Raw genomic sequence first — 71,197 nt, forward strand, 5'->3', positions numbered from 1 at the left:
GGCAAAGGAAAAGACAGGGAAAAATCATGATATAAGATACCTTTGCTTTCGCCCTTGATGATATGAGATACTTTTGCCTTGGTGTCATTTGTTTGCAAGGGCATTCCCGGAGAGGAAGAAAACTGAGTATTTTGAGATGCTTTGCTGGGAGTGTACTCTCGGAGGTGAGGAAGAGTTGGGCATTTTTTTTTTTGTTTGCAGGTCTGCCTTGCCATAAAAGATGAAGGTCGACATATATAGGGATTTCCCAATAGCAAGTGGTGGTACTGTTCTTTTACCCTTGTCGACAAACGTTTTTGATCCCGCAAATCCGGCTTTTTGAAATAGTGACGACTCTTCGATCTTTGAATACGCCTCTTTGATTTCTGAACGACGCCTCTTCGATTTCTGAACGAGCGCCTCTTTTGACAAAGCTGCACGCATTTTCTGAAAAGCAGAGAAAGCGCCACCGAACTTCGCACTTGTCGGCTAAAGATGTGTAGCTGCGATGATGACCTCCACGTGATCTTTTGACAAAGTGGCACCCGTGTTCTGAAAAGCTGAGAAAGCGTCGCCAACTTACGCCGGAAAACCCAGCTTTTGAGATTTGCAGAGCGATGTCTCTTCACTTTTGAATAAGCGGCCCTTCGATTTCTGAACCAACGCCTCTTCCTTTTTATAGAGGTATTGATCACCTCTAACATGCACACTTTGAAGGTTGCTCATTCCTGAAAATCATCTCCGGCCTTTTGAGTTTTAACTCCATCCATCCATCTCTTTTAACACCTTTGAAAAATGGCTAACCCATCGAACCTTAGCTTAGAATTGAGTCTCAGCAGTGATCCGGTTGCGCCGCGTCAAGGTAATGTATGGTGCCCGTCTTTCTTATCTTCTAACGGTCCTCTTACAGGTGAAGACTCAGTGATGCAGAATGCAACAACAGCTACAATAGTTGCTAGGAACCTCCTCACACCAACAGATAGTAGGCTACTTTCAGGACGGTCCGATGAGTTGGCCGTTCAAGAGTCCCTCGCTCTCAGTGTTCAGTGTGCGAGCTCTGTGTCCAACATGGGCCAACGCCTGCTTGCTCGGTCTCGTCAAGTGGAATCATTGATGGCAGAGGTGGAAGATCTTAAGCAGGAGATTAAACAGCTTAAGTACGAGAATAGAAGTTTGCATGTGCTTGCAAATAACTATTCGTCGGGCATGAAGAGGAAGCTTGATGAGATGCAAGAATCTCAAGGTCGAATGCAAAGTGACCGTCAAAGGCTTGCGTCTTTCTTCCAGAGGCACCTTTTTCCTGGGTCATCCAGCGTTTCGCCAAGTATTGAGGCCTCGAATGCTCTATCTTCAATGCCTCTTGCTCCGATGCCTTCTGCTCCGATGCCTCATGCTCCCAGAATGTTGCCATGTAGTGGGGCTTCACGTACACATCCTTTGTGAAAGCTTCATCTTTTTTTTTTTTCTTTTTTTTTTTTTGTACACACTTGTAATTTCTCGGAGATCAATGTACATGCTTTATTTTATTCAGTGTATTGTGCTAAATACAGATAAAACATATACATCACCAAGATGTGTTTTTTTTTCCTTTTTTTTTTTTTACTTTTTATTTTGATGATGTGACTGTACTTGAAGTTTTGAAGTTTCAAGTTGCCTACGTACCCTTGGTTAGGAGGGATCAAGTCATGACGTAGTTCAAATGAGTGATGGTTTTTTTTTTTTTGATGATTTTGCCGTACACAGTTTATGCTCTTGCGGGCCAGGAGCGTTTGGTGCCGTTTGCTTTAGGGGTAGTAGCGCTTCAAAAATCTGCCGTTGATGGGGCCGATCTTCAACCCGTCTTCTGCCATGATTAAGTAGGCGCCATTGGTGTAGATCTCTTGTATTACGTAGGGTCCATCCCACTTTGATGTGAACTTGCTTTTTGTCTTATGAGTTGTAATGATAGGCCTACGCAATGCCAGCACGAGATCTACGGCTTGGAAAGACCTTGGGCGGACTTTCTTGTTGAATGCCTTGGATAACCTTGCTTGGTAGCATTCCAAGTGTTGTTGAGCTTCGAGCCTTCTCTCATCCAGCGCTTCCAACTCCTGAAGGCGCAACTTTGCATTTTCTTCATCAGTCAAGCCTTCTTGTATAGCCATCCTTAGTGAGGGAATTTGACTTTCGAGCGGTAGAACAGCTTCTACGCCATATACGAGAGAATAAGGTGTAGCTTGGGTAGGAGTCCTATGTGTAGTCCTATATGCCCAAAGTGCTTCACTTATTCTTTCATGCCAATCTCTCTTTGTTCGGCCGATTACCTTTTTCAGGAGGTTGCACAGCGTCTTGTTGAATGCTTCCGCGAGGCCGTTGGCCGGAGCATGATACATGGAAGACTTGTGCTGCTTGAACTTGTATTTGTCGCAAAGCTCGTCCACGAGTCGGTTGGAGAACTGTTTTTCGTTGTCAGTGATAATGTAGCGAGGCACCCCATATCGGTGGATGATATGGTCCTTGATGAAACGAACAACAGTTTCCTTTTTTACTTCCCTTAAAGGGATGGCTTCAGCCCACTTGGAGAAGTAATCTGTTGCAGCTAGGATGTAAGCTTCCCCTGCAGATGACTTTGGCGTAATTGGTCCTACAACGTCCAATCCCCATGCGTCGAACGACCATGAAGCAACTGTAGGGTGTAATGGTTCAGGCGGTTGATGTATGAAGTTGGCGTGGAATTGGCAGGCTTGGCACCTTTTGGCGTGTTCCAGGCAGTCCTTCACCATGCTCGGCCAGTAGTAACCCATTCTTTTAAGCCGGAAATGTAGCTTTGGTCCAGACTGATGTGCCCCACACACACCTGAATGTGCTTCTTCCATGGCTAGATTAACTTCTTCCTCACCTAGGCATCTCAGGAGCACTCCTTCAAAAGAGCGTCGATAGAGTGTTCCTTTGTAGTAAAGGAAGCGAGGTGCTCGTCGACGTATTTCGGAACGGTGTCTGAGATCATCAGGAAGCTTTCCGTGCTCTAAGTAGTCGATCAGCAGCTGTCTCCACTCTTCAGCATCAACTGGAAGTACTGAGATGACATTTGTATCATCTAGTGACATTTCATTAACGAGCGGAATCACCCATCTTTGGCAAACTGGCACGTCTGCAACTTCATCTTTTCCTAGTGTCATACTCGAGGCTAGATTGGCGAGAGCGTCTGCCATTTGATTTTCCTTTCTTGGCACATGTTCCAGTGTCACAGCTTCGAACTTTTGTAGCAGTTGGGTCGCTAGCCGGAAGTATGGGACGAGATCATCTTTCCTCACCTCATATTCAGTTAAGAGTTGATTGATTATGAGCTTGGAATCGCCATATACCTCAAGAGCTGTGATTTCCATGTTGATCGCCATTTGGAGCCCGATGATCAATGCTTGGTACTCAGCAACATTGTTGGAGCATAGCTCATTCAGTTGGAAGGAGTAAGGTAGTATTTGCCTTTGTGGCGACATGAATACTACTCATGCCCCCGCTCCGTCTGCTCGTGCGGATCCGTCGAAGAACATCGTCCATGTTGGGAAGATGTCGATGTAGAACACCTCCTCGTCAGGCAAGTCGTCTGAGATTTTCCAATCAGCTGGGATTGGATGATCGGCAATGAGCGTTTGGTGCTGTTTGCAGTTTCAGCTCGTGCAGGCAATGAGCGTTTAGTGCCGTTTGCAGTTTCAGCTCGTCCATGCAAGGAGCGTTTGGTGCCGTTTGCAGTTTCAGCTCGTGCAGGCAAGGAGCGTTTGGTTGTCACCTTTTAGGCTCGTGCGAACGAGGAGCTTTGGTTGTCGCCTTTTAGGCTCGTGCGAACGAGGAGCTTTGGTTGTCGCCTTTTAGGCTCGTGCGAACGAGGAGCGTTTGGTTGTTGTTGTGGATTTGTCAAGCGATCTGGGAGAGGCGTTCCTCGCAATCTTCATAGGAAGGAGCCTTGACCGAGTAATTGAAGAAGTCTTCTGGGAAGAGGTCGCACATTGTGATGGGGATGGACGATCTTTGTGTCGAAATTTCATTATCTCCAGCACTTTCACATTGTTCTGGAGGTTGACAAGAGCTGTTTTGCCCTATTTTCGACTGATAAACTTGTGGACAAGATGGTTGCTGCTTGTCCAATTTCTTCGAAGCGATCTTCGAACTGCATTCCTCACAATCTTCATAGCAAGGAGCCTTGATCGAGTAATTGATGACGTCTTCGAGGAAGAAAAGATCCCGCATGAACGATCTTTGTGTTGTAATTTCATCATCCTCAACATTTTCATGTAGCTTTGAAGGTTGACGGTAGCTGCTTTGCCCCTTTTCCGATTGGTGCACTTGTGGAGAAGACATGTGTTTCTTGTGCAGTTTCTTCGGAGTGACATGAGTCCATCCTTCAATTTCACTTGACTTGGAGCATGCCCCCAACAGTCGAGGTGAAGACTTTGAGTCGAAAGAACCAAAAGTGACATCTTTCTTAGGGATTTCACCTTCAGTGCCGTCCTCTTGGGTTTGTTGGCATGAAGATTTGCCAGTGTGGACGATGATGCGCCTCCTTACCTTCAGTGGTCCTTTTGTGTCGACCTCTAGGATTGCTTGGCGCTTCATCCTTGGAGGAATCAAGCTTCGAACGTCGCATTTTTCTGCTAACCCATCAAACTTTTCTTCCTTTGGTGTTGTCTTCCTCTTTCCAAAAGGCTTCTCATTATCTTCAAATCTTTTCGAAGCTGATCGTCGCAGAGGAGAGATAGCTGTGTTGCTTTGTTTCTTAGGCTTTAACAACCTTTCAAAAACAGAGCTTTGGGATGTTGGCGCGCTAAGCCTCTTGAAGACAGAGGTTCGGCCTTGACTACCAATGCGATTAAGCGCTGAAATTCTGGAGCTTGAATGGCTCATCCTATCGAAGATCGACGTCCGAGGGGCGGGTTTAGGCTCTTTTTGGTCTTGTTCAATGCTCACGCTGATGTGTTGAGCGCTAGCTTTCTTCACTTTGCTTGAAATCTTCACGGGTGCATTTGGTGTGAAGCCAAGTCCGGCTTTGTTGTTGTCAACTCCGTAACCATGCTCCTTCAACTTCTTTTGAGTTTTGGTGAGGTTACGTTCTTTGTCATTGACGGTGTTTGAAACCTTCTTTCCAAGATTTGAAGAGGAAGCAAAGTCATGCCTAGCCTTTGACATGAGTTCGTAGGCATTTGGGTTGAAGCCTTCTTCAGTCCTCTTAGTTGGAAGAGAGCTTGGTTTCACTATGACACCATGTTGCGCCTCCAGACGGTTGATGAGTCTGGCAGTTTGCAAGTTTTTCTCATCTGCAGTCTTTATCAGCCTTGCAATTGTTTCCTTCATCTGAACCAGCTGTTTTTCAATGGAGGTAGTGCCGATGGTCATGACTTGTTCTTTGTTTGAAGCCATGAAGTGTGCTTGAATATCTTGAACGGAGACAGAGATGAGAGGTAGAGATGATCCCACCGGGCGTGCCAAATTTGTGAACACGAAATTTCTTGAAAAACAAGAACACGAGAATAACGTGTACAAAATAATATTTTTTGGTTTGATGATTTTGGGGTTACGATCTCTTTGTAATTTGATCCTCTGATTCTATCTCCGTAAGATGTAGATTTGTTGATCCAAGGGCCGTCGAGGCTTGATCTTGGATGAACAGTTGTAAGTTTCTTCAAGGGCCTTCGTGGCTTTGATCTTGAAGGTTGATGGAAGTTTCTTCAAGGGCCGTCGGGGCTTGATCTTGAATGTTGATGGATGAGCGGATCTTCAAGGGCTTTTGGGCTTGATCTTGAAGAACAGTTGGTTTTCTTCAAGGGCCGTCGAGGCTTGATCTTGAATGAACAGTTGGTTTTCTTCAAGGGCTTTTAGGCTTGATCTTGAAGAATAAATGTGTGGATTTGTTTATTGATCCAAGGGGCCGTCGGGGCTTGATCTAAGGATGAACAGTTGTAAGTTTCTTCAAGGGCCTTCGTGGCTTTGATCTTGAAGGTTGATGGAAGTTTCTTCAAGGGCCTTCGGGGCTTGATCTTGAATGTTGATGGATGAGCGGATCTTCAAGGGCTTTTGGGCTTGATCTTGAAGAACGGTTGGTTTTCTTCAAAGGCCGTCGACGCTTGATCTTGAATGAACAGTTGGTTTTCTTCAAGGGCTTTTGGGCTTGATCTTGAAGAATGGGTGTATGGGTTTGTTGAGGTTGTTGATCCAAAGGGCCGTTGGGGCTTGATCTTAGGATGAACGGATGATGAATGATGAACGCTTTCTTCAAGGGCCGTTGGGGCTTGATCTTGAATAATGGTTGTGTGGATTTCTTCAAGGGCTTTTGGGCTTGATCTTGAAGGTTGATGGATGAGCGAATCTTCAAGGGCCGTTGGGGCTTAATCTTGAAGAACGATTGGATGTGTGGATTTGTTTGTTGATCCAAGGGGCCGTCGGGGCTTGATCTTGGATGAACGGTTGTATGTGTGGATTTATTAAGGTTGTTGATCCAAAGGGCCGTTGGGGCTTGATCTTAGGATGAACGGATGAACACTTTCTTCAAGGGCCGTCGGGGCTTGATCTTGAATAATGTTTGTGTGGATTTCTTCAAGGGCCGTTGGGGCTTGATCTTGAAGAATGATTTGACGAAGAACGAAGAGTGCTTTCTTGATCCTTCGGAATTCTTGGGAATTTGGATGCTTGAGAGCTTTGGAATTCAAAGCTTCAAGGATTTGGGGAATTCTCTCCCAATTTTGGAGTAGAGAAATGTATTTGTGAATTCCTTGATGCTTGATACCTTGATGGAGAAGCCTATTTATAGGCTTTGAGAATGAATCACCACCACAAAATATTTTTTTCTTTTCCAAGCACCATTGCCTAATTTTCCCACTTAATGCAATATTGAAATTGAAGTGGTGTAACTTATTGCCTAATTTCCCACTTAATACCATTTAAAACTTGAAGTGGTGTAATTTATGGCCTAATTTCCCACTTAATACCATTTTAAACTTGAAGTGGTGTAACTTATGGCCTAATTTCCCACTTAATACCATTTTAAACTTGAAGTGGTGTAACTTATGGCTTAATTTCCCACTTAACACCATTTTAAACTTGAAATGTGTATGCTTTGTCATTGCCCAAATGAGAAAAACTTGCTTTGATCCGTAATGGATTGAAGTATGCTTGCCTTGTCATTGCCCAACATGAGAAGAAAAACTTGTTTTGATCCTCAATGGATTGAAATGTACTTGCCTTGTCATTGCCCAAAATGAGAAGAAAAACTTGTTTAATCCTTCAAGGGTATTTCTCCCTATTTTGTTGAGTCACACGCCACGTGTATAATTTGTACAACACGTGGCGTATGCCATGTATGCCTTGACACGTCAAAACTTTAATGCATTGGTGAACATTTGTTTTACTGAAATTTCGATGTCTACACATATAAACTAAAATTTTAAGCAATTTGTCATACCAACTTTCTGAAATCATCAATTTTTCATCTCACCCTAACTCCGTTAAGTTTTCCATCCAAAATAAGTCATGTGCAAGGCACATGACTTGTGTTCAAGATTATTTTTGTCATTTAAGATCTTTTTACAAGTTCTTTACTTTTCTTTAATAAAACTCTTAATTTTGTGTTCGAGGGTATTCATCCGGATCGTTGTGTTCGAGCAGAATATATGCATCTACAAATCCATTTTTTGGCACCAAACCTCAACTCGTTTCTTATATTACAGAGCCCATATAAAATTTGATTTCAGCTAAACTGAATACCCTAGACTTTTTTTGATCAAATGCAACTTAATAGAAGGAAGTGAGGTGTTAAAATGACAGAAATAATTCTGAACACTTGCACATGACTTGTTTTGGATGGAAAACTTAAAGGAGGTAGAGTGAGATGACAAATTGATGATTTCGGAAAGTTCGTATGACAAATTGCTTAAAATTTTAGTTTATAGAACAAATTTAAAAAATGGGTACAAGTTCATATGACATTTCAAAAAATTTCCCTAAAATGACAAAAGTGTTGCAATCCTATTAGATTAGGAATGTGATTGTGTAAATCCTAGTATATCTAGGATATCTTGGAATATTCCCTTTAGTAGATATTATCCTATTAGAGTTGTAATCTTATTAGGGTAAAGATTTAACATATCTTACTATTATAATTAAAAGCACAATGGGGTGATACAACACACCCCATAATTACATTTATCTCATCTCTCTCTCTTGCCACTGACCCTCTCCCTCTCTAGTTTTAAATACAATTCAGTCAATTAGGCATACAACATATTATCAGCATGCTCTTGCCAGAAGCTAAGGAATTGAAGGATCGTAGGATGAGGCTATATTCTACACAATCAAAGGTTTAATCGTTTTCTGCCAATAAGGCTCTTTTAAAATAAATTAAGATATTTGAAACGACCTTGAACCATGAAAACATTCCCATGATGCATGAACCCCCTATATTTATATTTTCCTTTCAATTATATATATTGCATATGTGTTCATATATTTTGTCAATATATATATTGTTCATGCAATATTAATTATTCTATGTGGAATTTGTGAGTCAAAGCATCGAAATTAATTTAGAAGAAATAAAGGTTTTTAATCCTAGAATTCGAAGGAAAACAAATTTGGGATTTTTGCAGCATAAGCCACGACTCACCGCTGCTCCACCGCTGACATCACCGTCGTCGAGTCCCGTCGCTGGCCTGCAGCCTAGTCGTGTAAAGCACCTTGGGATGACGTTCTGGACCACACGACAACAGCCATTTGGGCTTTACTACACACGCAAAATACCCAGGTCCTCGGCCTGGTAAGGTTCTTTTACGAGCCTACAGCCCTATCCACTTTCAAGAGGCTTGCAGCTCTCAATAGACCTGTCCACTGCGTCCCTGGCCCACATACTAGTAGCCCTATGTTGCTAGGCCTCGTCTCATGCTCTAGGCTCGCCTGTAGCAAGCCTATGTTGCTTGCTGGGCTTCTCCAACCCTTAACCCAACCTGCTAGCAATTTTAAAGCTGTTATGCTTGTACTTCCCTAGCACAAAAACCAAACCCCAACCTCTGCACCTGCCTTTGCGCCATTTTGAGGCCCAAAACCATCAGCCTAGTTGCTAGGTTCCTTCCCAGAACCAACCCGTGGCCTGCATCCATGATTGGGTTGCCTATGCAGCCAACCCGTGGCCTGTAGCCATGATTAGGTTGCCTATGCAGCCAACCCGTGGCCTATTAAACCTTTTTAGGGCTTTGCCCCGTATACGGCAACTAGCCCATTGATATTGGGCTATGCTTTTTTGAATCCAAAGCTATTTTTTTAGCATTCCCACTAGTATTAACCCGGACGTTATTATTTTGCTTCTACGATCAAACATAAATGGTTATGATCTATTAAATTAATTAAAGTGACCCGTAGTTAATTAATTTGGCAATTAATCCAAAATTATTGGCTTGAAGATCACTTTTTGGTAATTAATGATTCAACAAATTATTTCTTTTCTTTGAACCGTTGACTATTTTTCGTAGTCTCGACGCACTCACACTTGGGTTCTTGAAGCAATCCACAAATCCACTACACTTAGTTGTATATTGTATTATGTGTTCTTGCAGGTACCCCTGTACATGAACTAGACATTCATAACTAAAATCGAACCTGTAGTTTCAAATTTAGTGCCCTTGAAACCCGAAGTTTTCATTCAAAACATACCACATGAAACCCGTAGCTTTCACGCTTAAATTAAACCAATACATATCTATAGAACCCCGAATGTTCTACAATGTATGTCTACAGTTTTCCATATGACTAACCACGTTTTTTTTTGTACCCTCTGTTTAAGGGACATGTCGAACTTGAACAAGCTCGATTTCACCGTTTTGGAAGTATTTGGAAGAAACTACCCAAAGTGGGATTAAGACATGAAGCTCCATCTTACTGCAAAGAGTTTTCGAGCCATCATTAAGGAACTTACCACTGACCCAGTCGATGAAGCTCAGAAAGCTACTGCAATGATCTTCATCCGAAGACATATCCATGATGCACAGTAGACCGAGTACCTTGCTGAGGAGGACCCACGCATCCTCTGGGTTGCTTTGATCGATCACCAGAAAAACATTTACTTGCTTGAACCAAGACACGACCGACAACATTTATGCTTCCAAGACTTTAAGTCTGTGAATGAATACAACTCTGAAGTTTGTCGAATCCGATCACTGCTTAAGTTATGTGAAGAGGACTTAACCGAAGAGGATTTCCTGGAGAATACCTATTCAACCTTCAATGCACCAATATTGTCCTGCAACAATAATATAGGGCATATAAATTCACCAAATTTTTAAATTTGATCTCTGTTTTACTTCTCGCTAAAAAGCAGAACTAGCTTTTGATGAAAAAACATCAAGCTCGACCTACTGGCTCGAACACTCTGCCTAAAGCACATGCAACTAATTCTAGCAACCATAACTGACGAAAACCCTGTCGTGGCCATGGAAATAGGCAGCAGGCTCCACAACGGGCCCAAGGTTAATAGAGCAAATGCCCACCCAAGGGAGGAAATTTGAGCCAAATGGGTCAACCCTTTCCCCCTAAGGCCCCAAACTTCAAGAACAAGGGAAAATCTACCGTTAAACCGGCTTCCACTGAACTGGACATGTGCTACCGCTGTGGATCAAATGATCATTGTTTACATGTATGACGAGCTACCCCCGAGGCTATTGTCAAATATCATTCCCATCGTGAGACTAACTTTGTGCATGTGGAACATCGCGAAGATTCTACTACAACTATGGACGTTTCATATTTTCAGGAGGCATCCGCTCCCATGGAAGACTAATGTTTTATTTTTCTAGGACATGTTATGGTGTTTTACACCCCTAGTGGCCGAACCCACTAGGTGTGGCCAAACCCCCCTATGTTTTTAAGTTTATGGTGTCAATTTTTGGTCAATTTTTCTAAGTCTTTGGAATTATTTGTTTGGTTTTAGGTTTGTTTTGAATTATGGATAATTATTTTTATGGATATTATTCGATTGATTAATTGAATGAGTGAAATTATATTTATGCATGTGACTAATTCAATTAATTTATTTCTAGGTATGACTAGTGGAGAAGTTAGTTATCTGGCTGATAGTGTTACCATGCACACCATCTTGCGTGAGCAACACTATCTTACTAACTTTGTACCTAAAAATACACCTCTGATAACCTTCTCAGGCCTATCCAACCTGATCGAAGGATACAGAAAGGCATGTATAATGTTGTCTAATGGTACTGAATTAATCGTTAAAAAAACCCTCTATTCTCCACGTTTTGGAAGAACGTTGCTGAGCTTTAGAGATATTCGAGATAATCAATATCATGTCGAAACCACTGAAGAGAATGGTTCTGAATTTCTTTGTATCACTTCTTATGAATATGGTCAGAAGTGTATTCACAAGAAGCTAGAAGGTCTCCCGAGTAGGTTGTACATAATGACCATTCGATTCGTGGAGACGCACCACGTGGCCAGCCCTATGCCTAGGTTCTAGAGCATTCTCTCTTTCTCTCTCTTTGGCATGATCGAGTGGGACATCTCGGATGAGATATGATGTGCCGTATCATCAAAGTATCACACGGGCATCACCTAAAATCTTATCCCGGCCATCTACCATGCAAAGCTTGCTCCCTGAGGAAGTTGAATATTCAACCCTTAGCTACAAAGAGTATTCATAACCCCCCTAAGTTTCTTCAGAGGATTCAAGGGGATATTTGTGGACCTATCCAACTAACATACGAACTATTTAGATACTTTATGGTGTTGGTTGATGCATCGAAGACATTTGAATGATGGTCATCATTTTGTTTTGGCTCAACTCCTTCATACTTCACTTGGTGAATTGCAACTTTACTTTTGTAGAAATGAGGCACCTTAGATAAGTGTTTCACTTGTTGTTCTTTAAGCAGCAGTTTCTCATAATTTGTGGCAGCAATCACCAACTCTTGTAACTTATTGAACTGTACATCATAAAACTTCTTCCTCCAAGGCAGCCTCAAGGTCTTTTGAGCAATGGATATAAGTTGGGCATGATTGGTAAGGAATTGGCACCTCATTCTTGTCGATCTAAACCTCATCATGAAGTCCTTTATAGACTCATGTTCATGTTGCTTCATCTCCATTAAGTCATTAATAGACATCTCGGGCTCCATCCTATAGAACTGCTCATAGAAAGCCATCTTCATTTGCCCCCAGTTGGCAATAGAATTGGGAGGGCAAAAGAGAATACCATTGAGATGCTAGGCCAACCAATGAGCTCCCAAACAATCTTAACTTATAATTAGGATTGTCTTCGAATGCCACGCAATGGTTGGAGAAATTGAAGATGTGATCTCAAGACATTTTCCTCACTAAAAGTGGGAAACGCGAGCATCTTGAAGTTTAGTGGAAAAGGATTATGCTCATCAATATATTCTGGGTATGGCTTCTGGTAGGTGATCTTGAATAGTAAACGAGCTTGGGGTTGAGCATTCTAGGCCACCATCCTTCTTAACTCAACTAACTCCTCTCTGAGATGCTGGTTAGCTGTGTTGTTGTATGGGATTGTGGGGTTCCCTATTTCAGGCTGTGATTATTGCCTGAGAAGGTTTCTTTCTTTGGGTCGAGCTATCTCCAGTTAGCATCCCCTCCCTTACTGGCCAATGGTGAGGATCAGTAAGAAGGAAGCTTATCTACCTTGGTAGGTTTGTCTTTTCCACTGGATTCTCTGATTAACTAGAGCATCCCATACTTGATTCTTTCCTGCCCTCTGTGCCCCTACTGTCTAATGAAAAGAATAGGGGGTCGGGCAACTCTGCTTCTAGGATCTCCTCCAACACTAGCTGACTAGCTCCAGATCCTCCCTTGTTTTTTCCCTTATCCTTATTTTCCTCAACCAAAGGAAATAGAGGGATAATTGGTTCTTTCTCAGGATTAGCCTCCCTCATCACTTCCCCAGCATAACCATTTTTTGGAGTAGAATACTCCAGATCTAATCTTCTTTGCAAACTCCCTGTTAAAGAATAGATTCTGCTTACTTCTCTTCTGGTTTCCAGAGTAATTTTCTCGATAGTTTTCAGCACTTGCACCATGGTGGCTTGCAAGTTGTCATTAACCTTCCCTCCTGTCTTCTTGGATGAGGTCTAGTTTCCCATAATAGCTGATCTTTGTGAGATGGGGAACTCTTCTGGCTGATCTGTCATGCTTAATCTTGGTAGACACTAGGTAGCCCGTATTCTGTGTTCCACCTAAAGGTTTTCTGCTTCCTTATTCTTCTTGGCATACAAGACTAATGATGTCCTACTGGGCGTGCCAAAACTATGTTCGGGTGAAGATTTCTCTGGAGAATGATCCACAGACCTCAGCACAGCTCCTCAAGGGATTGGCACTTTGGATGTCTAGTCGGGCTCTTGCTTGTTGATGTGCTACAAGAAGAGGACAAAATTAGTTCTGAAATGTGCCTTTGTGGGGCCTTAGGTGTAGGACTTGAGGCTCGCAATCAAAACTAACTAAATGCTAGGCATGCCACTGCTATCTCATTATAGCAGATGTAGAACAAGAGTGTTTTTAGTCGATTACTTGCACCCCAAGTTACTCAAACTTCTTGTTATCAAAGGATTGTCGTGGATGAGTTAAGTCCAGATTAAGTTCTTTTTCTTGCCTTGTGACCAAGGAATTTTAGTTCATAATCTTGTATGTTCGAATGAAGGGATCCAGAGCCCTCTAAGTCATACTTGGTTCTTGATTAATTTTAATGAAAGCATATTCATTAAAATAACTAGATCCAGATACAAATGAGACTCTTAAAGTAGGAAAACTGATGGAAACAACTTGAATACATACTGGAGAATGCATTAAGTAATAGATCTACAAATTCAGAAAACAAACAAAGAGCTTCGGGCAAGACTTCGCCTTGTTTGTCAAGGTTAAACTTCTTGCAATCACTTTTCTTTGTGTTAACAAGGGTTTATATGCTAAACAGGGATGGATGGTAAACAAGATTACACGAGGGAATCGATACTACGATGGTTCAAGGTAGCAAAGCTTTAAACTAGACAAAGATAGGCTTTCTAAGGAAATGTAGACAAGAGATAGCTTGTCGCTAAAAAAGACTGAATCTAGGTTGATTTCAGCTTTTGGAAGCAAATTTGGCTTGAAAGCCGAGTTTGTATGTTTGTTTGTTTGATTGGGTGAGTGTCCTTGTCTCTAGGGCATCTTCCTCCTTTTATAGGCAAATTAGCCCGACTGTTGTAACTTTGTTCTTGCCCGAAAGCACTTTGGAGGGTAGTGAGTCATCAGTTTTTTACTTGTAATGCCACTAGAAAGTGTTCTTTGGCTAGTAGTAGGTTAGTCTCCATCACTTGCCACTTCAATGGCAAGCACGTGGCTTGCATTTTGGCTGAGAAGGCTTCAACTTGCTTATAGGCTTAGTGCTGGGCTTCGGGCAAGTCTTCTTGAATTAGGTATTCTTGGGCTTTTCTTCATCTAAATCCAATGTTCAAATATTAACCCAAATAGCGCCCTCTTTAATCATTGTTAAGTCTGCAACCCAAGGCACTAATAATGATTAAACAGCCACCACATTCCTTCATTCGGGACTTTTGCCATTTGAAACAGCCATTGTTAACTAGACCTTTGCACTAGCCCATGATTATAAACGTTAACTACCCATTCACTATGTAATCTTCACTTTAAACTCCTCAGCAAAGTACCTTAGCTTTTTCAATCCTTCAAATCTCCTGAACTTCCCAAAATTCTTAGAGCTTTTAGAAACTTCTCTCGCTCTTCAGTTCTTGCCCCCTAATTCTGATTTTCTTCCCATCTTCTCCTCAAAATCACCCAATGACACCCAAAGTTGCTCGAACTCAATCATCTTGCGAAACTGGTGAGGGGATTTCCACCATGCGTCGCTTGCTCAACGGTCTTCATCGCCCTCGGGCAGGCCTACATACTGAACTTTTGTTCGAGGAGGGAGGAGTACACATGCTCTTGGTCTCACATGCCAGCTGTTGAACAAATCATACACTAGTATAAAAACTATCTGTGCGACAAATTTTAAGCAACGAAGCAGTTTTCGTGGCTCAAAGGTCCTTTGCAGGACAAAATAAAGGTATCGTCGCACAAACATAAAGGCCATAAAAAATATATGAAAAGATTAGGTAACGAAAGCTTCTCCGCACAAGAAGGCTTAGCATGACAAATTGAATAATTTGTCGTGAAATTTCTGGAATAAAAAAGGCGGTAAAATGAAGATTTGGCACCAATATATTGCACGACAAACAATTTATTACGCGATCGAGCAAGTTGTCGTGTAAAACTTGTGCAACAAACACTTTGTTGTGTAAAGCACTTTGAAATGGTTGGTGTGGTCTGTGAGACGTTTAGGGCAGAGTAATTATGCAGACTTTGCACATCGGGGGCTTCATCGTGTAAAAGGTTCATGAGTTGTATAAAATCTCAGATCCACTCTCCCTTTTTCCTCATTCTCTTCCCATCATTTTCCTCAAATCCCTCATCCCCTTGTTTCTTCTCCCCCAAACCCCTCATATCAATTCTTGTTTCCCTTTTCCATGACTCTTTCTATCGACAATCTTCATTTACAAGGTAAGTCTTTATATATCTAAATGAAGAACAATTTTGTTTCAATAACTAATTTTAATTTATAAATTATGTCTCATAAGTTGTGAGTTTTCGAATATAGTCAAATTATAATGTTGTAGATGTTCGATTCCGTTGTTGCTCCAGTTAAACAGGGATATGAGAAGAAGGATCTTGGACAGGTAATACCAAATTTTTGTATGAATTGTATGGTTTTTTTGTTGTTGAAGTTTTTGACTAGTTTACGATTAAAAAAAGTTGACGACTTACTTACTTTGATTATTAAAATTTTTTTTTTTTTTGGTAGAGAAACAACAACAAAAATGTCAGGGTGGGCCAGAAGTGAGAATAATGACGGGCCAAGGCAGATCAACTATGACATGCAACTTAAAAGATCAAAGAGGGAGACGTTTAGGGCAAGTTGTCGTGTAAAACTTGTGCAACAAACACTTTGTTGTGTAAAGCACTTTGAAATGGTCGGTGTGGTCTGTGAGACGTTTAGGGCAGAGTAATTATGCAGACTTTGCACATCGGGGGCTTCATCGTGTAAAAGGTTCATGAGTTGTATAAAATCTCAGATCCACTCTCCCTTTTTCCTCATTCTCTTCCCATCATTTTCCTCAAATCCCTCATCCCCTTGTTTCTTCTCCCCCAAACCCCTCATATCAATTCTTGTTTCCCTTTTCCATGACTCTTTCTATCGACAATCTTCATTTACAAGGTAAGTCTTTATATATCTAAATGAAGAACAATTTTGTTTCAATAACTAATTTTAATTTATAAATTATGCAACAAACACTTTGTTGTCGTGTAAAACTTGTGCAACAAACACTTTGTTGTGTAAAGCACTTTGAAATGGTCGGTGTGGTCTGTGAGACGTTTAGGGCAGAGTAATTATGCAGACTTTGCACATCGGGGGCTTCATCGTGTAAAAGGTTCATGAGTTGTATAAAATCTCAGATCCACTCTCCCTTTTTCCTCATTCTCTTCCCATCATTTTCCTCAAATCCCTCATCCCCTTGTTTCTTCTCCCCCAAACCCCTCATATCAATTCTTGTTTCCCTTTTCCATGACTCTTTCTATCGACAATCTTCATTTACAAGGTAAGTCTTTATATATCTAAATGAAGAACAATTTTGTTTCAATAACTAATTTTAATTTATAAATTATGTCTCATAAGTTGTGAGTTTTCGAATATAGTCAAATTATAATGTTGTAGATGTTCGATTCCGTTGTTGCTCCAGTTAAACAGGGATATGAGAAGAAGGATCTTGGACAGGTAATACCAAATTTTTGTATGAATTGTATGGTTTTTTTGTTGTTGAAGTTTTTGACTAGTTTACGATTAAAAAAAGTTGACGACTTACTTACTTTGATTATTAAATTTTTTTTTTTTTTTGGTAGAGAGACAACAACAAAAATGTCAGGGTGGGCCAGAAGTGAGAATAATGACGGGCCAAGGCAGATCAACTATGACATGCAACTTAAAAGATCAAAGAGGGAGACGTTTAGGGCAAGTTGTCGTGTAAAACTTGTGCAACAAACACTTTGTTGTGTAAAGCACTTTGAAATGGTCGGTGTGGTCTGTGAGACGTTTGGGGCAGAGTAATTATGCAGACTTTGCACATCGGGGGCTTCATCGTGTAAAAGGTTCATGAGTTGTATAAAATCTCAGATCCACTCTCCCTTTTTCCTCATTCTCTTCCCATCATTTTCCTCAAATCCCTCATCCCCTTGTTTCTTCTCCCCCAAACCCCTCATATCAATTCTTGTTTCCCTTTTCCATGACTCTTTCTATCGACAATCTTCATTTACAAGGTAAGTCTTTATATATCTAAATGAAGAACAATTTTGTTTCAATAACTAATTTTAATTTATAAATTATGTCTCATAAGTTGTGAGTTTTCGAATATAGTCAAATTATAATGTTGTAGATGTTCGATTCCGTTGTTGCTCCAGTTAAACAGGGATATGAGAAGAAGGATCTTGGACAGGTAATACCAAATTTTTGTATGAATTGTATGGTTTTTTTGTTGTTGAAGTTTTTGACTAGTTTACTATTAAAAAAAGTTGACGACTTACTTACTTTGATTATTAAAAATTTTTTTTTTTTTTGGTAGAGAAACAACAACAAAAATGTCAGGGTGGGCCAGAAGTGAGAATAATGACGGGCCAAGGCAGATCAACTATGACATGCAACTTAAAAGATCAAAGAGGGAGACGCACGCCATGCTTGGGCACAACATAGGTGCAGAACGAATGTCCTAGGGAGTTGGTATCTTGGAAAAAATGCCATAGGACCTAAAGAGGTCTTTGTTGGATGAGGTGCCAATTAGGTTGATTTTATTGCTGATGAAATGGACCCTAACCTGATGAATTTCATCAATTGCATATTCAAGAGGCGTTACCGGAAGTGGAAGCATGACACCGATCGAAATGCAGAAGCACCTCCAGTGCAATAAATGTTTTATTTAGATGTTATGGATGAATAAAATAATTTTTTTAGCATGTAATCAGATTATATTAACATCTGTAGACAGTAACCTTAAATATTTTCTTAATTTGTATTTGGATTAAATATTTACTTTAAGTATTTGTTTGCTTTATTTGATTTATTATATGGATGATTTAAATATCTCATTTATATTTTATTTTCTTTAATTTAGTAAAAAAAGTTAGTCCATATTAATTAAATTAGAAAAATTAATAAATAACTCTTGTGACAAAGCTCTTGTTGCGTAAAGGTGCTATGTGCAACGAAAGTCAATTTGGTCATGCAAAGGTACTTCGTGGGACGAATTCAACATTGTTCACACGAAGATACTTTGAGTGATGAATCTTTCATCACATAAATTAAATTAGGGTTAATCGGTGACATATGTGTTGCGCAATGAAGCCTTCATCGCACAAAGATCTCATGTTTATAATCAAACTACCCAACCGCGAGAGAGGCAAAAATTGCACAAGAACTGCAGCAGCTGCCTCTCCCTCCCTCATATATCTTTGAAATCTCCTCTACTCCCTTCTCTCTCAAATTCATCCTCCATCTCCCTCCATCTCAATCTCCATCTCCATCTCCATCTCCTATCCCTTCCTCGATCTATCCCTCTCCGGCAACCAATTTGATTTTGCATTTAAAATTTTCAATTGTGAATTCAAACTAACAAAATTCAATTTTCTTTCTATAGTGTTGTTGTATACGATTATCTGTGAAGAACGAATTTGAAGGTATTTTCTTCACTAATTTGTCTTTTATAAATTTAAGTTATTTAATTTATTTTTTGTAATTTTTGTGATTTAATTTATTTATATGCAAATATTTTTGTGCATCATGTAGAAAAATATTTATGTTGTATGGAAGTAACAATACTTAACTTCATATACTTTTGTTCAAGAAAAACTTAATTTTCCATTTGAGAATTAGTTGGATTTCGTACATAGATACGAAGCATGACTGCAGTCCAATTGATTCTTGAATTGTCCAATTTTTTAGACAGTTTGGGAATGCACAGTTATGTGTTGTAGTTTATGGTTCATGAATTAGGTTTCGATTATGAAAATTTTGGTAACATCTTTTTACAAGTGCATGCTAGCTACATTGTGCACTTGAAGAACTGTAGGAATGCCAAAAAAAATTTCACGTCGAAATCTAATTTGATGGAATCGTAAATTACGTTACATAACTGTGTTGTTACACTAAGGGATAAGGTGACAAGACATAGTTGAAGTTGTTGTAATCATAGTACTTTAATTGTGTTTGCAAACAAAATGGACAGATAATGGATATAGAATCCGAACAGAGGTGTTGTTAAATACTTGGATAGAATAGATCAATTTATTAAATTCACAAGTAGGGGAAATTATCATGGGGAATGATTAGACCATGCTTCACCTTCATAGTGACATGAGTGGAGACTGTTTAATCTAATGTGGATCGTGATGAACAAGTTATAGATATTATAAATGACGCTTATCCATATACCTCGACAAACACCAATTAGGAAGGGGAAGATGACGCCCCTCCAACCATGGACAGTGAAGCATTCGAAAAACATGAAAAACTATTAAGAAATGTCATTGCTGAGTCCCTGGATCAGATGCTCGATCGTAGGCTTGGTAAGGTTGTCCCAGGGATGGGAAATCCACGACATTGTGACGTTGCTGCCTCCTCTTCCCGACAGAGCACGAGACAGATCACCACGTTGACGCAGGAAGTTGTGAACCTGAAACAGAAGCTTATGGCTTAGAATGCCCAGCCTACGACCTAAACTACTCGGCTTTCGGCACAGTACACCCAGCTTGCGGCCCATGGCGGTAAGATGAGCTAGATCTTACACGCTTTCTAGTTGTCTGATTTCCAATTCCTGATGCCACTAGCTGCTCCTTAGCCAGTAGATGTTCCTCACCATCTTCGAGCTCCTAACCACTCCACCTAGCAGGCCGACGTAGTAGACCTTGACGACTTTCTTCTGTAGTTTTTTTTTTTATTTTTTTATTTTTAATATTCAGATATTATAAACAAAAAAAAAAATTCAACTTGTACGCACATTTTCATACATGCATACATATATATATATATGTATATATGTGTTATATAATATTTTTTTGCTGTTTATTAATTATTGTTTATAATTTAATTAAAATAATTACAAATTATTTAATTAAAATATGTAATTTAACAAAAATATAAAAGAAAAAAAAATCAAGAAAAATCTTTGCATGGCGTAATACCTTCATCCTATAAGACCTTGTGGCGCAGTATCTTGAACGACGAAAATTTCAAAATTCAAAATATTAAAATTACTCGAAGACCAAATATTATGTGACAAATTTTGTTGCATTCTTGTTTACTCGACGAAACAATTCGTTTCGTCTCATAGAGCCTTACCTAACGACTAGTTGTCGTGGCCGTAAACTTAACGCAACAAGAAGCTACTTCATCCTATAAGACCTTGTGGCGCAGTATCTTGAACGACGAAAATTTCAAAATTCAAAATATTAAAATTACTCGAAGACCAAATATTATGTGACAAATTTTGTTGCATTCTTGTTTACTCGACGAAACAATTCGTTTCGTCTCATAGAGCCTTACCTAACGACTAGTTGTCGTGGCCGTAAACTTAACGCAACAAGAAGCTATCGTACCCTTTGTTTTGGCGCGATGATACCCCTACATTTGTGCAACGACGTTTTCATCGTGCCAATGTTTAAGCGACCGAAGTTGAAGTTCGTCACGGAAACTGTGTATTGTAGTAGTGATTAAAGTAACACATGCTCCGAAGAAGAAGTCGAACCTGGTATAAGGAGTCCACAACAACCAATTAGCCACCAAACCACTCCATATCTTTGTGTAAAGATTGATTGCATTATTATTTAAACAATTGTTCATTTTTTTTAATGGGTAATGTTAGGGAGACAAAATTTACAAACTAAATGATGTGTCGCCGATAGGAATAAGCACGTTGATGAACGCTTAAGTAATAATCCAATAATCAACTTTCATGTCATTTTTTTTACAAAATTTTATTTATAAATTGAGTCTTGCTCGCATCACCCTTTTTTTATAGTCATATTTAAATGAGTTTTGTCTCTCCATGTAATAAAAATAAAACCAAGTCTTTCTCTGAAATTAAAACAATTTTTCCAACGAACCTTGACACTAAGATAAAGAGGTATTTCACTAAAATTCAACTTAATTAGCAAGAACTACATAGCTGGGCAAAAGTAAAATAAGTAAATAGAAAATAGAATCATAATAATATTCCACATTTTACCTAGAAACCGCGCTGAATGGGAGAGTGAAGCGGAAGGAAGAGTAATTCTATTGGTCGATGAGTGTCAACTTCATGCAGTAAGAGATTGACAAGGATATAAACGCTTTATTTTCAAAGCCCGAAATCTGTTAACCCAAAACATTCCTCATATTACTCAAACTCTTCCCTTTTCTCATCCCCTAAAATCTTTTGCTTTTCCTTTTCCCGACTACAAATCTTTATTTTTAATGTCTGTATATATTATCTTATATTTTTAATTATGATATTCTCTCTTTGGGTGCAAAATAATTATAGGCCCATTTGGATTAAACCCTAGCTAGCAATATATGTATTTTCCCCATTGTGAAAACCTCGTACCTTCTCTCTCTATCTCTATATAGCTTACACATCTCTAAACCCAACCTAGGTCTTTTAAACCCTTCAGCCTCAGCCACAGTCATTCCTCCTCTCTTATCTCTCTTTCAATTTTCCCATATTTGATCGGTTACAAAGCATAATATTAATGGAGATGAAGAGAGGAGAGGTTGCGCTTCAATGGTTTAATACTACAGCCCCGAACAACGACCATCTAGTCCTCTCCCCCTACATCTTCCCTGAAAATCACCTTCGTCGCGATTCTCCTTCTGCTTCCTTGCCGGACATCTGTTGGGACCCTAGTCTGGGGAACGTTTCTTATCAAAACGCCATGCTCCCAAATCATCTATACCAAAACCCTAACCCCTCACAAAACACCAATCTCAACAATAATACTGATTTGGCTGATCAGAGCCAAAATCAGGATCATCTCCCTGCTGCTTTGAATCGACTGAGCATTTCGAATAACAATTCTCATCATCATGATCATCAGCCTCAGCTTGGTGGTACTGCGTCGAATCTAAGAGCAAACAGCTTCTCAGGAGGTAATGGTTTTACTACTCAATACCCATCCCCTCATCATGTACAGGAGGAGGAGGAATATGTGGAGAGGTTGAAGAATCAGTATGTTTTGTTGATGGCACAGATGGATCAGTACGTGAGGCTTCATGGATCCCTTTCCAATCATGGTATCACTAATAACCATAATTTCAATGGTTCTCTTCCCCATTCTTTGTCAGTGGCACGCAGTAATTTTCCTTTGATAGAGGTGGAACCTACTTATACAGGAGGGGCAAGTCGGAGTGGGAGTAGTAGTACTTCTAGGCCAAATAATATTGCTCAATTTTCCTCTGCTGATCAATTTGGTGCTTATGGATATCGTCCAATGAGGCCTAATAATTCGCTGCGAAACGGATTAACTAGCAGCCGCGGATCATCATCAAGGTATGCTAATGGGTCAGGACGACAGCGTCTAAATACTAATTTCTCATCATCATCGTCATTGGAACAAAGGGGCCAAGTGATGACTAGTAATAATTTAATTACCAAAGATCATGATCATGCCATCAGGGGATCAAGGTTTGCTAATGGGTCTGCACGGCAGCAGCATCCAAGTACTTTCTCTCTGACTTTAGAAGAAATAAGAGGCCAAATTGCTTTGGTGGCCAAAGATCATGCCGGGTCTAAATTTTTGCAGAAGAAGATGGAGGAGGGCAAGCCGGAGGAAATTGCGATCATTTTCTCCGAGGTCATGGAGGCGGATTTCCGTGAATTGATGGTTGATCAATTCGGCAACGAACTTGTTCAGAAACTTGTTGAAGCCACCAACAAAGAAGGACTGTCCAAAATGCTTGACTTGGTGATGAGTGATGAGAAAAAACTCAAGGACATATGCACTGATCAGCACGGGTACAAATGATACGTCATTGATATTTTTTTTTTTTTTTCTAATTTTTTATTTCAGTAAGTGAGGGTGATGACAAATTCAAAAACTTAATTCATGTCGTAATGTAAAGTACTCTCTACCACCGAAGCTATAAGTCCTCAAAATTATTTTAAGTGAACCGAAAACCAATTTTTGATTGTGCAGAAGTCGAGCAATGCAGAAACTGCTGGAGCGCGTTGAAACCCGAGAGCAACAGTCGGCATTCATGCGGATTCTGAAGCATATAACGATTCCCTTGAGCAAGACCCAGCCTGGTTATTATGTGATTCAAGTTTGCTTGAAACATTTCTCTCCTGAATCCGCCAAGGTAAGGAATGTGCTCTTCATATAATATATATATATATATATATATATATATATATATGTGTGTGTGTGTGTGTGTGTGTGTGTGTGTGTGTGTGTGTGTGTAAAACTTAAATTGATCAACCACTATTTTTATCGTGTATCTTATTAAGTATGATTGATTTAATTACTGCACTATCTATCATCTTGTGGAGGAAGAAATTAAGGCTTGCAGCTAAAGGATCAATAATCTATCATTTGTAAATTTACCCAGGATAAATTACTTGTTCAATGCACCAGGATAAACGTATAAGCTTTAAGTTTTGTTTAGCATTTGAATATGTATGACATGACCTACTAATTTTCATGTTGGATAGGTGAAAACAGACAGCTGGCTTGTAATGGGCACACATTTCATTTCGTCTTTAACTTTATATGCATAAAATGCATAAGAAAAAGTTTATCATTTGAAAAATATTATGTACACATTAATTAGTTATATATGTACAATCATGTCCAAAATATGATGTTGAAGGAAACTCAATATAATTTTTTGAACTACTAATTTTCCTGTTGGACTTGTCTTGCAATTTGTTCTTCATAGAGAAAGTATATACACAATCTTGTAGTTAAAAGCATCACCATTTTATTATCTTAATGACTTTTTTGTTCTTAATGGAGGTGCGATATATAATGAAACAAGCGTGTAGTTAAAAGGATCAACCATTTTATTATCTCTAGTTGTTTGTTCTTTATAGATCTGATATATAATGAAATAAGTTTGTAGTTAAAAAGGATTAATTATTTCATTGTCTTTAAGACTTATTTGTTCTTCATAGAGGGGCAATATAAAATGAGACAAGCTTGTAATTAAAAGGATCAACCATTTTATTATCTTTAAGACTCGTTTGTTCTTCATAGAGGGGCGATATATAATGAAACAAGCTTATAGTTAAAAGTATCAACCATTTTATTATCTTTAAGACCTGTTTGTTCTTCATAAACAAGCAATACATAATAAAACAAACTTGTAGTTAGAAGGATCAACCATTTCATTATATTTTAAGAATTGGCTCTTCAATCGATGGAATAACAAGAAATTAGCACAGCGAAACATTAGAAGTTATGCATGGGTATGTGGCTAGCTAGTTCTTCAATACACACATTGGCTTTGGGATACATGTTGTAAGTGTATGCCACAACCTTCTAATACTTCGTATGTTTGGATAAAAATTTGTTAATTTTGGTAATGATTAATTAGTTAGATCTTAATTTTGGTTAATTTTGCACCTAAGTTGTATAATATAAATTGTTGTCATGGTATATTTTATATAGATTTTGTAGCTGAATTGATGTAGTAGAGAGTTAATTTCCAATTATAAGTCTTTCAACTGCAAATTGTTATTATTTTGCAGGGTCTTCTAGAATTAGTATACGAAAACTGCCTTGCTCTTGCAAAAGACAAATTTGGGTGTTGCTTAGTGCAAAGTAGTGTTCATTATGCTTATACAGAAGCTAAAGAGCGTCTTGTGGCTGACATAACTGAAAATGCTCGAGTTCTCTCTGAAGATCCTTACGGGTTTGTCCTCTAACCTACATGTTTGTCATATATGTAAATTGTTTTACGCTTAACTACATTTCTCAATTCTCAAGTGGAACAGTTCTGTTGATTTTGACTTCACGATATGTGAGTGATGTAGTCATCAACGCAACGAGTAGATGGAGTGTACATACTATTGTTTGAGATATATTTACTTCTTTCTTGTTAACCATTTGTTAGGGTAAATTAGACCACCTCGTCGTTTTATCTCATTAGAGAACTGCGGGCAATATGTTGGCAGTCGTGAAATCACACTTTTCCCTTTAATTTGTTTTTGAACTTCCTTGGCATTTGGAATTTATCTGAAGGAACAATCATATGTTAACTTTATTTATAATTTTAAATAGGTCATATCTTAACTTGTATATCAGGTCGTTATGGTTATAGGCAATATAATAATGGGAGTTTTAACGAAACATTTTTAGTACTGTTCACTTTTGACAAAAATGACATTTTTACTCTAAAAAGTCACTTTTAGTAAGTTTTCAAACCCTTTTGTTAGTTTTCCTTATAATATAACTAGCTTGTTAATTTGGACCGTGATTTAGGTGGACTTTGTATTACTAGATAGTGCTTAGATTAATCGGCCATAATGATCGGATTCGTCATACCTATTCAGAAAATGTCAGTGATTATTCCATATAGTTCCTGAACAGATAGCAATAATTCTAGGGTTTCTAAGAATTCAACGAAGATAAGGAGCTCGGATTGATTTCTATGAAAAATGAACTTGGTTGATTACAAAGGTACGTAATATCTATGTATACTTCGAGCTCATAATTATAGGTTAAATAATCTCCTATTCCCATCTACTTCATTCCCCTCCTCTCACACATTGTTTTTTGTCTTATTGTCTTTATAAAACAAATCAATATAAGATATTGACGTGACTTAACCGTGACCGTATAAATAAAAGGGGAAGAAAGAGGAGAGAGATTAGGAGGGGAGAGAATCGTTCTCCCTAAATAACAAGGTTTAAACTATAGTAGAAACATAACATGTTTCTGGTATCTCACAAGTATTACCTTAATCTAATTGTAGTTGACACATATAACATCTATGATACTATATTCTCCTTTTGTTTTTTACCAGGAACTATGTCGTGCAGTACATAATTGGATTAAAGAACCCGCGTGTTACAACTGACATACTAGCACAACTTGGAGGTAGTTTTGTTAATCTATGCATGAATAAGTATGGCAGTAATGTGGTTGAGAAGATCTTGAAAGAGGCTGGAGAAGAGCATGTCAATGCCATTGTTTACGAGATGATTAATAGTCCACACTTTTTGGCTCTTCTTCAAGATCCTTATGGGAATTATGTTGCTCAATCTGCTCTGGGAGTATCCAAGGTAAAATCATACACAAAATGCTTTTGCTGCACTAACTTGTTAACTCCCTTGGGTTGATTATGGCAATATCCAAAAATCGATATGAACGTAATCTCATTTAAAATGTATGGTGTTAGATTGATAATTCAGTATTCGGTGACATAAAATCTTATATATATCTAAAAAGAGAGGACATTACCTTGATACATGTAAACAATTATTAAATTTAATAATCTTTCTTTCGTTAAGTAATCTTGGATGCCTCCTTTGTTGTTGGATTATTGTAACTTTCATGAAACTGTATAGTGTTTATGTGTCTATCAAATGATCTATTTGTCACTACATACTAGGTCACATGACCAGTTTCATAGTGATAGATACAAACAATTCATATCGCCGTTGGATGAAATTTTTCTCCCTTATTTTTCCCCCGTTATATTAGAACGAATCAAAAGTCTGATGTATTCTAATCTTATCTTATCACACAACCTACTTTGCTTCTTTTTTTTTTTTTTTTAATTCCAATATTTGGACATACATACCTTCGAAGAAATTTGAACTTTCCATTTTCTGTTACCTCTTATGTCCACTGATCATGTCTTAAAGGAATAAACAGTCATGGTTTAGAGCCCTTAGCTCTCTATCACTTGTGTGCACAATCAAAAAACCATTTGATACCAATATACATGTTGTAGTGATCTAATCTGTATTTGTTGTTGGCAAAGCAGGGAGCTGCTCATAATACTCTTGTGCAACTCGTTCGGAGCCATTACCCTTATCTCCACAGTCATCTTTACGGGAAAAGGGTGCTGGACAAAACCAGGGGTCACAGGCATCGTTACTAAATCATGTAAACCACAAAATGTAGCTTGACCAGCAGACGGAAGGGCCATAACCTTGCCGATTCTGGGCTTTTGTTATGTTGCATTATCTCTCTATCCCTAACTCTTTAGAGTCGACTTCTTATTGTTGTTGCTAGGCTAAATGTTTTAGTGGCAACCTTGTTGTGGTTGTTAATTATAGTATAATTGTATTAGGAGGACTAAACTTTGTTGTTGTTATGTTGTCTTTTTTTAAGGCCCTTGTGGTAGGGAAGTTAGCGTGGAGGAAGAGTTCATCTGCACTATAATATGGCATGTGTTTCAAGCGCTTGATGCACTAACCAAGCCATTAGGTGGATGTTTGTAGATTATGGAGGCTTCCCAATGTTGCTAAGTTATAGAGATTTTGATCTCAGAATATTGATATATAATCTATGGTGTTTTTTAATATGTTTGGCTAAGATTTTAATTTTGACAGTTATGCATGCGTGAATAACTCAACTATTTATGTATGAAGTCATCAACAATCACATGGGTGATTGTCGCTAGCATTTGACTTTGATTTTGTTGTTGCTACTTGCTAAAGAATGGCTTGACCGTAGAAAATTCAATGGAGATTGTCACTATTTTAAAAAACAAACTTTATTATACCTTTTATCAACTAAATCAAATTATTCAATAATATTTATGTCAAAAAACAAAGTAATCAATATTTGTTACTCATGACGGGCCATATGATGGTGTAAAACTTCCCTTAGAGCAATTCCATCTTTAAAGATTTTGCACAAGCACCTACCGCATTTATCCACTCAAGTGAACAGTAATAGACCTCAATGAATAGTAATAGGCCAAAGCATCTCCACCCCTAAAACAAAAAATAGGCTGGTCAATTTTATTAAAATATTATTATTTTTTATTATAAAATAATAAAATTAATTATTTTATTTTTAATTTATGACTTTAAATTTTTTTTTTTTTGGGGGAAAAAACGTGGACCGTTGATTTGTGATCGAATGGTCCAATTTAAAAGTGAAAGTCGAATTTTTTTTTACCGTTGGAAATCCAACGGCATAAATTAGGCCACGTCACCCACCCAACGGAGATGTTAGTGTGCCTGCGCCACTGGGCCCCGCCTTTGATTTTGTTGTCTGCTACTCGCGCCCACGTGCCATGCGCCAGGCACAACAACACAGATGGCCCGGTCCCAAGGTCTGTTAAAAATGGGCTGGTCTGGAGACTAGCTTAGGTTGGGTGCTAGGCAAACACACGGGCTAGAGTGAATTGACAGGGTGCCAGCCTGGTTTTTTTACTAGGTGCTGGGCTATTCTACCTCCGGTGGAACTGCTCTTAGGGTGAAGATTATAGAATTATTCTATCTTTATTAACTTTCAATTGGAATTGTCTACGTGTAGGTATTGTAGCTAAATCTAAAAAATAATACCAAAATTAGGTAATAAGTACCCTGAAATTAGATGATAAACACAAAACCAGATAATAATCTTGGAGTGTCTTTAACCATTTAGACTAACAGTTCTTTTGAATACAATTTATCCTAGTTGTGAAGAAGATTTGAACTCGAGTGCATATAACAGTTCTTTTGGATACAATTTATCCTAGTTGTGAGGAAGATTTGAACTTGAATGCTTATAAGAGAGCAGGTCCGTTCTAATCATGGTGGCTACACCCAAGTCCCTTAACAGTTAATTTATTTCTATTTATTTATCTGGAACAAGAATAGCGGAGGATCCATATCTTGTAAGCGACAACACAAGGAGATGAGAAGGTGGACTCACAGATCAAACAGAAAAAAAAAACATTCATTTAGGAGAAATCTCAACTGGTGTAACATGTTGACCAAAAACCAGTAACCCCCACATAGCAGAAACCTAACAAAACAATGCAAACAAACCACAAGACAATTTCAAATTTTCACTACCTCACTGGGGATTAATATTTTGCGAAAAGCTCACAGAGCTCTGTTTTTTCGTTAATACATGCATCGACACTATTGTCATACCATCTAGATGATGGTCTCAAAGATACCGTAAAGAGGCAGTAATAACTCTGAACTTCATACAAATCATAAACTAGGCCATTCCACAAAAGCAGGTGAATTTGTGACTCCGCAAATGGCGAAGGAAGAACAGCTCTGCTTTCCAATAACAACCAAAAGTCGCAAATGATGAAGGAAGAACAGCTCTGCCTTTTAATAACAACCAAAACAGATAGCTATGGCTTTACTCTGAATCTGATGAGTCGGCCTTGCTGCTTTGCCGGACACTCCTGGTTTGTGCACTAGACTTCATAGATGATTCACCTTCATAAAAAATGACTTGGGCTTTAGCCAACCTCTCTTCCAGTTCTTCTGTGCTGAAGTCGTCTTTCCCACCAAGCTCATCGAATCCAACCTATTGCAAAATGGACACCAGCCATTAGAAAGCAAATTATCAATTTAGTCTATGGTCTGCAAGTCCTTCCTATACATACCACATAATCATCCACTTTGGCATTCTTAATAAGAGCAATGGTCGGAAGAACAACAATCTTGAGCTTCTCCGCTAAGAAGGGACTTTTCTCAGCATTGATCCTCACAAAACGTGTCTCCATGTGTTGCTTCGCCAATATACTCAAGTGCTTGTCCACTACCTGCAAATGAAATGTACATATAAATTGTTTGTCCTAACTTTTGAGTAAACTTTATCAGTAATACAAGTACTCATTAGATAAAACCTAGGATATTTAACCAATACCAACAACAGCTAGAAGTGATATTGTAGAAGCCCCATATACATCTAGGTGATCAAACATTTTGGGAATAAGCACTGAAATCAGAACAGGTACTAGCTCTCTACAATATGCATCTAAGACAAAAGTAATACTTCTTCATATCCAAAACATCCACAAATTTCTGAACATTGTCCATACATTTTAACTTCCAATCAACAAACCCCAAACAGAAAGACTTCCAAAAGCAACTCCAGAAAACGGAAAATGCCAAACTTCAAAACTAACTTAGTCCGCAGGTGTATGCTCAATAATTTCATCATATCTATCCAAATTATCAAAGGGGTTCCGAAAGAACTCATCTACAAGTTCCTTTTTTCATTCATATTGTTTCCTCTCTGTAAAGAATTGCATCCTCCCTTCTCCCTTTATACCCCTGAACTTCTGTGTGCCCCGAGAAATGAACACCCAACTTAACCGATTATAAACCACAGCATCTACATCACTCCCTCCAATCACCAAATACAAAATTCAAAATTCATACAATGTCCCTCCTGCTACTTTCCACACTTCAAGCTCAGAAAACACAACAGTTTACACTAAAACTACAACTTTTTTGCCGAAATTCAAACAATTACACCTAGAAAATACACCCCAAAACTAGAATTTTAACAGAAAGCTTCAATTTTCTTACAATGGTACTTAAACAAAAAGTTAAAATTCAACCTTGCAGGGCCAATTTTCGCGGTAAAAGTGGCAGACGACCCGGTCGCTGGCCTTGACGGCAGAGAAGAAGTCCTTCTCGGAAGGAATCTCAGAGTACTCGCCATGTCCGAGGGAGATCCAACGGCTGCGCTTCTCCGCCATTTTCTTCATTTGCTGAAGCCTCCGCTCTCTAAGCGCCTCCAGATCGTCATCGTCAACTCGATCTAGGGCTGCGATCTCCTCGTCGAGCTTGTCCTCCACCGCCTTCGCAACCGTTAGCAATTGCTTCTCCAATATCTACCAGAAATCATCGAAAAGCTCAGTTTTTTAATGTACATATGTAAATGTATGTAAAATTGAGAAGGAGAGAGGTTACCTCTTGAACCGCTCGGTTCTCCATTGTTGAATTGGATGAATTTGCAGAAGCTTTTTTCGGATGAAAAATGAGATTTCGGAGGGGGGAGAGAGGGAAAGAAAGAGGGCGGTCTCTTTTGTGTTCTGGACGAAAATGCAATTGCAGACGACGCGTCTTGTTGTTTGGGGTTTGAAACCGAACCGGGCCTGGTGATGAGCGGGCCTTGTCCACCATGATCCAAAATCCCTTTTTGTTTTGTTTTTAATATTGATATCCCTACGCGAATAATGCTTGGTAATCCAAATTTGTAAACAATTAAGTATATGATGCGTGATTAATAAAAAATAAATATGTTAATCAACATTTGTAATAATACAATCATCAACAACTATATTATATTGTTTACAAAATTTGGTCTAAAAAGTTGGTCTCCGTAGCATTACCTTATCTACATTAATGGGGTGAGGAAAGTGAATTCAATTTCACAATGGGCTAACTATAATAATTTAGTTTGTATTCACCGTTGGAGATAATCAAATCAAAGATTCTTCACTTACAAAAAAAATAAAATTACCAAGAAACTGTAATACTATGTGTCCTTTTTTATGAAAGTGCTACTTGTACTGTATTTAATATTTATTGACTTGTATATCGAATTTTTGTTAAAGGTTAATTCAACCAATTGTATAGGTGGATTGAGATTTAGAATTTCCGCGTGGAAAAAAAAAAACCTTGGAATTTGAGACCTCTAATTCCCAAATTTAAATTCCATATAAATAGGTCTCATTTTCCTAATTTCTATGATTGAGAATTTAAAAATAACAAATTTCATATTTTCATTGTTCTTTTAAGCTAACCAAACAAGAAAATTCATAAATTCTAAAAAATAAAATCTCGTCATTTTAAAATTCCTTAGTAATCTTAAATTTCTCCATCCAAACGTAGTGTATTGGGTAATACTAGGGAGACTAAATTTGTAAACAAAATTATGGAAACTAAAGAACATGGAAATTGTTGATTGGTTTATTACTTAAGTATTAATAAATGTGCTCATTCCTATTAGTTCATCATTTAGTTTGTAAATTTTTTTGTCTTCCTAGCGTGACTCTTTTTTAAAACATGGTTGATGTCCATTAGTGGATTTGTTTGTGAGTACCACTAGACTAAATAATTATGTGCATGGTAGCTAACTTATCACAACTTCATGTCATGTTCAGTCACGTAAAATGCGTTTCAGAAATTATACTCATTTCAATTCCTCACTTTTCTTGCTAGCTTATTGTGAGGTTTAGTCCATTCCCCCACCCCCTTAGTGTACAGAATATAGTTTGTTCAAAAAACAAAAAATCTCACTTTCCCTGCATGTATTAACACCTGAGTATTAGAATTATTCCAATCCTTAACTTCTTTCTGTCTACTTACATTGTCCATTACATCTTTAGAAAACACGTTTATTTCCCCTATCCAAACATAGTGTTAAAAAATTTGAATGTGACATCCCACATCGCCCAGGGGTGATCCTTATATGTATATCTCATCCCTACCTAGCACGAGGCCTTTTGGGAGCTCACTGGCTTCGGGTTCCATCGGAACTCCGAAGTTAAGCGAGTAGCGCACGAGAGCACTCCCAGGATGGGTGACCCATCGGGAAGTTCTCGTGTGAGTTCCCAAAAACAAAACTGTGAGGGAATGGTAAGCCCAAAGCGGACAATATCGTGCTACGGTGGTGGAGCGGGCCCGGGAAGTGGTTCCGCCCCGGGCCGGGATGTGACAATTTGGTATCAGAGCCTAACCCTGGCCGCGTGTGTGCCGACGAGGACGTCGGGCCCCTAAGGGAGGTGGATTGTGACATCCCACATCGCCCAGGGGTGATCCTTATATGTATATCCTATCCCTACCTAGCACGAGGCCTTTTGGGAGCTCACTGGCTTTGGGTTCCATGGGAACTCCGAAGTTAAGCGAGTAGCGCACGAGAGCACTCCCAAGATGGGTGACCCATCGGGAAGTTCTCGTGTGAGTTCCCAAAAACAAAACCGTGAGGGAATGGTAAGCCCAAAGCGGACAATATCGTGCTACGGTGGTGGAGCGGGCCCGGGAAGTGACATTGAAGGTTTGAGCTACTTATGCAATCTTCTATTTGATATTTATCAACAATCAATGACAAATTTATATATAGAAACAAGTTCGAATATGTTAATAAATAATAAATGCAAATCAATAATTTGGCACTGAACAAAACGAAATTAATATTAAACAGATAAACTGAAGATCGAGGCTTATGTACCGCAATGTCTTTGAAATAGAATTTTATCTCTGCTATGTGCTTGTAGTTCGATAGACCTCTACTTCAAACATTCTCAGACTTCATCTGAAAGGATAAGTCTGTGTTGAAAAATAAAACGGTTAATTAAATCCGAAATTAATTTAATAAATTAAAAAATTAACCCAGATTTTGATAATTAATTATATATTAAAGGATGAGTTTGTTGTCCTTGAATCCTATAACATCCCAAAGTCCAAATCCAACGTTCAAGCCCAATATGCTCCCAATGGTCAATCTTTTCAATTACTTTGTATGTGAAATTTCCCAACTTAAACAATGTGGGACAAATAAGATAGAAAAAAAATTGCACTCATCCTCCAGCCACTCAATGAATTTCCAATTCTAAACTTCTTTGTGTCTACTTACATTGTGTTATTTTGTTTCTCCAACTCCCAACCTCCCTTCCCTCCCCCTTAGGCCTGGGCATACGATGGGGCAAGTGTTAACACAATACCCAATTCCACCCTCATTCTCAAATCACAAACCCAATTCCACCCAAACGAAACTTCGACCACTCCACACTTGTTGGCAATTTTTTTTTAAGCATTTTATGTATTTTAAGAAATTTTGGTGAATTTTTACACGTAATTGACTTATCAAAGAATTTTTTTCTAAATTCGCAACTTATAATATTTTATCTGTTGTAAGCCTATTTGATTGAGCGATCTAGGGTTAGAAAGAGAGGGGTGCGGCAAGCTTTAGGGAGAAGAGAGATTGATTTAATTGTGATGTGTGTTTGATTCACCCCATTGTGCCTTTATTTATAGTAGTAGAAAGGCTAAAACATTTCCCTTTAGGATTACAACATTTAATAGGTAATCTAATCCTAATAGGAATATATAATACTTTCCCAGATTACCTAGGATTTATACAATCACATTCCTATTCTAAATATGACTGCAACACTCCCCCTTGAGTGTGTAAATACTCAACAAACCATCGCATCAGATCTTCAGCAGATAAGTAGAATAGTTGATGAAGTCATCGGCACAACGAGTGATCGCGAGTCTCAAATTTACTTTGAAGTATGCATTTGTAAAAACTCACAAAAACCTTACTATGGTAAAACCATAGACTAAGGAGAAAAGTAAGAAAATATGCATAATGTCTAAAACACTCGTCAAACTGGACGAAGGTAGTGAACTTAACAGAGTATGATCATCCCAGGATGGGTGCCTCGTTAAAACCTAGTTAGTTAACAAAAATCCAATGGGAAAAATGCTCTTAATCGTAGGGAAAAAGAGTACATTAAGATCAAGTGAGTATGCTTCAAGATACCCCCTTGAGTTAGACATAACTTCTAAATAAGAGAACTACAAGCGATTCAACTCAGATAAGTTACGCATACTGATTCCTTGGACGAGCTTCTGAAATGTAGACTTGGGCAATGACTTAGTAAAGAGATCGGCCAAGTTGTCTTGGGAACAAATTTGCTTGACTTTAATGTTCTGATACTACTGCTGCTGGTGTGAGTAAAAGAACTTCGGCACTATGTGCTTGGTGTTGTCTCGCTTGATGTATCCCTTCTTTAGTTGCTCGATACATGTTGCATTGTCTTCAAAGATCGTTGTAGGAAAGTCAACGACTGATGTAAGACCACTAGTGCTTCGAATATGTACCATAACTTCTCTCAGCCAAAAACACTTATGCGATGCTTCATGCAGGGCGAGAATCTCAACATGGTTAGACGAATTCGCAACTAGGGTTTACTTGGTAGACCTCCAAGATATAACGGTGTCTCCAACGGTAAAGACATAACCCGTTTGAGAACGTGCTCTATGTGGGTCAGACAGATATCCAACATCTACATAATTAGCAAGGCAAGAATCAATCCGAGAGCTATAGGGGCGGCAATATTCAGAGATTCACGGGTATAGAACAAGCTCAAATCCGTAGTACCCTTGAGTAGCGGAAAATGTCTTTAACACCATTTCGGTGTCTGCATGTGGGCGCATTGCTATATCTAGCCAATAGATTCACAATGAAGGAGATGTCGGGTCTAGTACACTGAGCCAAGTACAATAAAGTCCCAATTGCACTTAGGTAAGGAACTTCGGGTTCCAAAATCTCTTCCTCATCCTCCTTTGGATGGAAGGGATCTCGTTTAGCATTTAGAGTTCGAACGACCATAGATGTACTCGAAGGCTTCGCTTTATCCTCATTAAAACGACGCAACACCTTTTGGGTGTAGTTCGATTGATGTACCAGGATTCTATCCGAACAATGCTCGATTTCTAGGCCGAGACAGCATCGAGTTTTCCCAATATCCTTCATCTCAAATTCTGATTTTAGGTGTGCAACAATTTCCTCAAGCTCTGCAGGAGTTCCAATGAGGTTTATGTCATCGATATAAACTACAATGATTACAAATTTGGAATGTGACTTCTTTATGAACACGCATGGGCATAGTTCGTTGTCCACATAACCCTAACTTGTCAAATATTCACTCAGACGTTTATACCACATCCACCCGGATTGTTTCAATCTGTATAGTGACCTCCTCAGTCTAATTGAGAGAGTGTTCCGTGGTCTAGAACTATTTGAGCCAGTCAATGGAAGTCCTTCTGGAACTTTCATATAGATTTCTGTATCTATATCCCCATAAAAATACGTGGTTACCACATCTATAAGTTGCATATTCAGTTTTTCGGAAACTACCAAACTGATTAGGTAGCGGAACGTTATAATGTCCATTACGAGGGAATATGTCTCATTGTAATCAATCACAGGGCGCTGAGAGAAACCTTGTGCTACGAGGTGTGCTTTGTATCACACTATTTTTCATTCTTTTCATTACGCTTCTTCACGAAAACCCATTTGTAGCCAACACGCTTCACGCATGGTGGTGTAGGAACGATAGGTCCAAACACTTTACGTTTCGCGAGCGAATCGAGTTTAAACTGGATTGCTTATTTCCAGTTTGACCAATCGGTTCTACGTTAGCATTCATTGATAGAATGTGGTTTAATGTCGTCGTTAAGCATGATGTCAGTAACTACTGAGTACGAGAATGCATCGTCAACGATCATCTCATTCCTATTCCAAACCTCATCCAATACTGTGTAGTGGACCAAAATCTCACGATTCTCGGAAGGTCGGCATGTTTCATTTGAAGCATCATCATAATTTAGAATAACCTCATGCGTTGGAACGGATGAGTGAGCGATGATTGGATTCAAACTAGAGTTACTAGTTGATGCCATTTTCCTCTTCCAGGGTTGTGAATCCTTTGAACCAGGGGGTTTGCTACGGTTCAAGGTCGGAGTAGATGATTAGCTAGCCACCAATGTACCTTGCCGTATGGAGGGTGCGGCCTGCTTTGAGCAATGCTCTAAAGATCTATAATTCGACACACCTCAGTTTCAATATGGGCAGTGTAGGGATCTAAATGAGACATAGTAGGAGCATACGACAACAATTCGCAGCGTTCTATGGGAATGTTAGAATGCTTATCTCCCCCTAACGATGGGAAAACTGTCTCATCAAAGTGACAATCCACAAAACGTGCGGTAAAGAGATCTCCTGTCAAGGGTTCTAAGTATCAAACATTTGATGGCGAATCATAACTGACATAGATTCCCATTTTTCTTTGAAGACCATTTTGGTACGTAGTGGCGGCACTATTAGCACATAAATGACACACGTAAACACCCGTAAATGCGAGACGTCAGGCTCATATCTAGTGACCAACTGTAACGGTGAATGTGGTTGGGTAGCAGTGGGCCTCAGGCAGACCAACATAGCTACAAGCAATATTGCATAGCCCCAAGCAAATACCAACAGTTTGGTTCTCATAACCCAAGTTCGAGCTATCAATTGAAGGCACTTTATGAAAGCTTCTGCCAGGCCATTTTAGGTGTGAACATGGGGCACATGATGTTCCACATCAATCCCTACTGACATGCAATAATCGTCAAAAGTCTATGATGTAAACTCTCTAGCATTATCCAGTCGAATCGACTTAATCAGATAATCAGGGTGGTGAGCCCTCAGCTTAATGATTTGAGCTAGAAGTTTAGCAAACGCGGCGTTGCATGTGGACAACAAGCAAACATGTGACCACCTTGTCGATGCATCAACCAACACCATAAAATATTTAAATGGTCCGCAGGTTGGTTGGATAGGTCCACAAATGTCCCCTTGAATCCTCTAAAGAAATTTAGGGGGGTCGTGAATAATCCTTGTATGGGAAGGTTGAATATTCAACTTCCCTAAAGAACACGTTTTGCATGACAGAAATCCAACATAGGGATGTAACTTATACCCATAAGAAGATTTGAGGATACAGCGCATCATGTCAAGTCCAGGATGTCCCAAACAGTCATGCCAAAGCAACAAAGTGTCCTGGAACTCAAGCATAGGGCTAGCCACATTGTGGGCTTCTAATGGATGTACAACCCACTCAGCAAACATTCCAACTTCTCGTAAATATGCTTCTGGCCATATTCGTACGAAGTGATACAAAGAAATTCAGAACCATGATCTTCAGTGGTTTCAAGATGATATTTATTATCTCAAATATCTCTAAAACTCAGCAACGTTCTTCCGGAACGTGGAGAATAAAGTGCCTTATTAATGGTCAGAATTGTACCATTAGATAACATGATATGTGCCTTTCTGGATCCTTCAATCAGGTTGGATGGGCCTGAGAGAGTTGTCGAATGAGCTTTCTTGGGTATGAAGTTAGTAAAATAGTGTCGTTCACGCAAAATGGTGTGTGTGTTGCACTATCTGCCAGACAACTAACTTCCCCACTAGACATACCTAGAAATAAATTGATTGAATTGTTCACATACAAAAATATAAGTCCACTCATTCAATTAAGCAATTCAAGAAATAATATCCATTCAAATAACAATCCATAATGCAAAACAAACCAAAACCAAACAAATTATTCCAAATACATAGAAAACTTGTTCAAAATTAGACCATAAACCTAGCAAATTAGGGGGGGTAGGGTTGGGCACTCTTAGTGGGTTTGGCCACTAGGGGTAAACGCCCTAAAAATGTGTCTAATTTATTCATCCATAGGCGCTGATGCCTCCTGGAAGTCCAATATCTCTATGGATGTAGTTGCATCTTCCAGATGATCCACATGTGTAAAGTTAGACTCATGACGAGAATGATACGTGGCAATGGCCTCAGGGGAAGCTTGGCATAAACGTGACCAATGATCCTTTGATCCACAACGATAGCATATGTCCTGTTCAATAGAAGCAGCCTAAATGGGAGCTTTGCCCTTGTTCTTGAAGTTTGGGACCTTAGGGGATAGTGATGGACGCTGCTAGGTCGCAATTCTTCCCTTAAGTGGGGCACTTTGTTGACCTTGGGCCCGTGGTTGGGCTTGTCGCCCATTGCCATGGCCATGACGATTCTTTCGTCGCTTATGGTTGGTAAAATAGCTTGCATGCACTTCAGGCACGGCATTCGAGACAGTGGGTCGATCTTGATGATTCTTCATCAAAAGCTGGTTCTGCTTTTCAGTAAGAAGTAAAACAGAGATCAAATCCGAAAACTTGGTGAATTTATGTGCCTTATATTGTTGCTGCAGGAAAATATTGGTGGCATATAAGGTCGAATAGGTCTTCTCCAAGAAATCTGATTCGGTTAGTTCCACTTTGCAGAATTTCAACAAAGAATGGATCCTACAAACTTCAGAGTTGTATTCATTCATGGATTTAAAGTCTTGGAAGCGAAGATGCTGCCAGTTGTGTCTTGCCTCAGGCAAGTATATGTCTTTCTGGTGATCGAAAAGATTGGCCAGAGCAAGCCAGAGGGTGCGTGGGTCCTCCTCAGCGAGATACTCAGTATGTAGTGCATCATGGATGTGTCTTCGAATGAAGATCATTGCAGTAGCCTTCTGAGCTTTGTCAATAGGTTTGTCGGCGATAGGTGTCTCGATGGTGGCTCTAATGCCCTTTGCAGTGAGATGGAGCTTCACGTCTTGAACCCACTTTAGATCATTTCTTCCGGAGACTTCTAGAGTGGAGAAATCGAGCTTGTTCAAGTTCGACATGTCCCTAAAACGGAGGGAGAAAACGTGATTAGTCATATGGTAAGCCATAGATATATATCGTAGAACATACAGGTTCTATAGACATGTAGTGGTTTAATTTATGCATGAAAACTACGGGTTTCATGTGGTATGTTTTAAATGAAAACTTCAGGTTTCAAAGGCACTAAATTTGAAACTACAGGTTCAATTTAGTTTTTATGAATAATTAGTTCATAATGAGAGGTTACTGCAATAAACATAGAATGCAATATGCTGATTTAAGTATAGTGGATTTGAGTTTCTTCGGGAACTCAAGTGTGAGAGCTTCGTTACTACGAAAGTATGTGACGGTTCAAAGTATAAAAATAAATTATTGAATTGTTGATGTCCAAAAGCGATATTCAGATCAATAATTTTGGATTCATTATCAGATTAACGGACTGTAGGTCATTTTTAATTAATTCAATAAATCGGGCCATACTAGGTCGATTATAGGAGCAAAATAATATTAAAATAATATTATTGGATCGAAAATAGAGCCCCAAAATAATTTGGGCTTTGTGTCGCGGGTGAAGGGCACGGTTTGGGTTGCCTTAAGCATAAGGCAAGGCCGAAAAGGTCCTTGGATGGTGGCTGCAGGCCACGGGATGGACATCAGAAGCCCCAGCCGCAGCTGGGTTGTGTTTTGGGCTGCAATGGAGTGCACGGACAGGTCCAGTGCAAGCTGGCCTGTATGTTTGCGCGGGAAAAGCTAAGCCCAGCGCATGGGCTGGCTGCAGGTGATGCAGGCCATGACGCGGGCCAGGGTGCAGGCTGCGAGCCTGGCAGCACAGAACCCAGCAACCTTAAAGGTTGCAGCGTGCAGGGAATAGGGCCCCAGCCAATCGGGGCTGGGTGGGATGAAGGCTGCGGGCCTTGGTGCAAGGGTGAGGGGCTGCAGGCCCATCCATTGGGACCCCAGGCCGAGATCTGGTATCAGTTTGCACAGAGAAGGTGCGGTGTCATGCATGAAACAAATATATATATTGAATAATATATGAACATATACAATATATATATATATATATATATTTATATATCGAAAGGAAAATATAAACATAGAAGGGTTCATGCATCATGGGGAATGTTTTCAAGCTTCACGTTTCAAATATCTTCCTTTATTGTAAGCGTACCTGATTAGCAGAAAACTAATAAGCCTTTGAATGTGGTGGATGATAGCCTCCTCTTACGATCAATTCCTCAGCTTCTGGCAAGAGCGTTCTCATAACGTGTTGTAGGCCTATTTGATTGAGCGATCTAGGGTTAGAGAGAGAGAGAGAGGGGTGTGGCAAGCTTTAGGGAGAAGAGAGATTGATTTAATTGAGAGGTGCGTTTGATTCACCTTATTGTGCCTTTATTTATAGCAGTAGAAAGGGTAAAACCTTTCCCTTTAGGATTACAACATTTAATAGGTAATCTAATCCTAATAGGAATATATAATACTTTTCCAGATTCCCTAGGATTTACATAAACACATTCCTATTCTAAATATGATTGTAACATTATCTTTAATTTTTGAAGTATGTCGTAAATCCAAATTTCATGAGTGAAATACGAAATTGTCAAAGTAAAAACTAAAAACAAACATTGCATGACAACTCTACCAATTCGAAATCGATCGCAATCCTTGACAATGTAAATTATGTAATTCACATTGTGACCTGCGAACTTTTGTTACCTCACCCGCTATATTTATTTCTTTTACTTGGTGCATACAAATAAGATTCCTAAATAATCTTCAAGTTCAACTTCTTGCACATTATTTTGGTCTTTCACTTCTACTTGTAGACTTGTAGTGGCTTCAACATCAACGGAAATAGGATTTGAAGTACTAGAGATAACTTTTTGAAACCAAATGGGAGTTTTACAAAGTATTTGGCAATCTCACAACCCAAAACACATATTGTGACGAGAGTGTAGTTGCGTCTTATATGGAAGAACAACTTATATGACATATGTTCACCGTTACGGTGTTCATGATAATAAGTTACAACATATGACTACGTGACAGAAAACTAATACATTTTATTATATTATTTTTTGGGCCCAAAATATTATGATTGGGCCGAGCAGCAAGATGTGCTCGGCCCAAGGTAATGACAAATACTATGGGCCGAATAATAAAACTCGGGCCAGCTGGCAGGGTCGGCCGAATCCTATCCTAAGAGGTCCAGATGAGTAGAAGGATCGAGGAAGTCCTGGTGCGACCAGGATTCTCGACCAGCAAGAGATAAAGCCTCAAAAGGAGGAAAATTCAGAATCCTAGAGGGGGTAAGATTGTTCGAGCTAGAGGTAAAATGGGACAAGGACTCCCAATCCAAATCCGAATGGGTTTCAGGGAACGAGGTGCTATAAATACAAGAAATTACGCAATAGAAAAGACCTTCAGAACTCAGCATACAATTGCCCTGCGCAAAACCTCTCAAACACCTTGAGATTTTTTCGTTTTCTTTTCCCTGCCGACACACCTTCAGTTTGGATAAACAACACTGTGGAAGCACCCGGCGAGCACCTTCAGTTTGGATAAACAGCACTGCTGCCGCAGAATCAGCCGACCGAGGAGCACCTTCAGTTTGGATAAACAGCACTGCGTCGAGGTCGACCGATTATCTATCTAAGTCTCGGCCAAGAAGGGTTTTCGAGCCCTTGTTGGTAGAGGTCATCTTACTAAGCCTTTCCGGCATAGTAGGGTGTTACGAATTGCATTGCTCGGCGTATTGGACGCCGAGTGGTTTTATGATTGGATACTCGCAAGTAAGCTTCAGGGTTCGGCATTCCGACGGCCGAACTACGTTTACCATCAAGACATATATCACATTCGAGTACCTGTGCCCATATAGTTTGGTCTCGATTCGGCGTGCTTATACTCTTACGAATATAATCACAGTGACCGAATCAGGTTCCGACGACTTGTGAACTCCGTAGAATTAGTAGCCTTGTCTTCAGGCTATAGAACCCAGAGGCCGAGAGCGTTCCTTCCTCGGTCGCAATCGCAAGATACAGAAGTCAACAGCGCACCCAACGCGACATCAAATTTTACTCTTCGGCCGAGCTTGGCCGACGAGTTGGCACGCCCCGCATTCAACTGAAGGACGTAGTTAGCTCATTAGTTACTCGCCCTGCGCGCCACGTAGGTTTTGTAATTTTTAGAGTCAACAATTATTAACACAAAATACCACGCAATTGTAAATCTATTTCATATAAATCTTTCTCTTTGTGTGAATGGTCCAATTAATTAATTTCCAACCTCCAAAGGCACAGGTGATCTTTAACAACATTGATTTTTCATTCTATTTTATTGAATTTGGTCAATAAACAAAGTTAATTTAGTTTTAAGGTTTTTGAATTGCAACTTGCATATACGACGATTCCCAAAGCCAAAAGATTCTCCCTCCCACCGCCCTAGTCAGTATAGCATTCATGTCCCCAGTCCAGATCTCTCTAATACTAATTGCTATGCACATGTTGTTGTCTCGTGTTTCCCTTCTCTCTTCGCTCAGTACTGAAAGTTAATGAACGAGAGTTTGAAATCGTAACGTAGTTGGTTAAAAGAAAAGATAAATGGATTAATGATTTCGTGGTAATACGATAGTTAAAAGATAGTTTTTATGGTAAAAAAATAAAAAAAATATAAACTTCTATGGTAAAGTCGGTTAGGATTTAGACTTAAAATTAAAAATTTCATCAATTCTTTGTTAATTATTGGCACATAAGCTCACATGTGATGCTGAAAGGATATAGTTAGTCTCACATGTGAGTTTTACATGCTAACAATTGATGAAGAATACCGTTTTAGCCTCGTATGTGTGACTCAGGTGCTAATAATTAACAGAGAGTTAACAGAATTTTCGATTTTGAGCATAAATACTAACAGAGTTCACCACATGAGCTTAAATCCTAATCTTTTTTACTACATGAACTATCTTCCCGTTATTCTATCACCACGAAAACTAATAATCCAATTTTATCGCTAATGAAAAATACCGTAATCATGAAAATAAAAACTGAAAAATTGAAATGATTATGAAACAAATAAAAAAGAAGACAAATAATTTATTTATTTTATGAAAATCCAACTGCCATTGGACATAAACAACCAAGATCAAGATCACAACATAAAATTATATAACTGGACTCATACCAAACATAAAAAGGATCAACTACCAATTCTTGCTATTATTACTAAAGCAGACCAACTTTAACCCTAATTAACATTCTCCATAAAGATTAAACTACACACAGAAAATTTGAGTAATTAAATTAGGGGCACTTGGGCTTGCCCTTGTCGTTCTTCTTGTCCCTGTAGCAAGGGCACTCGTGCTTGTTCCCATAAGTCCCAGAAGGCACACACTTGCACGCTTCACAGCAAATCCCACAATACTTTATGCATCGATCCCGAACTCCTGCTACTGCACACCTCGTCGAGCACTTGTCGCTGCAATATGCTGCAAGATTAATAAACCCAGTTAACATCTTAACCTACGGTGATCGAACGAATTAAACTTTTCAAAGCAGATGACATGCATGGTTAATTATTCGACGAGTAAGTTCTGTTGTCGGACTTATATCATCAAAATGCCGATCTAAACTATATGGTATAACACGAGTTTAGATAATTAATGGTCGAGATTCACAGTCTAACAGCCAGATAATACGGCAAAAGAGAACATCTCCATTTACTTGGGCAAAATCTAAACACTTACGTGAAGTAGCGAGGGCCATGGCTGGATCCATGAAAGAAAAGGTAAGAAGAAGGAAACAGAGGAGTGGAAAGTAGAGCTTCATTTTGCCTGGTGAACTCAAAGGACAAGTCGTAGTTGAGAAGTGTACTTGAGGCAGTGTGGAGGATTGTGAGAGCTCAAGCTGGTATTTAATAGCGAGTGAGAGAGAACTTGTGAGTCGGCAACTTTGGATACCCTCCAAAAAAAACCCAAGGCAATATTTTTTTTCTTTTTTTATTAAACAAGTTATAGAATAGTGTAAATGATCTTAGATTTTTTAGTTGACATTAATAAAAAAAGGAGTATACAATGTTTATTTAAAATTCAAATTTTTTTGGGTTATATTTTCTGAAATAACTTATCTATAATTCCATTAGTTTGTAAACATGGAAACCAACTAGTACTACGTAGTGGTATTTCTCTGGTTGACGGTTTAAGATCGATTATCATAAATGATAAGTTTATTGTTAAATGATCATGTTACATCTATTGTGTGGTTTAGTTCTAATTTCTTATCTTTTAGTGTGAATATATTTTAAGGATAATGTTAGAAAGATTAAATGTGTAGACTAAATTTTGTAAATTAAATGACATGAAAGTGATTGGATTATTACTTAAGCGCTGATTAATGTGATTATTTCTTATTAGTGATACATTATTTAGTTTGCATATTTAATTTACAAATTTAATCTACAAAACATTACTTATATTTTAATATTAGTAGTACAAATTACCCTATACTTGTGCACAGAAATTCTAAATTCAATTATCATCTCACATCGCTTGTAAAAAATGGAATAACTTTGTGCAAATTATCTTTACAATGATTTTTTTTTTCTTACCCAAAGAAATTTATTTTTACTTGTTCTAATTTTATTTCAGTTTGGAAAATAGTTTTTTTTTTCCAGTAAAATTTAAATATATAAGACAAAAATAGTACGTGAGCAGTTGGGATGATGAACTAAGAATAAATGAGGGATTGGGTCTCACTGCACAGCTGGAACTTGGAAGGGTGCAACTTTTGGAACATATTTATTGAGTCCGTGAGGTAAGAGTGCGATACAGATAGGCGGTCCACGCGGTATTTGCACTGTGAACTAGATTCCTCGTTTTTTGCCCTACGTTGGGATGCAACGAAATGAGTTTCACAATTACGTATGAGTAATTGTTAGTCGTTGATTGTAAAGAGTTTTTATAAGGTATTTTTTAGGAAAATGTTATTGGCACTTCAAAAATCTCATTCTACACTCATTTTCTAAATGTATGTATGTTGAGAATGTGAGATGTGAGGGTATTATGAGAAAATACGTAAGGTGTATTAAGATAATTTTTAATTATAAAAGCAAATATGAGATGTATTAAATATGTAAGATTTATTCAATAATATCTGGGTGTTAATATAATAGACCTTTTTATAATTAATTAACGGTTAAACACCACTTATCGCGTGGACAGTTGTTCTTAAGCATGAACACGCGGTTTAAGGCCACTTGCATTTGTGTCTATCAAAAGAGGTCCTTGTAAGACTCGAATTCAAGAAAATCTCTTAGCATGAGTTTTTGACGGACGACTAAAGTAGCGGCAAACTCCTCTAGCATAGCTCTAAACATGCATAAAACAAACTGAAAAAAAACTAGGTAACTAAATAATTCAATTTCTTGTGGATGTTTTTGTTAGAACATAAAGTATATACTTGGTCAGAAGAGGTACTCGGTTAAAATTTCATCATCAAGGAAATTTAACCTCTGTCGGATCTTTCCATCATGCAGGTTATCCAAATTTCTCAAACAATTCATTGTTGCTGCACTGTTGCTATTGCTATAGGACACAAATATTGGTTTCCTGGTTCAATGGTTTTGCAAGTTGGGGGAGGCTTCAAATTATTAATCCAGTGCACGATTCAGGGGCTTGTGGTCTGCAGTTGGTTTTCAAATTTATGTTTGTCCTTCCAAATTAATTACGTGATGTTTGGATCATAAAATTCTTTTGGTCTAATAATCACTTACGAAGAAGTACATCCTCTAAGATCATAGAGAATCTTACTTTTGAGAGTTTTTTTAACACTTATGTCGGAAATGTGTTATGCCTGTGAAGAGAATTATTGGGTACCAAAAATAATAGGAATATAGGATCCACTTTTATTAGCAACTGTGGGTGTGCGCGTTTTTTTTAAATTTTTTGTGGGGTATCCAAATAGAATTATTGGTCTACTGAAACATATGAATTTAGAGCTAGACTAAACGTTTGTTTGTTTTGGTTTTGTGATTAATTCAGTGTCATCGGATTAATTGCCACATATGTTGTATTATAAATTTGTGGTAGGAGTCGTATGACTAACATATAATTCATGCGGACGAAGAGTTAGACTACATAGGATATAACAACCACTATATTATGCTAGAAAATTATTGCACCCCTTAAATTCCCTCTTAATTGTGACCCTTGATTCTCCTTTTATTTGTTCGATTCAACATTTGGAAAGAAAAAAGAAAAAGAAAAAGAAGAGGAGGTGTTAAGGAGGTAAACGAGCGTGCGCAAAAATCATTTTCCTTAGATTAGTAGTACAAACAAATAAAGCCAGGGTAAAAAGAATGTCCACCTTTAAGTTTTGGGGGATCTTGCCGTCTAACTCAAGCTGTGGAAGCTCAAGTCGGGCATTTTGTGTGAAATTGTAAATTATAACCGAAACTCCGCCGGAGACCGATGCTCTCCGTAAACTTCTTATTCATACCAGCACTAACAAGTTTATCTCACAACCAGAAGCACCTATGACAGACACTCCGTTAAGAGACTACTAACTACCTTCTAACTCATTACACGGCATATCACATGTACCTGTACAATAGCAAAACAAATGAACTGTATCTTTTACTCAAGCATCTGCCAAGAATCAGCTCTACCAGCCACTGGATCTCGTCCGATAGTTGCGACGCATGCAGGTTCAATTAGTACGTACACAGTCCCGCATGGGAGAGCAAACGAAGATGGGATGGGGCAAAATGTGATGTACTGGTAGACCAAACTGATGGTAGAGATGTTCGCGTTTTTGCACCTTTGCAGACGCTTTCCTAGGACATAAGAGTTGTTCACATGCATGCATAGCTTACAAATAAGGTACATACATACATCAACCTCCCATATTCTTGGTTGGGCAAGGCTGCTGACCATCAAGGTGTTCCTTGGCATAGTTACTGGATGCTAGCATGTTGACCTGCAATGTTGCATGCAGAAAACCTTAGTGTCTCACGTGATGACGTTTTTCAATAACATAAATATACATAAGCATAAGTCCTATACCTTGACAATTTCAGACCTCGAGCTTGGACGCATATATGTTCCCAAGATGCTCATGTTGAATTCCTGGGTGCAAGATATTTTTGGGAAAAAGAATATTTAGGTGAATAAAGGAGAAACATTAATCCTTGGCATCACTTGGATACTTGAAAAAAAACAAGGTTAAACATAATGTAGCCTGCACACTGCTAGAGGATTCTTTTGAGGTGAGCAAGACTTAACAGTGTTGTTCTTTACAAGTTTACGACTTTATCATTGTGGCATGATTTGAAAAGGCAACCGAGACTACAGCACAAATTAAGCTGACCCGTATATAGAACTATTGAAGTCTTCGATAATTTATAATATTAGTTTCCGTCCAAAAAATAAAAAGGAAGATAGTTACAGCATGAGAATTCTGTAACCTGTTAAAAGTATCAAAGGGACATGCTAAAATTCATGAAATCTCTATATGTTTACAAGAAAAATAAAGTTGCATGAAAAAAAATAACTACAAGTCTAAGTACTCTAGTAATCACTTATGAAGAGTGTCTCCTATTTCTTAACCTTTCCCCCCCTTTTAGGGGTTAAGGGGGAGGGGTTATAACTTATTTTTAAGAAATTAACCCACTATATCATCTAACAATAGTATGAATGTTTACAATTCTACTCGATTGACCAAAAAAGTGGATACCAGTAGTAAGAATGAAACTCACTCTGAAAGGATCTCCCCTTAAAGATTGCACAAACATAGAACTTCCAGATCCCCCTCGTCCCTGTATAAAAACAGAAATTTGTATCATTGTTTTCTTCAAAGTAACTAGTGTCTAGTGGAATTCACAACCATTAGTAGATGAAAATACTTCTTCAAATCCTTTTCCCCTACCCCTTTTGAATTTTATTCCCCTTTTCCTCCTTTCGATACTCTCAAGTTTAAGGCATTACCTTTTACTGTATTTTTGGTTTCTTTCATCTCCTATTTTCATATTCCTTCTTATTGAGAACGAATCGTAAAACTTATTTTTGACGATGATAATGATAACTTGCAACTTCAATCAAATACAAGGTGAAGCACTGCCAACAACAGCAGAGTTTGGCATCATACGTAGAAAGAACTTTATCCTATTTCACTAGATGGCATTTGAACATGCATATCTGACAAAGAAACAATGTTTCCTGGTACTTTAAATTAGAAATTAGTACCTCCAAAGATATATCCCTCAGCCGCCTCCCGGTTTGAGCACAACATATGCGGACTACATGCTCATCACAACTCCCGCTGATGATATAATCCCTTCCATTCATGTAATAGGATCGGGTGTAATTCTGAGAGCTTCCTGTAGAGGCTATCTCAAAATTCAGGTGAAGTCTCCCATCAACTGCCAGAAGTTGTCGAACCTGACATCATCAACAAGGTAATCAGTATGCTAATAGATGGAAGGACAAGTGAACCATAACAAAATAACAATGAACAAAATATACCAAAAAAGGAAAAATAGCTTAAGCTTTCAACAGTGACGCCTCCTACATATCCCACAATATACAACTAACCTGACTGAGTGCACCAACTCGATGGTAACATCAATTTCCCAATAAGAGACCTTACTACAAAATTCGAGTGCAATAATAACAAAATAGAAAGAAAAAAAATACAACTAAAAACTTTATAGGAAAAGAAAAAAAAACATGCCATTTTAACAATTGAACATTTTACTTTCCATCATTTTTACCCTGGAAGCATCAAATCTTACCAATCGAACCAAGTTTGATTCTTAATCAGGTATCCAACATCACATCTAGATCAATGCCAATGGTCAAAGAACACACATTGACAGCCCAAATTTATATAGTAATAAACAAATCATAAAATTACCTTATTGTCAACAGCTGACACTAAAAGATAATGATCATCTGGAGAAAAGCAAACCATCACATTACCCCTAGGGCTTGAAGAAGTATAGCAAGGATGTATTGGCTTCTGTCTGAGATCCCACATCTTGACATCCTTATCAAATGAAGAAGTTGCAAAAAGAGATGGGGAATGGTTTGCAAACTTCAGTACATTAATATGCTCCCGATGCATACCAGTAAACACCTGTAAGCGTCTTCCACTACTTATGTCATACAAAGAAACATCTCTTGAGTATCCACTAGCAAGAAATAGTTCGTCCGTGGAGTTAACATGAACAGAAGTCAACTGGTCAAACTCGTCAAAAGTCACAGAACCAGCACTATGGTAGACGCCCCTTACCATTGATCGTGTATGATGGATATCATATAATTTCAATGAACCGTTATCTGACCCAGCTATTAGCTGACATTCAACGAGGAAAAAACCAAGGCAGAATTATTATTTGCCAAATCAGGAGATAGATAGATGTCTAATCTTTACAACATGACAGAGTAAAAAAATCAGGTTCACTATCAACTTTGGAGCAATCTTGTATCCATACTGTGGTTATATGCATGTCCAATTGTCCATCAAATACATATCTTATATTTCTACCTATACCTACAACCTGGCCAAGTTCTTAAGTCAAAGAAATTCCTTTAGAACGTAGACCTATTGTATGACAAATCAAATCCCACATACTCCATTCAGTTGTCATGAATGCTGTTACCAGCAATTGTGTTTTGAACACTTTTCTGGCCAACTAAACCGCATACAATAAGAAAAACAAAAAAAATCAAAGAATGATGCAGCATTCTGGGATTGATAGGTGCAACAATCTCAAAAGAAGGAAAAAGAACTTCAACTGTTAATTATATATTAAGAATAATAAACCATGACTTTGCATACCTTAGAGGGATACTTCTTGAGCCAACAGAGTCCCAGGACACTATTCATTGCTCCTGATGATGGGATATAACTGACAATTTTTTCATTCTCATGGTTGACTACAACTACTTCACCATCTAATGTTCCAAAGACCATTAGACTAGAGTCAGATGGATGATACTCAAACTGCCTAGGGCGAAAGCTCCTACTTTCACCTCCCAAGTTTCTGCCTGAAACCGATAGCGGGTGCAAGAAAGGCCAGGCAGAAGATCCCATTTTAGCAGCACAAAGAGACCTCGTATAGAAGTGTTGAGATTTTCCATAGAGACTTGATGATTTCTGACCAGGACTTTGCACTTGAGTTTGGCTTGCTCTTATTTCACGCTTCTGTAACATGTGGACAATATTCTCTTTATGCTTCCTCTGATAAGGTAGATTCTCAAAACACTCTGAAAATTTAATCCTCGCCCTTTCCTGATCAATCTTTCCAATAGGCAAGTTATCCAAACTTCTCAAATGAGGTAATGAGGCTATCATGTACTCTCTATAATGTTTCTCGAAACATATTGGTGAAGCATGATAAGAAATATATTTCAATTCAATGTCTCCAATATGCTTTGTGAAGGTACCCTGCAAGGACTCCTCTTCATTTTGATTCTGTGAGTCATCAAAAGAAGCATGTCAAACAAAGTAGAAATTTGACTATCATGAATACAGAAGAAAGGGTTGGATGACAAAGATGACTACAAAATTACAACATTATATAGTAGAACAATAATGCTTAGTAATTATCTTTATATGAAAGACAGCAATTGGACCTCAAATGCTTAATTTGTTAGGCAACAGGCCAACAACGGATATCAAGCTAACTTGCGCCCTTATGTGCAACCCCGTGTTGCAACTTAGCATGAAGAAAAATAAATACATAAAGGTGCAGTTCCCCCATGCACCTTGAAAATTAATTAATAGAAGGGGAATGGGACTTGGAGGTTTCAAACACATGGAGATCTGATAATCTGATGCCACGTGAGGCAACCATTGACCCCAAAAGCTGAGGCTGTTAGGGAATGGGAATACAAAGCATATCAAGCTTACTATTACGGAGAATTGTAAAAATACTATAATAATGTACTAGGACGACAATTTCAATAGGATTTGGAAAGCTAGTTGCCTGCTCCATTATACTGTTGTTGTTGCTTGCTCCATAGTAAGATGATCTACTTAAAAATTCCCACTTAGAACACTCAACACATCAAATGCAAAGACCAATGTTATTACCTCATTTTGTGGATCGGCCTGTCTATTCCAGCTTGAGAAAACATTTGATAATAGCCCTGCAGAACCATGTTCTTGCAGGGGATTCGGTGAGTCTAGTTCACTATCATCTGATGAATCTTCAACCATGCTTTGTTCATCATCATTTACACCCATATTACCCACTACAAACAAATTCCGTAGCACCTCTTCAATGCTTGAATTGTAATCTGTTGGTTCCCCAACACACATGGATGGTCGCCCACCATAATGAACACTATTTGGCAGATTGGAATCAGTTTTGTCATCAGGCTTCCGACTAGATGATGCAGAAAAAGGGCCAACATTATTGCAGCCCGACCAATTCTGAAATCGAAGTTCAACCAAAGAAGGGAGTTTAGAAAGTGCAGCGATGGTTGTCCAGAGATTTGAAATTCTTGTCTCACACAGAGAAAGACACTTTAGGTTGGGCATGCAAGTAAAACAATCCTCCTGAAAACTAGTGAGCTTAGTACTAAAATCAAGGTTAAGGGTGTGTATCCGCATGAACTCCCCCATCATGTTGAGCTTCCGAAAATGCGACGACCTTAAGTTTAAAACTTGGCATGTTAAACCTCTCTGAGAAATATCCCTAAGAATTAAACTTGATTAGTGATAGCAAACAATTTACGTAGGAAAAATCAATTTGATTTACAGATGTACATTTCTCTATACAATATATTTCTCTCAGAAAATAAATAATAAACATGACTCTACACTACTCAATACACATAAAGAAGGCAATGTGCAACTAAAATACATAAAATTCATTATAAAGGAATACCGAACAACTTAATAGAAAAAACCAGGTCTGAAACATATATTTTGACATTCCAAATTTAAGCAGATTCTTTATCGTAAAACTTTGATAATATAACTCAGTTTTATCAATAAAATTCAATTCGCAAATTTATGTGAAATTCCTAACCATTCCAATATTAGGATGCATACAAGATGGTATAGATAGCTAACAATCACCTACTAATTTGCCAGTACGTTTGGATGTGATCCACTCGGTATTATAGTCATACAGAAACAAAGACACAATACACATGTACAACAAATAAACAAAGACACAACACACATGTACAACAAATATCCCTCCTCATCATTGCCTCTTGCAAAAAAGTCCTCTTATTAAGCTACTACTATGACAGTGAGTGTTATACCAGATAAGATCTACGATAATTTAGAATAAAACAATCAACACAAAACCAATTAAAACCAGTTCCACTCTATACCTCGAGAAATTCTTTCCAAATGACAAATCATAGAGATCAACAACTCGAAGCTTTTGATTAATAGCGCGCATCAACAACAGAGCATATTTTCCATCCAGAACATACAATGATTTATTGCATATGTCAACTGCTTCAACCTCTGAATCATCAAGCTCCATGCATAAATCAAGAAGTGGCGGGAAATCAGTATCCTTAAGGTGGTCTAATGAAATCTCCAAGCTACATACTTCCTGGCAATATTTTTTAACCTTAGCCTGAATAGTAAACAGAAAGCAAGGAATCAGATTAAGAATAGTACTATAACTATTTCAGACCACCAATATTAACGATTTTAGTGTAAATAATACGCATTATAAATTTTAAATGCAAGTAATGTTGATCATTACTATTCAATTGAACAGCCCAATATAACGGATTAAGCTACAAAGGAGCAAGCTACGTGGATTTGAACTCAATATATATTACTTTATACTCTTAAGAAATATCCCACTCCCCAAATTCGTGCTTGTTGTTTCCCTTTCGTGCCCATGGCATGGTTTACGGTCCTATTGTATGACAAACATAAGGCATGTCATGCCGTTTTTTGGTCACTTAAACACGAATGCTGATGTCGCTTTGCCCATCTAAACTCTAATAAATACAATGAACACATTCATTTTAATGAATAAGAGAAATTCCTAGTTCTACAAAGCCACAGCTACTTTCAACAAGAATTTCATTAACAAATGGATCAAGAGAATTAAACCTTAAAACTAATTAATAAATTCATCATTAAAATAAAAATTGGGAGACCATTCATCACTGACCTTGAAGAGAACGGACAGAATTGCAGGATTTGGTAGGACACAGTGCCTCCTGCAAGAATTTATATACCTAAAGCACCCATAAAAAAATAAAAAAAATCAAATCAAATCAAAATATTATCTAATTAAAATATTAACATTAAAAAAAAAGAAAAATTACAGCAGAAACAAGTCCAGACATTGTAATTCATACAAGTTGAACTACTAAACCGCAAATAATCATCCAAAATTTCACACTATTTTGAAAAAGAGACAGTAGGAAGAAGAATTAATTCAAAGGAAGATGACCTTTCTTTCAAAATTTGGACGTCGATTGCCATGGCGACTGAGATTTGCAATTACCGACCAACCATGGAGGGATTTTCTGATCGTTTCCTGCGCAGGTGAGGTGCGTAGACACTGGTGACGCGGGTGTTGGGAAGTTGGATAGGTTACGGGCTTTGTTTAGCTTTTGATGGATAAGGCCCATCTCCTTTGTAAAATATACCATGGGCCATGGGTCGTAAGTTTTGAAACCATAATTGAATGGTTCAAAAATGTCAAGCTCAACCCAATTAGCCCATTTTGGAATGGGTCGTTTTTCTCCTAATTCAAATTGAGCTTGAACATAGGTCATCTCCAAACGAAAAAACTAAACATAGCTACGTTTAGAATTATAGAAATTATTTTTAAATTAACAGTGCAGGCCATACTTTTATATCATCTTCAACCTATCAATAAGTGGGAATAAAAGAGTTGGAACCGCAAATCACGTCACAAATTGTAACAAGTTGAAGTCAATAACCTATCAATACATTTATCATTTTCAGTCTTCCAATTTTTAGTGTTTCGCTTTTCTTTTGTGTTTTTATGTTTCCGTTCAATAAAAATTGATCCAAAAACAAAAAAAAATTTGTTTACCTGTAATTTGTTCAACTACTATTTCAATGTAAAACTGGATTAAATCGAACCTGCATAAAACTAAAAACTAGAATTGTGTTATTCCTTGTAATAGGAAAACAAATAACAAGGGATGGTGGTATCCACACACTCATTTTTACCTTTCATAAACTCTTTTAATTTTTCACCAACGAATCAAATGACTTGAAGAAGATCAATGGATAAAAATATTAATAAGTGGGTGTGAATGGCACTACCCAATTTCTTAACTTAAGTTACAGGCTGTTGCGACCACCGTACAGCCCATAAACAAGCTCTTAAACTTGAAGCCCAATATCCCTGACCTGGAAGCCCATTTAGGCCTAGTTGGATATTTTTTGTTATTTAATCTGCAATTTTCTTCTTTCGGCTCGCACACGGCGGCCTTGTCCGACTAAAACGTTGTCACCATTTTTGGTGGTAGTAGTTGTTAAACAAGGATGTCATTGCTGAGGTTTAATGAATAAAAACTAGTACAACTAAGGCACTAAATAACATTTCAACTTTTACTTTTTGATACCAATTATATATTTACATTCAACTTTCTGTTTGTCCAGCTGAGACATTTTTATCTTTTTTTTTTTTATAAGCGATATCTAAAGGTTCATTTTAAAAAAAAAAGTTACACCAAAGAGAGGATGGAAGAATGTTTAAACTCAAAATGCAGTGTAAAAAGAAAAACCGTAGCTATTTACTATGGTAATTCATCACCAATTTGTATGAGAAACTCCTCCACAAATAATCACTTGATTTGATTCAAAGGAGCTTCTCATGAATGATAATTAATGTAAAGCTGATTGTGTATGGCGAAATACTTTGCTATATTCCTGCATGCTACCATTTTTGCAGCAAAGTTTATAAAAAGTCTTGCCAAGCTTCGTGTTCATTAAGCTATGTTTATTAAACAAGGAAGATTCAAACTTTAAGTTGAGTTTATAACTTGTTGAGTTCATGATGGCTTCAGTTATTTCGATCAAATGCAGACACATATTCCATTTTACTTCTCACATACATTTTTAATTTTCAATCATCGGATCGGATGAATTGAAGAAGATTAACGGACATAAATTATCAAGAGGTGTGTGGATAGCACACCCCTATATATATATATATATATATATATATATCCATCTTTGCTATTGTTATAAATTATGGATCAAATGCAATTGATTTTCTTGTATCAGAGAAGCTATGACCATAATGATTTACACACAGTTTTATTTCTTATACATAATATATTTATTCTTATCTTTGATTCTTCTTTGATTTGTTTAATCTAATAAGCATAAATAAATAAAGTATGCATGCGTAAAAATTTGTCCCTTGAATACAAATTAAACGGATTGTGATTGTCCTCTCATGTTTTCCCCTCATCCCACGTCTAATGTCAGATAAACTCATAAGCCGTCGACACTTTGTTATTGATCTAGTTTACGATTTCAATAAAAAAAATTATAGTGCAAATAATTTCAGTACCTTTCTGACCTAAATAGTTCCTACACAATGACATGCAATATACAATCCCATATGCAAAAGAAAAGAAAAAGGTGTCAAAGAAAACGCCTAAGCCCTCATATGTACACGCTGCCCACAATTGGCTAATTTTCTGAAACAAGAAAAAGAAAGAAAGCATATTGCTCCAAATCTAATTCTTTGGCGACCGAATTTTAAACCCTAATTATGTGGCTCTCTTTAGTCAATTGTCTTCCCAGATTTGACAGACCCAACTCAACAAAAAGATGCCCCCTTCCCCATATCTCGTGCGTCTCAATTCCCACTACTCCTTTTCAAGTGCAAGTTGGCTGCTCTAGCATAAAAGTTGAGCTTGCCATCACAAACAATGGACCATGCAATCACTATCTAAAACCGTCACGGTGGCGTCATGTTCCAATCAAATAATGTCATATGTAAATTTCTAATTGCATGATATTGTATTAATAAATCGCAAAGACACATAACAAATAATTTTTTTTATAAGAGTTGATCTACTCTTTCGTACACAACACACATTTCTTTTTTTTTGCTTAAATTAGGGCTGCACGTGCCTTTGAAACGTAAGGAGGAAGGCTGTTGCATGTTAGTGACGTAAGAAGAAAAAGGAATCATGGTTTGGGACCCGAAGACGAAAGAAGAAGACCAGCATGCCTTTTAATCTTGTTATTTTCAATTTTTAACTATCATATGCCACTGCTAGGCTAGATTAGTAACTAACACATGCATAAGAACGTGGCTTCCGGTGCAGGTCCAAACGATGAAACAAGTGAAAACTTCATAAATCTAATCATAAGCAATAAAAATAGTCATTATCATGAACGAACTAGAGAAGGTTATGAATTTATTATAGCGGTTGAACGCAACTAATATGTGAGTAGCATTGAAACGCTAACCATTTAGTAGATTGAACGGCACTAACAACTCGATTAGACACACTGATTTTGTTGGGATTATATATATTTCATCAGTTAACCTAAAAAAAATAAACAATTTGAATCATGAGATAATCAGTGGTGAAACCATTAATCATATCTCAAAGTGTCCTATAGTATACAAGGTAAATAGTTTTTTTTTTGACGAAAGAAATGCTCACGACGCATACAACTATTTTGAGTTCAGTCGATTTATGTTGAGTTTTGTTAGTAAGGCATTTCATTGAGCACTTGTTGACCTGTTGACACTGTCAAACCATACTGTCACAGCATGTTGAGCTTCACCTACGAAGAAGGTATCTAATTGAATACTTGGTGGGCACTAATGGGTCTTGTACCAGAATGCAATAATACTTTTGGGAGACCTTCCAATCCATTTTTCCGTTTCCCGTAGGGTCCCAGAACCCAACTAGTCCCTGAATGAATCCGCCCACCGAGATAACAATATAAAGGGGACCTAAACACGTGATTATCATTGTATTAATCTACTATATAGTTATATCTTAAGTTGTATATTAATTAAGCAAACGTAGATTATGTTAGAATATTTTTTTACATACTATATTTTGAAGCTGCAACTTTGGACGATAAGATCTTATGTCGAATCGAGTATAGTGTGCATTAGAAATATATAAACCGGAAAAAGGAATGAGAATAAAGTAGAGAATGATGAGAAAACCCTGTTCATTGCATTATTATTATATTCATGTGCAATGAAGATGGCTTTGTTTACAAGGAACAACAATTTTGTCTGCTGCATGCAAATTGCAGCTCCCTTTTTACCACAAATAAATGGAATAAGCCCCAACTGAACCCATGATCTTTCAGTTCTCATTCCAATGGCCCGCAGTTGAATTGCATTAATCTTTTTTATATTATTTTTTAGGGTTTAAGATATTTTTGTGGGATGGATGGATCATTAATCATGGGACTGGAACAGAGAAAAAGAATATTAGAGCAATTAGAGTCCAAAAGTATAATATCCGAGGTATAAAATCAGTATCACACATGAGATGCCACCATATACCCAAATACAATCCGATAATGCAGATCTGGTGAGTGGTGAGTCTGTTTTGTCATTCTCGTCCATCTTTTTCCATATCTTCAACAATTTTAATCTCTCTAGCTATATCTATCCAAATCAAGCAAAAACATGATTGCTAAAACAATGTATGGATGGCAAATTCATGCATGTCACGTGGATTAACAAATGCCTTATAATTTAGTAAATAAGAACATTTTTTACAGAATACTCTAAAAATGAGTTTTAATATATGAGTAGACTGGCTCAATTACTATAGAGATATTATAATGTTATTACCAATCCTCGCAATGTTACGTAGCATTTAGCATTGTACCAAGTGATGCTATCAATGTGGTGATTCTTGTTTTTTTGGTTTCTTACTGGTGCTCATGGCGCACTACGAGATCTTCACTGTGCCGAGGCACCAAGCAGGGCATAAGAGCTGACTCGGCGTTTGCGGCTTCATGCCGCACTAGAGTGATGTGGTTTTGCACGTTCCACCACTTTTCTGTTCATTTTCAATACTAATCATGAAACACCATGAGCAGCAAGATGTTGAGGTCCAGAATTCGAAGTGAAAATTTTTATTCGCTCGTTATGGAGGTTCCCGCCGACACCTATGTTCCCCAAGGGGCACCGGTGTAGATTGATGAAATCCTACCAGAAGTTCCTCAGCTATACCAGCCTTTAATGGACGATGCTTTTTAGACAAGAGAACTTCATCTACGGTTAATCCAAGTCGGAAGTCCTCAACAGGCAATGGTACTCACCTCATCACTAAATATATATTCTATGGTGAGCGAATCAAGTCATTTTAGAATGACTCTGGTACTCAAATACAAATGATATTGTAAAAGAAGTTAATAAACTTTTGTTGCGGGACTTTTAGGTTGAGGTGGACATGAGCTTTGAGAACGTCCTTTTGTCTCCCTTGGTGCGGATTCGTAACAAGTCCCGAGATATCTCAAAAAAGATAGCTTGTCTTAGGAATTACCCCAGTAACATCAATAGCTCGATGATAGTATAAAAAATCAAGATAATGACTTGCTAAAGTGAAGCGTGGTGTGGAAGCTAGAAGATTATCAGTTTACATGAGAGAGAAGGTTGTCATGGCTGCATGGCATTCTTAGCTGCATGTTTTGGGCTTTCCTAGGGTGATAGCAAGGCTTCTTTTGGACTAAAATGGAACTCTTTAGGCTTCTTCCTTGGTGGTTCTATCTTACTACGTTTTCTCTATTTTTTCCTCTGTGTTCCTCCTCTCTAATGGCTTATCTCTCTCTTTATGTAAGTGAAGGGTTCTTCTCTAGGCTTTAAAGGAATATCCTGGTTTTCCCCTTCTTTCTCCCTAGCTATCCTATTATTCCCCTTTTGGTGTAAACTAGCTGCACTATTGAGACCTGCAGATTGCTTCTTCCCAAGGTGCGTCATTCCTAAAGCAGCATTCCGCAGACACTAAATTTGGTAGCGCGCTTCATGGCTTTTGTGCATTGGCTGTCTGTGCAGGCTGGGAAGGGAAAATCATCATTAAATGCCTGACTTGCTAAGCTTAACATGCATTTAATGCAAGAATCTAGTTTAATCCTAACTAAAGGGCTTAGTTTACTAGGGAAAGGGATAAACTAGGCTAGTTCTCTCTCAATGATGTCTGTGTGGAATACAAAGGGTATGGGCTTAGATCTTTGGCCTCTCAAGCAGCCCAAAGTCTTTCATGACCCTGATTCCACGTAGGCCCGATAACTTTTTGCAACCATCCACACCACAATCCGCTTGGCAAGTCTTGAATAAATAACTTGGGCTTAGCATGATTTGTGGCGAAAGAAGCATGATGTGATGAATAGGCATGAGCATGGCGTGGCATGGCATGTTTGTGAATATATTCTTCGTTGATCCTATGCCTTGGCACATGTTTGGGCTTGATTGTAGGCTTTGCATGACAATTAGGCCTTGAGACTTGGTTGGGTTGGTGTGTGACATTTTTAGGCCCCAACATTCGCCCCATTTGGGCTATAAGATACTTTAAGTGGGGTAACTAATCAACCCAAGCCCAAAGGATTTCTTTCCCAATTTTTTTTTTTGGTACATGGGCTTCCTGATGGGACTCTTCATCTTTTCGCATGGTAGCTGATCATTCCCTGCATTTGTGTTCCTTTGCTTCCCGTGCACGTCTAATCATACAGAAAAACTTTGGGTGTCCCCCCGCCTCCACTTGGTAACCATTACAAACTGCTATTCTCTCTAGGACAAGTATTTAATTTGTCCTTGCTTTTCCTTTCCTCATTTAATTCTCATCCTTCTTTAAATTTTTCATAACTACTTCTTTCTCCAAATTCTTCTCTGCTTTTTGGGCTGGGTTGTGTCCTCCCGTTTATACTTCTTCAAGTTTTGCAACAAGGCTTTGTTAAAGTAAGGAAATTCTTCCCTTGACCCTCTTTTAGATTTTTCTTCTCATTTTTGTCTTCTGTGTTTGCCATGGTAATGAAATTGGGCATGCATCTTTCCTCTTTGATTATGCGTTTCAAAGATTTTGGGGTTTTACCATTGATGCACAAGGGGTGTGGATCTTTTCTTTAAGAAATTGAACTCCACTCATTAGGTAGCCTTGCTGCTTTGAAACTATGTGTGTTTGCCCTCTGTGATTTCTTTCTTGCTTTCCTTGTATATTGCGCACTTGTCATTTAGCCTTGCCTTTTTGCATGTTGGTGCGCGCTTGAGCGGGATTGATCGATCAATTGCATTGATCTGCTTGGCATGATTAGTTTGACCGTATATAACCTGTATTTTGCTTGGGTACACGTATGACACACTTTCGCTGGCTAGATCTTTTAGGACTTTGATAGCATGGCATGTGTATGGAAAGCTGCATGTGCTTTGCATGATAGCATGTAGCGAAATAATCCCATGTTAAAGTCATGGATTTTGCATGAAACGCTTGGAATTTTATGAACGTACCCTTTTGCTTTCCCAAAGCGCATTTGTTTGTTTTCCCGGGGTAGATTCCTTATCGTGTTTGGCCTTGTATACTTGCACATTTCTTCCTACATGTTGCATTGGCTTGTGATATCTATTGTTTGATGCTTACTTTCCATAGGTGCATTATGGTTGCGGAGTCACCAAAGTGCCTAACTGCGGTTGATGGGTCCTTTACTACTGAGGACTGACTTTAACGAGGCAAGCCGCTGCCTCATCTTGGTTTTCAAAGCAAGGCTTTCAAGGGGAAATAACCCTACTTAGATTCGGTCCCTCATATTGATCCCAGATGTATTTCTCGATGCTAAGAATGGGTTGTTTCCTGCTGTGCTGATCCACTTTGAGTTCTCTTGTGGTAAGGCCACTGGCTGGGTAGATTGGGTGGATACTGAGCTTAGCTTTGCAAACCAATGCCCGACTTTGACAAGGGCCAAGGTTTTGGATGCTGTCTTTAGAAGATGTTGCCAATATTATGCATTTTCTAACTACGGGTAATATGGATCCCTTTTGTTACATCATTCCTTCTGTAGACACCAGTATTTTTTATGTTTTGAAGAAAGATGCTCCTACCTCTCTAAGCAAGGCTTTTTGCTTCAACAAAAGGATCAAACACTTTTGGCAGAATAAACAAGAGTCGAATTGTAGGTTCAAGGTCATGTTGTGTTTGTGGCTAGGCCGCTTCATTTTCTGTGATAGTAAAGATACTTTCAATCACCAAGTGATTCCTTAGGCCATGGCAAACGCACATGGCCAAGTGGTTCCACTGGTTTGTTGTTCCTTGGGCTCATCTACCACGAATTAGATCAGCTTCATACCCTAGAGGAGCAGGTCGCAGGTAGTGCCCTATTGAAAAGTTTTGTTTGTGTTAGCTTTCTTCAAATTTTCTTGTGGGAGCGTATCAAGAGTTTGAAGATAACTCCCTGCCCCTCTGGCTCAGCAAAGAGCCTCTATGTTATTAACTCTACCTTTTATTTACTTGAGAAGCTCCGACTGGCTTGTTATTGGTTTGGGAAGATTCCAGCGAAGAAGCAGGACTTCCTGGAGCTTCTAGATGATGTGAACATCCAACGAAGAAGCAGGACTTCCTGGAGCTTCTAGATGATGTGAACAGTTTTATGTTTCGTCTATATGTGTCAGTCCCCGAAGGTTTTGCCTCCACGATGTTCTTTACCAATGTTGCCTTTGATGATGATCCAAATGTGATGTCAATTCCTCTCTCTGAGAATTTAGATTTTCCCTCGCTTACCAAAAAATCGTTGGCTTTACTGGCTCATTCAGTCATTTTCAAGGGGGAAAATAGTGAGGAAATAGGTGTAGTTTACTTTCCTTTTTAAGTGCGATGACGACTAGGTTTTGATCAAGGTGTGCCAATATCTTTCCCTACCCAAGCTGAAACCTCTTTCAACAATCTGTTTTAGAGTTCTATGTATGAGCCTCCGGCATGTTTTCGCCTTTTCCAGTACATTACCAATCTGACTCTAGTAGGTGGCATCTCTAAAGGCTATGCTGTTTACTGGTTGAAGTGTTTCTCTGCCATCGCCAAGTTTCATGATGATAAACAGTTGCAGTTGTCTCCCAGTGTTGTCAGTCATCCTCAACTGGTGTTAGAGCCCACAACAGCCACTTCTGGTTCAAAGTGTTAGTGTTTTACTGCAGCTGAGGAAAACAATGTTTTTGATGATTCTTCCTAGAGCACGAAGAATAGTAGGGCATCTGGTGTTGAAGAAAGGAAGTCTACAAGTCGAGGGAAGAAGATGGCTTCGGGTATATTTTCTTTAACTTGACTTCCCTTGTTAATTTTCCTCTTGCATGTTTTTCCTAAGTGCTTTACATGTTGTGCCTCAGATGATGCAGTGAAACACTTCAAGCCTCGGATGGTAAAAGACGGCCCTCCCAGTTGTAAGCCTGATGATTCCATTACTCCAAAGAAATTGAAGAGCGAAAGTTCCTTGGGGAAGCCAAAGCTTGGTAAAGAGTGATATTCCCTTGTTTCTTGCTTTCATTGCTTTGTGGTTGTGTGCTGATTATAATTTTTTTGTTATAACCAAATCTCCTACCAAGGAAGTAGTTCCCGCTGGCCCTGCACGTAGGGCTTGAAGTGCCCGAGCGTCTGCCTCTTCTGGCACTCCCAAGTCTCATGAGTTCCTTGATATTACTGAGGCAAGTGAGGAAAAACTGAGCGTTGGGGAAACTGAAGGTGATGAGGTAGCTAGGAAGGGTTTGGCTACTGAGGAAAGCAGCAATAGAAGTACCGAGTATGACCTTAGAAGTGGGGAACATCTTCAGGCTTCCCTAAGGAAGGATGAAAACAGCGGTAGGCCAAGTAGCAAAGATGGCAGCAAGGTAGTACATGATGTTGATCTCAATGAAGTTGACGAGTTTTTGAATGACGACATTTTGGTGGAAGTGGAAAATATAAAGGTATGTCTCCCTATTCTTCGTTGATGCTTGCCCTCGCGTGAATTTGCTACTGTCAACCTTCTCTTTAAGTCTTTGAATTTTTCTTAGGCCTCTTATGAGCCAAGCTACTTTGTATTTCTACTTTTCGATATGTTTCCTTACTTATGAATATTTTGTTTACTTTCCTTGTAGGTGAATGATGGTGTTGCAAGGGCTATATAAGATGTTTAAGCCCTCGGTTGTGTTCTTCCCAAGCCTACAATTTTTCCTGAAGAGGTTCTTTCCCTTGAGGAGTAGGCTTCGGTTGAAGAGTAGGCATCGTGGCATGAAGCCCTTGCGAAGCTCAAGCATAGTATTGCTAATGAAGCTAGGGTGCTAAGTTCGATTGAGGAACCGATTCCTTCCAGCAAGGCTTTCTCTTCCCAGGTAGACTTTAGGGAATAAATGTTCGTTCTGGACTAGCTGAAGCATTGAGCAGGTTCTTGGTGACGCAGATGTGAGCTTGATAGGTTTATCTCCTTTTATCTGTGGGATGATCTTTGAAGAACTTGGGACCCTGCTTTATAGTATGAAGCATACTTCCCTATTAGAACTCACCGAGCACAAGTTGATATGTTGGCAAAATATGATTAGTGATGTAGCTGCTCTGGGCATGTTGATGAGTTTTCTAGTCGAGACGCTAAGAGAGCTGCATGACACCATGTTTAGGCTTTAGCTTGAAAAAGAGAAGGGTGTCTTGGATCAATCCATCAAAGTCAACAAATTGATGTGTGCTCTTGAATTGCAGCGTAAGGAACTAGAGGTTAAGAAGCTCAAGTTGAAGAAGATGGTCTGCGGGAGCTCCAAGGAAATAGCGACATGCCTTCAACTTGCAGCAAATCAATTGCACGCTAGCACATCTAGCAGTTCCTCCGAAAGGTGGTGTTTTTAGCTTAACTTCTCACATTTCCTTAGCTGCGCGCTTTGCATGGCTGTTTGCATTTTTCTAGCCATCAACTTCTTTTTCTTGGCAGAGCATGAACCTTGAGATGTTGAAGTAGCGGACCATGAAGGTAGTCATTTTCCTCACTCCATTTTTACTTTTTGTTGTAATTTCCATTTGAATAGCTAGCTTATTGTTTTTCAAATAATGGTTGTGAGGCCGCTTTGCTTTGTATTTTGCTTATTTACCTTAGATTTTTTCCTTTGGCTTTGGATGTTGATATTGAATTTACCATGATGCTTGTGATGTCTTTAATCTTCTTGCCATAATATTGGCTTTTTCTTGCATGAGAATTTGTTGGATAGGTTTTTGTTTAGGTTTCTGATACATAGGTTTGAGCTTTTGAATACTGTCCTGGGGGAAAAGCTGGTACTTTGCCAGTGAACTTCCCTGAAGAAAGATGAAAAAATGTCGTAGCTTCCATAAGGAAGCTGAGCAAGTTAGGAAAGCTTGACTTGCTTAACATTGGGTTTTGCAATGTTAAGTTTGGCATTAATTTTGCATTGATAGGCTTAGGCATTGTTGCATAAGTATGGCTTTTAGACAAACTTTAGTTGCTTGACTCAATGGTTTTGCATGGTGTGTTGGCTCGGCATATTGCTTGAGCATTGAACCATTGAGCAACTCGCTTAGCATTGATTTTGCATTGATAGGCTTTGGCATGTTGCATAAGTATAGCTTTAGGAAAAGCTTAAGTTGCTTGATTCAATGGTTTTGCATGGCGTGTTGGCTTGGTATGTTGCATGAGCATTGAACCATTGAGCAACTTGCATGGCATTGATAGGCTTGACATCTTGCATAAGTATAGCTTTGAAAAAGCTTTAGTTGTTTACTCAATGGTTTGGCTTGGTGTGTTGGCTTAGCATATTGCATGAGAAGCTTGCATGGCATTGAGAGGCTTAGCATGTTGCATAAGTATAGCTTTAAAAAAGTTTTAGTTGCTTGACTCAATGGTTTTGCATTGCGTGTTGGCTTGGCATATTGCATGAGCATTGAACCATTAGGCAGCATGCATGACATTGATAGGCTTAGCGTGGGCTTTTATTATAGCCTTGGCATGATTACTGCTATAGCTTGTTTATAAGAAATCCTTCTAGTTACCCTTGCCAATGTAAAGAAGCAAACATACCAAAGATTTTGACAAAATGCTCCTTCATTTCATTAAAATTTGGGGTACATCAATCGTTGTATGGCATTACAAGGCCTCGTAGAGTAAGCAAAATGATCATTGCATAGAAGGATCTTGTTCTTCTAAAATAAGCATAAGCATTTTAATAGTAATACGGCTTTAGCAACTTTGCATTGACAGGCTTTGTTAGCGTACCTTCCCTGATCACAAAAGGTCCTTCCCAGTGTAGGGCGAACTTCGAAGGTCCAAAAATCTGCTTCCTTATGTGCTTGGCTATCTTGAGGACGAGATCTCTTTCCTTAAAGTTGTGTGGCTTGATTATGCTGTTGTAGGCTTTGGTAACTTGTTGGCGGTATATGGCTACTTTCCTAGCTATTTTTGCCCTCTTTTTCCTCAAGTAGCTCAAGGTCTTTCCTCCTCTAGTTTGTGTATGTTGCAGCATCCCATTCCACATTGTTGAGTGCTGAAACTCTTGCTGTAGGCATCATTATTTCCACATGGGAAATAGCTTCAAACCCATACATCAAGGACTAGGGAAAGAAACTCGTAGCGTTCCTTGAGGATGTGCGAAAGGCCCATAGGACGTCTCAAAGATGTGCTTTCCAACCCCCAGCATAGTTGTGTACCATTTTGCTTAGGATTCTTAGAGTGTCTTGTTTATGGCTTTGACTTGACCGTTTCCTTGAGAATAATACGACGTGAAAAGACGGTGCTTGATTTTGTAAGCATCAAGTGTGGCACTTAATTGTCTGTTCACAAAAGGTGTGCCATTGTTGCTCACTATTTTGTAAGGTTTACCAAATTGGCAAACGATGCATTCCCTAATGAAATTGGATACTACTGCTCTCGTTGCTTAGGATTGCCTCTACCCATTTTGTTGGAAATGTGCCCTAAAGCCAATCATATGATGATACTTTATGGACATTTCACATGTTAAACTAACCTAGTTTAATATAAAAGGCAAAGATTATTGTTTAAAGCCGTCTCATATAAACGTTATATGCTTCAACGATAAGTCCAAGGAATATGTAATTAGGAGAATATGATCTAGAGAAGTTAGATACATGAGACCATTCTCTTTTGTATATATATCTTAAATGTTCCTAATAATATGATTACCAATTGGGCATTAACTGTCCGTTAAGATCAGTACGTGCTATGTCTTCTCTTAGAGAGAGTGATTGGTCTCGAGTCATTGGTGTGACTGACACCAAGACAAGCATATAGGTTCTCAAGAGAGGATGAGTCCACTAAATGCGATAAGCAAGAAGTTTTCATATGCATGTCACATGAGAACTCATGGTTGGGATAATGCAAAGTAGTCCTTTGATCTGAGGCATCATAGTTGTCTTGTGGTTATGTTCTTGCTCTTTGACCATATCAAAGTCACTCCATCAAAGGGTGTCCACGTTATAGTTAGGATTAAGCCACTTAGCCATAGAGGCAAGTGAATGCGCAACAAGGGATCTCTAACCTTCAAACCGTTTGAGGGAGTATACACTATGATATGATTAAGAATCTTTGGCCAAAGTATGAATGAGATTTAGGAAGTCGTTCCAAATCACGTTCAAGGTAATCATATAAGTAAGAGAATCACATTGGATAGAAGACATGAATAAACTATCAAACCAAACAATGTGGTCAAGAGTATTGTATTAGAGAAAGACCGTATTGCATTGTAATCCCAAATTGAATAGCTTCTCCACCTCTTCTAATTAGCTTGGGTAGCTATGACATACTGCTAGGTGTCACTCATGTTTTGTGGAAGCCCAAAAGGTGTATAATCACTAAAGGGAGAATTAAAAGTAAGTTTCAATTCATAATCGATTTAAAGAGTTCTAATTGCCCACTACCTCGCTAAAAGGAACCTAATGGATCGTACATCGAGTAAGGTAGAGATTGAAGAAACAACGGAGATGAGTAAGGATAATTAAATGGTTTAATTATTTATGGCTATGATTAATTAATAAGTTAATTAATCAAATGAATAAGTTCATTATAGACCTCGGGTTAGTTTTGGGGCCTCAAGGCCCAATGGGATTTGAATGTCAAAGTCCAATAACTTAAGTTGTATGACAACTTAAAAACACAAATGGCTTCAAAGCCCAAATAACCTACAATGGCTGGCCATATAGAGAGGGGTAGTGAACTTGCCTTAATTGCAAGTTTGCCACTCCAATGTGAGGTGGTATAAAGACAACTTTATAGCCATTTCATCCTTAGGCTTTTCTTAGGAAAAAAGATGAGAACACAAAGCTCTCTTGACTCTCTAGGAGGCCGGCCACCTACTAGCATCTAACTCTTCCTAGGTCACCCATCTCTTCCTCAATACTCACCTTGGTGTGGAGATTTTGAGGTTCCCTATCTTGGGAACTTGGAGAATCCATTCATCCATCATCCTTCAAGAAATCCATGGAGCTAAGAAGTAAAGAATGTAGGCCCTCTCTAATGGGTGATTAGCCTCTATTTATGCAAAGAGTATTCAACAAAGGTATAAGATTTCTCAACTCACTTTGTTTTTTAGTTGAGTCTTGGTTCACCACAACTACTAGGCTTTGAATTTCATGGTTAAGTTTTGTTTTGAGTGCATACAAGCATGATTCTGCCTTTTAGATGTTAATAACATGCATAAAAGTTGATCAAATGAACATGTTTTCACAAATATTTCTTTCACATTTGTGAAGTACTCAATGGCTACTAGGATACATATATGACATTCGGAAGCTGGATTGATTGTTTCTATCAAATTAAGCCCCTAAGTATGGAATGGCCACGAAGTGCGCATGTCTTACAGTAACGTTAGAGGCTTGTGGATTAAGTTTCCATGAACTTGGAATGCATGGCATCTCTTGACCATATTGTGTGTGTTTTCCCTCATGGTTGGCCAATAGTATCTTAGGCTCAGCTGTTGCTTGTGTAGCTTTTTCATTCCTTGGTGTTCGCCGTACTCTCCAGTATGTACCTCATGCATGACTTATGATGATGAGGATGGCCCAAAACATCTCAATGGTTCCCCATTGAATCCTTTTCGGTATAGAGTTACCCTATCCATGAAGTACTTTTCATGTCCCTTTTAACTTGCATGCGTTTTTAACATTGCTTAGTAGTGTTCCATCGATGAAGAAGGTCAGGTATAGGGACTTCCAATCATCAGTGATGGAAACTCCAAATGCCTCTTATAGTTTCGTTGTATTTTGGACATTCAGCTTGGATGCATGTGGCTTGTTGCTTCATCTCTGGCCAGTAATTATAGAAAGATAAGAACGATAAAACTTCCTTCACAAGATTGTATTCACTCAATGAATTTTAATTACACAGAAAGGAATATATATAGCCTTTTGGCTTTTTACAAATCTACCCTTGACTATTACAAACAAACTTATAACCATTCTAACTAATTACAGTTAATAACAAACTAACTACATTTAGCTTTCCTTAACTATCTAATATCAACAGAACTGGAAGATTTGTTATCTTCCTTAATACACCCCCTCAAGCGAGAGGAGGAATCAGAAAAGAGTCCATTGGGAAGCTTGGAACACAAGTATCTGAACTGAGGTTTAGACAGAGATTTGGTATGAAGATCAGCGAGTTGATCAGCACTACAAACAAACTGGACTTTAAGAAGATTGGCGAGAACAAGTTCACGAATATAATGGTAATCAATCTCAACATGCTTCGTGCGAGCATGAAAAACAGGATTAGAGGCTAAGGAGATGGCTGAAATATTATCGCACCATAATGTAGGCAATTTGGGAAGAGGACAGTGAAGGTCACGAAGGATTTTACAAACCCAAGTATGTTCAGCAGCCGTATGAGCCAGAGACCGATATTCAGCTTCTGTAGATGAACGGGCAACAGTATGTTGTTTCTTGGCGCTCCAGCAGATGAGGTTGGGACCAAGAAAGACAGAGTAGCCACTGGTGGAGCGGCGATCAATCGTGCTGCCAGCCCAATCAGCATCGGAGTAGGCTGAGAGATCAACAGAACCCTTGGTAAACCAGATGCCCTGAGATGCAGAACCTTTGAGAAAGCGAAGAACACGTTTGGCAGCCTGTAAATGTTGGTCAAGAGGAGAATGCATGAACTGGCAGAGTTGATTGACAACAAAGGCAAGTTCTGGGCAAGTCCATGTGAGGTATTGAAGACCACCAACAATCGAACGATACTCAGTGGGATGGGATAGAAGAGAACCAATATGATCCAGTTTGTTGGAGCCAAGGGGTGTGGAACAAGGTTTGGCACCCTGCATATTGGTCCGGTGAAGAAGATCAAGGAGATATTTGGTTTGATGAAGAAAAATCCCCTGAGAAGAACGCTGAACCTCCAGCCCCAAGAAATAGTGTAAAGGACCAAGATCCTTTAGTGGAAATCTGTCACTGAGCCGGTGAATAAATGTATGACAAAGCTGAGGATTAGGGCCAGTGACAAGGATATCATCAACATAAACGAGGATGATAACTAATTGAGGGCCAGGAAGTACAAACAGAGATGCATCAGATGAAGATTGATGAAAGCCAAAATCCTGCAGAGCTTGAAACAGTTTTTCAAACCAAGCGCGAGGAGCTTGCTTAAAACCATACAACGATTTTTGAAGTTTGCACACATAACTGGGAAAGAGAGGATCAATAAAGCCCGGAGGTTGAACCATGTAGACATCTTCTTTTAAATCCCCATGAAGAAAAGCATTACTGATGTCTAACTGGTTTAGAAACCAATTATGTTGAACAGCAAGACTAAGAAGGATGTGAATGGTAACCGGTTTAGCAACCGGACTAAAGGTTTCTTGAAAATCAATACCAGCTTGTTGGTGAAAACCCTTGGCAACAAGCTGAGCCTTGTAACGATCCACAGTACCATCAGGTTTCGTCTTGATACGAAACACCCACTTGCACCCACCAATGTTTTGAGAAAAACGGGAAGGAACTAAGGACCAAGTGCCTGTAGACAGTAAGGCATTGAACTCATCCTGCATCGCAGCTCGCCAGTTAGCAAACTTAGATGCTTGTAAATACGTACTTGGAACAGAATCCAATCGGAGGGGCAGAGGATGCTTAATTGCTGCATAAGCCTTAGGTTTATAGATGCCTGCTTTGGATCGGGTAACCATAGGGTGAGTGTTAACCAGAGAGGTAGAAGCAGAATGAGAAGCATCCAGAGATGGAGAATCAACTGGAGTAGGAGAAACACCCAGAGGTGGAGAATCAACTGGAGTAGGAGAAGCACCAGGAAGGGTAGAAGCATCAGGAGGTGGGGAAAAGTGAGGACGAGTAGAAGCATTAGGAGGTGAAGAAGAAGCAGGATGAGTATACCTGCTAAAATATAGATCCATTGAAGAAGAAGGAACTGGGGTAATACTGCCAGAGGAAGGAGGAGACATGGACAGATACTGAAAAGGATAGTAGGTTTCATTAAAGATCACATGGCGGGAGATATAAACACGGTTACCAATCGGATCAAAGCACCGATAACCTTTGTGCTGAAGACTATAGCCCAAGAACACACAACACTTGCTTTTAGGATCCAATTTACTGTGAGTATAAGGTTTAAGCCATGGAAAGCATTGGCAGCCAAGAACTTTGAGTGTGGAATAGTCCGGGTGTTGATGAAATAAAATCTCCCAAGAAGATTGTGAGAGACCAGAAATTGGAAGACGATTAATGAGATAAAGGGCAGTAGAGAAAGCCTCGACCCAAAACACATGAGGGACATGAGAGGCAACTAGTAGTGTCCGAGCAGTCTTAACAAGATGACGGTGTTTTCTCTCAGCACAAGCGTTTTGTTCAGGCTGTGTGGACAGCTGAATTGATGAAAAATACCATGTGCACTAAGAAAAGAGGCAAACAAATGACCAGTAAATTCACCCCCTGAATCGGAATGCAACACTTTGATTTTATTACCAAGCAGATTTTCTACATAGTTCTTGAACGCAACAAAGGTAGACAG

The 71,197-nt window shown here is 38.6% G+C and overlaps 5 protein-coding genes across 7 annotated transcripts; 1 reads left to right on the top strand and 4 right to left on the bottom strand.

Annotated features, from left to right (window-relative positions):
* Positions 1–21,480: 21,480 nt before the first annotated feature.
* LOC103931721 (putative pumilio homolog 8, chloroplastic) lies at positions 21,481–27,600 on the top strand. The gene is made up of 5 exons (XM_048570867.1): positions 21,481–23,084; positions 23,266–23,428; positions 24,819–24,982; positions 26,096–26,354; positions 27,062–27,600. The coding sequence occupies exons 1-5, from the start codon at positions 21,823–21,825 to the stop codon at positions 27,176–27,178; spliced, it is 1,965 nt and encodes a 654-aa protein (XP_048426824.1). The 5' UTR covers positions 21,481–21,822; the 3' UTR covers positions 27,179–27,600.
* A 1,352-nt stretch (positions 27,601–28,952) lies between these two features.
* On the bottom strand, positions 28,953–31,117 carry LOC103931709 (thioredoxin domain-containing protein 9 homolog). The gene is made up of 4 exons (XM_048570728.1): positions 30,960–31,117; positions 30,605–30,880; positions 29,642–29,800; positions 28,953–29,562 (listed from the first exon to the last, which is right to left on the bottom strand). The coding sequence occupies exons 1-4, from the start codon at positions 30,981–30,983 to the stop codon at positions 29,392–29,394; spliced, it is 630 nt and encodes a 209-aa protein (XP_048426685.1). The 5' UTR covers positions 30,984–31,117; the 3' UTR covers positions 28,953–29,391.
* Positions 31,118–38,278: 7,161 nt separating this feature from the next.
* On the bottom strand, positions 38,279–39,277 carry LOC125470952. Its single transcript, XM_048570796.1, has 2 exons — positions 38,981–39,277; positions 38,279–38,437 (listed from the first exon to the last, which is right to left on the bottom strand). The coding sequence occupies exons 1-2, from the start codon at positions 39,275–39,277 to the stop codon at positions 38,279–38,281; spliced, it is 456 nt and encodes a 151-aa protein (XP_048426753.1).
* A 4,051-nt stretch (positions 39,278–43,328) lies between these two features.
* Positions 43,329–44,159, bottom strand: LOC103931713 (peamaclein-like). The gene is made up of 2 exons (XM_009341233.3): positions 43,999–44,159; positions 43,329–43,740 (listed from the first exon to the last, which is right to left on the bottom strand). Exons 1-2 carry the CDS (start codon positions 44,078–44,080, stop codon positions 43,556–43,558), a joined length of 267 nt encoding a protein of 88 aa, XP_009339508.2. The 5' UTR covers positions 44,081–44,159; the 3' UTR covers positions 43,329–43,555.
* A 2,533-nt stretch (positions 44,160–46,692) lies between these two features.
* LOC103931711 lies at positions 46,693–53,836 on the bottom strand. 3 transcript variants are annotated; one of them, XM_009341231.3, is made up of 10 exons: positions 53,694–53,836; positions 53,409–53,475; positions 52,603–52,856; positions 51,347–51,953; positions 50,090–50,725; positions 49,163–49,603; positions 48,493–48,687; positions 48,006–48,065; positions 47,314–47,376; positions 46,693–47,227 (listed from the first exon to the last, which is right to left on the bottom strand). In XM_009341231.3, the coding sequence occupies exons 1-10, from the start codon at positions 53,723–53,725 to the stop codon at positions 47,144–47,146; spliced, it is 2,439 nt and encodes an 812-aa protein (XP_009339506.2). In that variant the 5' UTR covers positions 53,726–53,836; the 3' UTR covers positions 46,693–47,143. The 3 variants fall into 3 exon arrangements, 2 of the variants coding, with proteins under 2 accessions (XP_009339506.2, XP_048426773.1); XR_007253313.1 differs by lacking the exons at positions 46,693–47,227; positions 47,314–47,376; positions 48,006–48,065 and adding an exon at positions 48,841–48,894 and having other exon boundaries at positions 48,543–48,687; XM_048570816.1 differs by lacking the exons at positions 46,693–47,227; positions 47,314–47,376; positions 48,006–48,065 and having other exon boundaries at positions 48,543–48,894.
* Positions 53,837–71,197: the final 17,361 nt, after the last annotated feature.

This window comes from the organism of the source record quoted next, unplaced genomic scaffold (genome assembly GCF_019419815.1).
Source record: "Pyrus x bretschneideri cultivar Hongxiangsu unplaced genomic scaffold, Pyrus_bretschneideri_v1 Contig55, whole genome shotgun sequence".
Lineage (NCBI taxonomy): Eukaryota > Viridiplantae > Streptophyta > Magnoliopsida > Rosales > Rosaceae > Pyrus > Pyrus x bretschneideri.

What these genes read in the sequence shown, in the direction of transcription:
- LOC103931709 (XM_048570728.1), bottom strand. Translation starts at nt 30,983, where the DNA reads ATGGAGAACCGAGCGGTTCAAGAG. An exon ending in AGAACCGAGCGGTTCAAGAG is followed by an intron (nt 30,881 to 30,959) that starts GTAACCTCTCTC and finishes GATTTCTGGTAG; the next exon opens with ATATTGGAGAAGCAATTGCT. An exon ending in GCGAAAATTGGCCCTGCAAG is followed by an intron (nt 29,801 to 30,604) that starts GTTGAATTTTAA and finishes TTTCATTTGCAG; the next exon opens with GTAGTGGACAAGCACTTGAG.
- LOC103931721 (XM_048570867.1), top strand. Translation starts at nt 21,823, where the DNA reads ATGGAGATGAAGAGAGGAGAGGTTGCGCTTCAATGGTTTAATACTACA. An exon ending in TCTCTCCTGAATCCGCCAAG is followed by an intron (nt 23,429 to 24,818) that starts GTAAGGAATGTG and finishes ATTATTTTGCAG; the next exon opens with GGTCTTCTAGAATTAGTATA. An exon ending in CTGCTCTGGGAGTATCCAAG is followed by an intron (nt 26,355 to 27,061) that starts GTAAAATCATAC and finishes TTGGCAAAGCAG; the next exon opens with GGAGCTGCTCATAATACTCT.
- LOC103931713 (XM_009341233.3), bottom strand. Translation starts at nt 44,080, where the DNA reads ATGAAGCTCTACTTTCCACTCCTCTGTTTCCTTCTTCTTACCTTTTCT. An exon ending in CATGGCCCTCGCTACTTCAC is followed by an intron (nt 43,741 to 43,998) that starts GTAAGTGTTTAG and finishes TTAATCTTGCAG; the next exon opens with CATATTGCAGCGACAAGTGC.
- LOC125470952 (XM_048570796.1), bottom strand. Translation starts at nt 39,277, where the DNA reads ATGTCGAACTTGAACAAGCTCGATTTCTCCACTCTAGAAGTCTCCGGA. An exon ending in AAGACATATACTTGCCTGAG is followed by an intron (nt 38,438 to 38,980) that starts GCAAGACACAAC and finishes TGTGGATCAAAG; the next exon opens with GATCATTGGTCACGTTTATG.
- LOC103931711 (XM_009341231.3), bottom strand. Translation starts at nt 53,725, where the DNA reads ATGGCAATCGACGTCCAAATTTTGAAAGAAAG. An exon ending in TGAGGGATATATCTTTGGAG is followed by an intron (nt 48,066 to 48,492) that starts GTACTAATTTCT and finishes GTTTTTATACAG; the next exon opens with GGACGAGGGGGATCTGGAAG. An exon ending in CGAGGTCTGAAATTGTCAAG is followed by an intron (nt 47,228 to 47,313) that starts GTATAGGACTTA and finishes GCAACATTGCAG; the next exon opens with GTCAACATGCTAGCATCCAG.